The sequence below is a fragment of the Lactuca virosa genome, chromosome 5 (assembly GCF_052849685.1).
Source record: "Lactuca virosa cultivar CGN04683 chromosome 5, Lactuca_virosa_CGN04683_v6, whole genome shotgun sequence".
In the NCBI taxonomy this organism is placed as follows: Eukaryota; Viridiplantae; Streptophyta; class Magnoliopsida; order Asterales; family Asteraceae; genus Lactuca; species Lactuca virosa.
In genome coordinates, this window is record NC_136430.1 from 364,246,803 (window position 1) to 364,318,891 (window position 72,089).

Genomic DNA, 72,089 nt, shown 5'->3' on the forward strand with positions numbered 1-72,089 from the left:
ACTAGCAACTTCTACTACTAGAGTACTATCTAGTTTATCTACAGGCAATGCTAGTCTTCTACCAAATTTATACGATACGAAGGAGTAATTAGCTCCATAATCAAACAATATATTGGCAGGAAAATCATTTACAAGAAAGGTACCTGAAGCGACATCTGCTTCCTCCCTTGATGCTTCCAGTGTCATCTGGAATGCCCTCGCCTTCGGCTTCAACGACATATTAGGCTTTACAACCTTCTTCTTCTCCGGGAAGTCCTTCATAATATGCCCTTCTTCATTAAATTTGTAACACACCCTTTTGTAGGATGTACACTTGTTGGTGTAATGACCAATCCTTCCGCACTTGCAACATGTCAACTTATCACTACACTTCCCAGAGTGCTTCTTCTTTCACTTCTCGCACCATTTTGCTACTCCTACACCTCCAAACTTTTTGGAACCAGCTTTTGAAAATCTGATCTTCTTGTTGGACCTTGAAGATTCATTAAACTTCCTTTTCTCTCCTACCTCTACTCTCTCCATACCCTTCTCCCGAAGTTGGGTCTCCAAATTCTTGGCTGCTCTGACGACTGTTTTCAAAGTAGTTTCCATCTTTACCGTTGGACCAAAGTCCGCTAAGAGTCAGTTAGCAAAACCTCTCTATCTTATAGAGTTCATTGGGGACCAAGTAGTGAAATAACTTCATCTTTTCAGTGAATGCGGTGGCATAATCATCAACGCTCATCTTCCTCTTCTTCAGGTTCTGAAACTCGTTGTTCATGTCTATTAGATCCACATTCGAGATGTACTACATCTTCAACTGCTCCAAGAATACTTCCCAAGACATCCTTAGGGCTTCTCCCTGCGACATTGTATCCGCCAACAACTTCCACCAACTTAAAACCCCGATCTTCAGTTGCCTGACTACTAGGAAGGATTTCTGCTTGTTGCTGCAGTTTCAACTCTTAAATACCATCTCTATTTCGGAGATCCAATCCATAATCTCTACTATATTTGGGCTTCCAGAAAGACTTGGTGGCTTGGCATCTATGAAGTACTTATACTTACACCCATCCATAATCCAATCCGGATTGTTTCTCCTTACTACTCGGGGTTCAACTTGACTCACAGTCCAACTGTCATATCCTTCCTACGACTGCCCCTCTTCCAACCTTTGTTGCACACCGGGTGCAGTAGGTTCTCTACCGTTCTCACGGATTAGCTGCCTCATTTCCTCTCTTTGTTCGTCTAATAGAGCCTTAAGTGTTGCCATAGTGACAGGTTCAACTACTAGCGATTCTTCGGGTGCACGCTCAATTATGTAGGGCTCAGGCCGTTGGTTTCCATTAAAATTTCATAATCCGCTGCGTGTTATTACAATGATGTTCTATACACCAAAGTAGACATTCAGTGTACAATGACGAGAATTAAGATAGGGAAAGCTCTATTTACGATAAATGTATAAATCTCCTTATCACTCCGAAAAATTATATGCTAGTTCTAATATCATAGTTAAATGTTTAGAAACCTGAACACATAAAATTTTCGGATCCGGTCGGCAATAGACCATTGATCCGATCAAATAATAGCATCCTAAAGCATATAAGGCTTCTTGTGGCTACAACATAAATCATTTAGCACATAAAAGCAATTTACGCATCTCCCCTAAAATAAGCTAGTGCTCGTGTCTATTCATGTATACTTCCTAAATATAGCAGACACTCATATGAAAATCATTACTTAGAATTCTAATGCTCTGATACCAATTGTGACATCCCCAATTTCACGGTCGGAAAAGAACGATTTATTTATGCTTATTTAAAATCATAGTTTTCTTTTTAAAGAATATTATTGTGGAATTTATTCCCAAAACATGATAATAATTAAATCATTTCTGAGGAAATGTATGTTATTTATATTTAAAACTATGGGATGTCATCGTCAATACAATATATAAGCATAAACAACAATAATATAGGCCTTACAAACATCTATTATTCTACTGACCTATAATCCATATATCTCTCATCTGATCATCACACATGTGCTCTCATGCCACTACATGTAATACAAGAAATTAAGCGGGTCAGGCTTCAGAGCCTGGTTAGAACATAGGGGTTTCAACTCACAGTAATTGAATTCTTAATTATATATTTTCATCAAATCATTTAAACCCAATTACCCATTCCCGTTATTCTCACTTTCTGTCCCTAAAGCGTCTAATTCGAGGGACCTATCCTAAGGATCATTTTTGGGATAGACAATAATGCTCAAGGGATTCTTCAGCAATGTATGTCAATAAGGCAACCATAGGGGGGATGAAGTATACCTGGTGAACACTTAGTCAAAAAACACCTACAGGTTGCGAGCCTGCTAGTGTTCCACTAAACTGTCTAGAATAGTCAGTGGCTGTCATCTCTACTCCGCTAGACGTCTAGATCATCTTTAAAGTCAAGGCCTCTCATCAACTATTTGATCTTTCATCTGTAACAATTGGTATTTTTAGGTCGAAAAACGTTGACCAAACCACCGCAACAAATTGTTATATTTTGAACCAAGGAATAAAATGACGGAATGAGAAAATGTATGTGGAACATTTTAAAGTATTAAACACTCCCTAAGTATCTCGACCGGTTAAAAATCTTGCCTAACGATACAAGAATTTGGAAATTTTATTGTTATATAAATACGGTTTGATAATTTACCGTTAAACCGAACCGATAAAATTGTTTAAAAATAAGTAAACGTCATTGTTCAAAAAAAAAAGAGAGACATTTCTATTCTATTTCAAATTGTATAAATTTCCTGGTGCTTAAAAGATCCATGCTCATCTAATATATAAAATATAAAGGCTATATATGTATCTATAAAAGGCTCGTATGGCAACTCTCCTAAATTGAAGGAAACATTGTACAAGTGCTAGGAAAAGTAATTATGGGAATGCTGAATTATTCACCACCCTCTATTCATCTACATGCCTCCCTCCCATCTATAGTCACCTTCATATGCACAGATGCATAGTATAACACATGACAATACTATTTTAATAATTATAAGAAATAAACACCCATGTCCTCAAACGTGGCGGCCTTCATAAGGAATAGTTTCAAACATCATAGTCATACTACTAACTACGTACCTCATTCATTGCCCCCACATTTTTGTTTAATTACAACCTACCAGTGAAGACTATGTAAATAAATACCCATGCATGTTTCCCAATTTAGGACACCCACAAAACCCACGTAAAACTCCCTCACTCACTACATAACTTTTATTTCAAACTCAACCCAAGGATACCACTCTCGGAGGTGTTGAACTTACGATTTCCAGCAAACAAAGAAGAGACAAGAGCCTCGGTTTCCTTCTTTGTTATCGGTTTGTGGACTGTCACGAGAAGCTTTCCAAAAACAAACTAATCTCGAGCTTAGATCACGCAACAAAAGTGAGTCTTTATGGCCCCATTTTCTTTTAGTTTTATAAACATTTGGGGGGAGATACATACATGTCTTGCATGCTAAATATGAAATTTTATTATCATTATATGGTACATATTTAACATTATTTATAATGGGTTAGCAAACGACACTTTAGTTATATTGAACTAACATGCAAATGAAACTATGAAATGGTTACATGCATTATAAACAAATTTTCATATTATATTATGACGTAATAAAACATTGGTATAAAGTTATTATACATAGATATAAATATATATTATTTGGGTATCATCCTTGTGCCATAATATACCTGTGATATTTAAAGTTAAGCATTAGTCTTAGAATGGTCTCTAGTAGGATAATACAAGAAAATATGGAACTAGGACCTAAATTGTTAATATAATTACAAGCAAGGTAAAAAATGTAAATATAATAAGACGTAACTAGATTTACATATACATAAGAATTTAACTAGATTAATGTTATGTATATATGAAAATAATGAGTTGTATATGATTAATTTTATATAAAATTTATATTTTATATAAAAGGGAGTTTATAAAAAGGTCTTGTAACATTTTATAAAAATAAGTAGTTTTTATAAAACACGATTATTTTTATATAAAATTGCTATTTTATATAAAAATGGAGTTTATAAAAAGATCTCGTAACATCTTATAAAATAAGTAGTTTTTATAAAATATGATTATTTTTATATAAAATTGTTATTTTATATTAAAATGGAGTTTATAAAAAGACCTTGTAACATCTTATAAAATAAGAAGTTTTTATAAAATATGATTATTTTTAATCAAACTTGTTATTTATATAAAAATGGAGTTTATAAAAAGGTCTTCTAACATTTTATAAAAATAAGTAGTTTTTATAAAATATGATAATTTTTATATAAAAATAATATTTTATATAAAAATGGAGTTTATAAGAAGATCTTGTAGTATTTTATAAAAATGAGTAATTTTATAGAAAATGATTGTTTATATAAAATAAGATATTTTATATAAAAAGAAAACTTATAAAAAGACTATTAACGCTTTAAGGAAACACATAATGGAAGTAATATTTTTATGCCTTCAATGATATATGCATACATATTTACGTACTCTTAAAAGTATTTGTATAATAGTGTATGTACAACTACATATATTGGAATGTGATGACAAAGAAATGCAAATACCGTTAAGGCTCAGAATACAAATGACGACAAAAATCCTAGACTTAACAATTTAAGGATATTCTGTATGAGAAACACTTCATCGCTAAGAACTCAAAAACTTAGTACAAAGCCCTCTGTGCTATAACCGTTAATCCGAAAGGAACGTGGAACATTGGTATAGATCTATACGGGTTGACAGCCCCGCCTGCGGTTGCTAGCTACAACCATCGTCCGACGAGTCAAAACGGGCGTAATCGTTCAGTCACTTATATATTTCACGACGTCGATGAAGCGTCGTGATGGTCACAGTACATCTGCTCACCGTACTGCTTTACAGAGGCTTGCGCGTCCATAGTTCGGTTATAGGCTCATACTAGAACCCATAAATTCTAATCTTGAAGTTTTATCGTTAAAAGGGAACTTTTAAACAAAATGTATAAGTGTTGAAAAGATTATTATATATAATTCGTATTTATAATATTTTCAACACGATACTCACGACTCATGATTTCTTGGTTATAAACAATGAACCAAACTATTTTACTTGTATGGGATTACAAGTGCAGACTAAATACCTATTTATAATCTTGAAAGGTCACAAACATATTTTCGATTATAAACTATTGGAGTCTAAACCTATAAAGCTCACCAACATTTTTGTTGACGTATTTTTAAAACGTATGTATCTTCAGGATCTTAAGAGCTGGAAGAATGCCTGCAGGGTAAAGAGGATATTTCTCCTTAAATAAACTATTGACCGAGTAACCGGTCCTCTTGATATATGCTTTATTGAACTTATTATGTATTAGTCATCATTTGGGATTTACTAAACAATGTATTTCTTCTTTTTCATACTTTGGAAGAATGTAATGTTATTTGAATCCTGTAATATTCGATGTATGTTGTTAACTATGAACCAACGTTTCATGTCACAACCCCGGTGATTCCGCCATCGGTTGGGGTGTGACAGATTGGTATCAGAGCTAAACGACTATAGCGAATAATACTTTCCTTAGGAGAGTACAACTATAGTCTAAGGGCGTACTCTTGTAGGTCTAGTCATTCTTAAACCTAAAATCCTTAGGTTTATCCCAATAAATCTATAAATGAAAAGTATTACTAATTATACTTCCCAAAGTAATCAAAGAGTAATTTATAATACACACACAAATACAAGATATGGAGTTATAAAAAAAAACAAAGTTCCTCGATGAGAAAACACTAATCCAGGATAAAAAAATACAAGGAATTAAAAATCAAATATTCAACTAGGTTCCTTAGTACATGCGTCGTACCATAATTGAACCTAGTTGCGCGCCTATGTTTTATTATGGTCAGATTTATGCACTACCTAACCTAAGCGAAATAGTTGATTTGTTAAAAATCTTGGTTAAAATTTTATTTAAAAATAAATATTAATACAACCTTAAATCTCAATATAGGATGAAATCGCAATCACTGGAGAAAAGCGAAGAAGAGGTTAAATCACATGTGCCATTGGTAGGGGATCCCTACTTCCCAACTCAAAACAACCAAGCACCGATACTTATCCCTGGCGACGAGCCAGAGGAAGACCCGGAAGAAGATCCCGAGGAAGACTCGGAAGAGGAATCGGAAGATGATATGGATGAGGATTCTGATGGATTTTGAGCATTCTAACACTTCCTAAGTGTACATGCAACCCTAATAACCGTGGATCTATGTTTGTCTAATTATCATGCAAAGTTGAATTCCAAGGTTATATTCCTATCTAGCATACATGGGGAACATTTTTAACTTGAATGAAAGATAGAATAACTTACCTTGTTGTTGATTATGATCCTTGAAACCTTGTCCTAGCACCCCAAGTGTGATGCCTCAAATGCTTCACACAACACCAAATGCAAATGAGTAAACTTTGAGAGAATCTTACACTTGCAAAATCGGCTCTAGCCCTTTTGTTTCTTAGTGCCGCCGATTTTGGGGAGAACACCTTTGTTTATATAGTGTGTTGCATTAGGTAAACCCTAATGTAACATGACTCTTCATTTCATGATCCATGGGTTAACTCTCCATGGAGCATCCATGAAGCATCCTATGGGTGGAACCCAACTTGATAATCCATGGAGCCTCTTAGCCCACTATATAAGATATGGAAGATTTACATAATCTACCCATATATTTAACTAGTTATCTTTTGATCACTTAATTAATTCTAAATTAATTCTTGATCAAACTAATTAAATAATATTATTAATATATTAGAACTTATAATATATTAATAAACCATAAGTGTTATTTCTCTCATTTTAGTTTATCCAATTGCATGGTGCCATGCAACCCAAATGGACCATGTCGGGTCGGGTCAAGTACATACCAGAAATAGTTATGGACTTAGACACCTTATCCAACAGTCTCCCACTTGGATAAGTCTAATAACTATAACTGCAATACTTCAGGAACCGATCGGCAATCGTAGCCCTTTCAAGGTCTCTCGGAACTGAGAAGATGATGATACGCCATTTAAGATAAGTGATCATATAATCCTCTGTTCTAGATATCAGCCGGACAAATACATGGAACAATGTCTTACTTATTGTCCAGCAGTTTGTTTCCCGATTTCCGATTTGTTTGACAAAGAACTTAATTGAACACATCAACTCAGTTCTGACCGGGCCCGGTACATAGGTCAAAACAAAATCATCGAGGGGCCCAAATATCAGCTTCTAATCCAAGAAGGAACAGATAAACTGCGACTCATATGTTTGTTCTACTATTCATTGAATTATACACAAGAGCACGTTTTATAACATCGAGTTACCAATGCGTTTTCGTACAATCAATGCATAACCAACTCATAAGTAACAAATCATATATCTAGGTTTGAAGACTTATATGATATTACCGTCTCACGATCACTCGAGATAAATTCCATGAAGTGATTCCAGTGAGTGTGGGTTGAGTCTAATGCTCAGAACTTATGAGCACTCATGAGTGTTGTAGCCATGTCCAACAACTTAGACCTCTTCAACCAATCATGACAATCTTGATTCATACCTACTTCCGGCATATGGCCGACTGTGGAGGTTCGAATAATATGATATACCAAACATAATTATTCTGGAAGTCAAAACATGCAAAAGAAATATAGTAAACGATCGACAAGAGATAGCAACACTTTACTAATAAATAAAACACATTTTATTCATCATCTAATGTCAATTACACTTTACAAATTTCAAGGTTATCTAACTACTAAATCTAATATCATCCTTCAGCCCTATGCTCCGAGCATGCTGGAGATGCTTAACCCGAGTCAGTCCCTTCGTGAGGGGATCTGCTGGATTCTCATCCGATGATACCCTCTTTGCCACGAGGAGTCCTTCTTCTATTCGATGTCTGATGAAATGGCATTTCTGTCGATGTGTCTGGATCTCCCGTGATCCCTTGGTTCCTTGGCTAAGGCAACTGCACTTTCACTATCATAGAAAATTTCCATTGACTCTTTAATAGCTGGTACAACTCCAAGGTCTCCAATGAAGTTCTTCAGCCATATCGCCTCCTTTGCTGCCTCGCTAGCTGCTATATACTCTGATTCGCAAGTTGAATCAGCCACTGTCTCTTGCTTGGAACTCTTCCAAGAAATTGCTCCTCCGTTTAAGGTAAAGACCCAGCCTGACTGAGAGCGGAAATTATCCCTATCAGTCTGAAAGCTAGCATCACTATACCCTACAAATCTCAAGTCTTCACTCCCACCGAGGGTAAGGACCCAGTCCTTAGTCCTCCGTAGGTAGTTGAGGATATTCTTTACCGCAGTCCAGTGTGCCTTGCCAGGGTTCCCCTGATACCTGCTAACCATGCTCAAAGCAAAGGCTACATCAGGTCGAGTACATGTCATAGCATACATGATTGATCCTACAGCCGAAGCATAAGGTATTCGACTCATTTCTGCTATCTCAGCCTCAGTACTAGGGCTTTGTGTCTTACTCAATCTGGCGTTACTCTGGATGGGTAACTCTCCTTTCTTGGAGTCCTGCATGCCGAATCTCTTCAGCAGCTTATCCAAGTAGGTACTCTGACTAAGTCCAATTAGTCTTTTACTCCGGTCTCTCAAGATCCTTATCCCCAGAATATAGGCAGCTTCTCCAAGGTCCTTCATAGAGAAACACTTCCCAAGCCAGGACTTAACTTCCTGCAGAGTTGGGATGTCATTTCCTATGAGTAGTATGTCATCCACATACAATACCAAAAAGCTAACTATACTCCCACTAGCCTTGACATATACACAAGATTCATCTTCACTCCTAGAGAAGCCAAATTCTTTGACTTTCTTATCAAAGCAAAGATTCCATCTGCGAGGTACTTGCTTTAACCCATAAATGTATTTCTCAAGCTTACACACTCTATTAGGGTACTCTGTATTGACAAAACCCTCTGGCTGACTCATGTAAACATCCTCAGCCAACTTTCCATTAAGGAAAGCGGTTTTGACATCCATTTGCCATATTTCATAGTCATGAAATGCAGCTATGGCTAACAGAACCCTAATAGACTTAATCTTGGCCACTGGAGAAAAGGTCTCATCATAATCAACTCCTGGAGTTTGTGAGAAACCCTTTGCAACCAGTCGTGCCTTATAAGTGTGTACATTACCATCCATGTCGGTCTTCTTCTTGAAGATCCATTTGCACCCTACAGTCTTACGACCTGGTACATTCTCAACCAAGTTCCAAACTTGATTGTCATACATGGACTGTATCTCGCTGTCCATTGCCTCTTTCCACTTGGTTGACTCAGGGCCTGCCATGGCTTCCGCGTAACTGTTAGGTTCATCCAGACCTATCAGTGTCTCATCACTGATAAGTGTATCACCTTCCGCAGTAATATGGAATCCATAGTAATGCTCAGGTGCATTCCTAACCCTTGTGGAACGCCTCAGAGGTACAGACTTGTCAATTGGCTCAACAGGAGTTTCCTCCTCAAGTTGAGTGCTAGGGTTTGAAGTTCCTTCACTACTTGACTCTTGAATTTCTTCAAGGTCAACTTGCCTCCCACTGTCTCCTTGGCTTATGAACTCTCTTTCTCGAAAGAAAGCCCTCCTAGCTACAAAGACCACATTCTCACTAGGTCTGTAGAAGAGGTAACCAAAGGATTTCTGTGGGTAGCCGATGAAAATACACCTCTCACTTCGAGGTTCGAGCTTATCATGAGTCTCGCGTCTCACGAAAGCCTCGCAACCCCAAATCTTAATGTGGTCTAGTTTGGGTACTTTACCAGTCCACATCTCATGAGGAGTTTTGGCAACTTTCTTTGTGGGAACTAGATTAAGGATATGGGCGGCAGTCTCTAAGGCATACCCCCAAAATGAGATTGGTAGCGAAGCTCGACTCATCATGGAACGAACCATATGCAACAAGGTTCGATTACGCCTCTCAGCTACACCATTCAACTGTGGTGTCCTGGGAGGTGTCAATTGTGAGACAATCCCACATTCCCTAAGATAGTCGAGGAACTCTGAACTAAGATACTCACCACCTCGATCGGATCGAAGCATCTTAATGTTCCTGCCCAATTGATTCTCAACTTCCTATTTAAACTCTTTAAACCTCTCAAAAGTCTCTGACTTATGCTTGATTAAGTAGACATATCCATATCTACTGTAATCATCAGTAAAAGCCAAATAATAACGATTAGCATCCCTTGTGGCATGTTTGAAGGGCCCACACACATCCGTGTGTATAAGATCCAACAAACCTTCACCCCTCTCACAAGAACCTGTGAAGGGTGACTTTGTCATTTTTCCAAGTAAGCATGATTCGCAACTATCATCTGACTTTAGGTCAAATGACTCCAATACTCCATCCTTTTGGAGTTGGCCTATGCGTTTCTTGCTTATATGTCCAAGACGACAATGCCATAATGATGTTTTATCCAAGTTATTATCATTAACAGAATCAATACACAATACATTATTTCCTAAGTTATCAACCACAGATACAGTTTCATACACACCATCACAAGGTAATGCTTTAAAATAAAGAACATTATTAAAGAAAGCATTAATCGAACCAACTTCATTATCAAATGAAAAGGTGAAACCTTGTTTATACAATGCATGAAAGGAAATAATATTTCTTGCCATTTCTGGCGAATAACAACATTTATTCAAATCTAAACTAAACCCACTACTTAGCGATAAAGTATAAACTCTAATCTTGGTGACAGGTAAAGCTTTCCTATTCCCCATGATTAAGTTTATTCTTCCATGCTCCACATTCTCACTTCTTCTTAGTCCCTGCAAATTAGAACAGATATGAATACCACAACCGGTATCAAGGACCCAAGAGTTAGAATGGGGTGAGTTATTAGATAAGATAGTGTAAATACCTGCATGGTTGGGTTTAACTTTCCCATCCTTCACATCTTACTGGTACTTTGGGCAGTTCCGCTTCCAATGTGACTTTTCATGGCAATAGAAGCATTCAACCTCTTTTGGGTCAGAAGAAGGAGTGACGAAACCTTTCTTGGTTCCACTTGAAGAAGAGCCATCAAGGGTCCTAGCCTAGGTACCCTTCGAAGAGCTCTTCCTCTTCTTCCCTCGACCTTTCCCGATTGCCAAAACCGGGGCGGAGTTTGGAGTAGGAGTGTTAACAACCGACTTACCCTTAAGACCTGTTTCTGCGGTCTTGAGGAGTCCCTGAAGTTTGCTGAGTGTGACATCTTCCTTATTCATGTGATATGTCATGCGGAATTGATCATAGCACGATGGTAAGGAGTGTAAAATGATATCTATTGCAAGCTCCTCAGGGAAGTTCACATTAAGCTTCAGCAACCGATCCACATACCTTTGCATTTTCTGCATGTGGCTCGTGACGGATTCCCCGTCCTTCATCATGGTTGTTATGATAGAGCATATGATTTCATACCTCTCTTGTCGTGCACTTTGATGGTATCTTTCCATCAGATATTGGTGCATTTCAAAAGGGTAGAAGTCCTCATAGGACTTTTGGAGTTCCGCTGTCATGGTGGCCAACATGATGCATGCCACTTTTGTAGCATCCCTTTCATGTGCCCGGAAGTCAGCGATCTCCTGGGGACTTGCAGTGGTCTCATCAATCTCCTTAAGCTCCTTGTCAAGGACATATTCTTTGTCCTCGTAGCGGGTAATCATCCTGATGTTTCTGATCCATTCATTGAAGTTGGATCCATCAAAAGTGACTTTCCCACACAAGTTCATAAGGGTAAAGGAGCCATTAGGATTAGAGCCAGAAGCAGCATTGTTTGAAGACATCTGAAAGAAGAGAACAAGATTAGTTTAGATATTAAGAGAGTCCTTAATAAAACACCCAAATGTAATATTAAGGCTAGAATCCAATCACAATATATTATAACTTAGAAGAGGTATACCGTAATCCAAGCTATAACATATTTGAAAGGTAGGTGAATGACGATTCGCCAATTTCCACCATGAAAAACGAAATATAAATATTAGGTTTTTAATTGGTTCTTAGAAATTCCTAGATTTTTTTGAGATTCAATGAACTTTTCAAAGGCATGTTTCAATCTCGAGTGTGCCCTCCAAGTTTTGTGACTGGGATACCGAGGATCACAAAACGAGGTGTGAAGTAACCATGCAAATCACTTGGTACCCTCAAGGTTTATCACTCAATCGATGTGCCGGTAAACCACACACGCTCCACCGATGCTATGGTAAACCTTAAGTCACCCTTTACCTACCTTGTTAAGTCCAAGTTAGTGTGCCGGTTAACCACACACGCTCCACCAACGACTTAAACAAAGTGTAAAGTGTAATTTCATAGATTAGCACCTTATTCACATTTTCCTAAAGTAACTAAGATTGGGAATTTAATAAAAGCATTTAGTTACTTTATAATATTCATCATACTTTTAATGAGAATTTATAAGTCCTTATCTTACCCGTTCGGCTAACGACCCTCCACCGATCAAGGAAGCGGTGGGTGAGAGTGGACACCCATTAAGTTGCCATTTTATAGGCAACAACCTTATACCCCCCTTATAGACCGGCTTCGTGAATGAGGTGTACTAGCGGTAAGACGACTTGATCTTATACATATATATATTAGTAACTTATAATATTATAAAGTATAAGGGTTGAATTTTAACTTTTAAAATTCTAAGGGTTGGAACTAAAGTTTTAATCAAGACTTTACATGTTCCACAACTTGAGGGCAAGTTTTGTAAACTTCCAAAACTTTTCATTTCTTATAACTTATGAATTAATTTAGTAATAAAAATGAAGACTCTTCATTTTTATAACTCTTGTGTTCTTTTAATGGCTTTAATAAAAGTGAGACTTTTGGTTTTCCATAACTTGAGAACAAGTTATGGACTCCATTAAAACACATTATGATCATGAATTAAACTACCATGAAGGTTACAAACAATTCCTATGATCATCTAATCTTCATAAGTTCAAGAACATGAATATGAACACTTTCAAGAATCAAAAATTACACTTAAAAAACTTGTAATTTTGATAATTGCCATTGTAAATGGATTAGCATAAACATCACACCATCTAAAACAAGTTTTAAAACACCAAAACAGTTTAGGGTAATGTTTCTAGTCCATTTCCAGCAACAAATGTCGAAATTCTGAAAACTGCAGCCACTACTCGTCGAGTGCAAGAACAGACTCGACGAGTAACTTGCACAAAAAAAACAACAAACAAACCTAGGCTGTGATACCACTGATGGATTTTGAGCATTCTAACACTTCCTAAGTGTACATGCAACCCTAATAACCTTGGATCTATGTTTGTCTAATTATCATGCAAAGTTGAATTCCAAGGTTATATTCCTATCTAGCATACATGGGGAACATTTTTAACTTGAATGAAAGATAGAATAACTTACCTTGTTGTTGATTATGATCCTTGAAACCTTGTGAGCCTAGCACCCCAAGTGTGATGCCTCAAATGCTTCACACAACACCAAATGCAAAGGAGTAAACTTTGAGAGAATCTTACACTTGCAAAATCGGCTCTAGCCCTTTTGTTTCTTAGTGTCGCCGATTTTGGGGAGAACACCTTTGTTTATATAGTGTGTTGCATTAGGTAAACCCTAATGTAACATGACTCTTCATTTCATGATCCATGGGTTAACTCTCCATGGAGCATCCATGGAGCATCCTATGGGTGGAACCCAACTTGATAATCCATGGAGCCTCTTAGCCCACTATATAAGATATGGAAGATTTACATAATCTACCCATATATTTAATTAGTTATCTTTTGATCACTTAATTAATTCTAAATTAATTCTTGATCAAACTAATTAAATAATATTATTAATATATTAGAACTTATAATATATTAATAAACCATAAATGTTATTTCTCTCATTTTAGTTTATCCAATTGCATGGTGCCATGCAACCCAAATGGACCATGTCGGGTCGGGTCAAGTACATACCATAAATAGTTATGGACTTAGACACCTTATCCAACAGATTCGGATTCCGAGGAAGAAACGGAGGAACCGGTAACCGAAGCAACACCCACCCCGATAGTCACACCCACTGTGTCCCCTCTACCTGTGACACATCGCATTGGCTCCGGAATGCATCGCACTAGAGCAACCGTCCGCAAATCCATTCCGCCTTGCAGGAGCATCACCAGAAAAACCCCAACACAATTCCTAAGCCCCAAGAACAAAAAGGCCCCATATAGCCCCTTTCCGGACGAACCAATGCAAGACCAGCCACCGTTGGCAAACCAGGAGGAAGAAAGAAAGAAAGGGTACGAAGGTGGACAACCCTCAGGGACAAAGCCCCAGGACCCTACAGATGTTGGATCTTTATCCCTGCTATTCGATCGTACCCTCCGTTTGGGCAACCAAATCAAAATGGTGAGTGACGAAGTGAGTGTCGTGGAAAGCAACAACGCTAGACTCACCCGACACATCCAACAACTGAGAGAATTAAGAAACCAAGACTATAATGTTATTAGGGGGATCACAATATGGCGATGGCCACTTACAACTACATCAATACTCAGGAAGCAAGCCGACAAGAATCTGAGGGCTTGATGAGGACGGCAATGGCCAGGGCAATCGAAGCAGACGAAAGGTCCTGAGGGATGGAGCAAAGGATCCAGGCTTTGGAGGTACAAGTCCAAGAAATACTGAAAACATTGTCTCGTTACTTCGGGATCAATTAGGAGGGTATAGCATGACAAGGGGGTTATGTAATGGATGAATGGAGAAGGAAACTTGGTAATGGAGAAGAATGAGCATGTAGAAGTGAGTGTAATAAACTGTGGGTCGCTTAACAATTCACGTATAGGTTTTATCTGTTTCCCATGTAAGCATGGTTAGGGTTTTGTACCCTATCATGTTCTTGTTGTAATGTGTGCTAATAAAACGCGTACCTCAATGAATAATATAAGGAAGTTATTATTAATTTATCATGAAAATTTTATGCAAACATTTAAATTCATGCACAATAATAAATAATCTAATTATTCAGCCCCAAACCACAAACAACGACCATAACAACAGGAAACTAATGGTTTGCTGCTAAATTAATAGGACGCCCACAATGCCTCCACGAAGAAGCAACCCCCAAACTCGTCTAGTAGCAGCACCCACAACAAGGCCAAGGGGGCGACCCCGTACAAGGCCGGTAAGAGATCCGCCGATAACCCCAGTGACTGAAAACCAAATGAATGATGCTCCGCCACCTCCACCTCTAATGACGGGACTCCCGCAAACAGCGGCTGAATTGGAACAACAAATCTCGGATCGCCTCATAGCTCTAACAAATGATAGGAGCGCAAACCATGAAACTCCGATCGTAGAAATCGAGGGAACAGGAACAAGACCAGGGAGTAGTACGAACATACACTATAACGAATCCCGAAGGACTTGTTCGTACAAAGATTTCATGAACTGTAAGCCTAAGAACTTCTACGGCAACGAAGGAGTCATTGGTTTAACGAGGTGGTTCGAGAAAATGGAATCTGTATTCCAAATCAGTTACTGTGCGGAGGATAGCAAGGTACAATTTGCTACTTGCACTCTCCTCGACTCAGGCCTGTCATGGTGGAACGAGCAGATGAAAACAATGGGCATCATTCCTGCCAACTCCTTATCTTGGGGAGACCTGAAGGCAATGATGGTAGAAGAATACTGCCCTAGGGATGAGATCCAGAACCTGGAAAATGAACTCTGGAACCTAAAAATGAAAGGTTCGGACATTAAAGCTTACACTACGAGGTTCAATGACATATCCCTACTCTGCCCGACACTTGTAACGCCATAGCACAAAAAGATTGAACGCTATATTTGGGGGTTGGCACCTCAAATCAAGGGAATGGTCATCTCATCAAGGGTTACAAGCTACGAAAGTGTTAAGAACCTAGCAAAACGTTTGCCCAACAATGAAGTTGGTCGAGGGTCCCTGGAAGCAAAGGTTGAAACTCCTAGGGTTGAACCCAACAAACGAAAAGCAGGCGGAGCAGATTCACGCACAACAAAGAGAAAGAAGGTCTATGTTGCAACAACAACAACTCCGACTCCAACACCCACACCCCAGAAAAACTATGCAGGAAAACACCCCTTGTGTGTCACCTGCAACCGACACCACAACGGAGAGTGTTTTCAATGCACCAACTGCAAACGAAAGGGACATACCGCCCCTTTCTGTAAAATCCCGGCAGGAGCAGTGGGAAGTCAGAACGTTGGCACTGGGGTAGGAGGAGGAGGAGCAAGGACATGTTATGAGTGTGGTGAAAAGGGACACTTCAAACGAGATTGCCCAAAGCTGAAGGGCAAGGCAGGAAATGCCCGCGGAAGAGCATTCGTGATCGGAAACAAGGACGCCATCCAAGACCCATCGGTGGTCACTGGTACGTTTCTCGTCAATAACTTGTATGCTACAATACTTTTTGACTCGGGTGCCGATAAAAGCTTTGTAACTCCAAAATTTAAACATCGTTTAAACCATGAGATTAGGAAGTTAGAGGTAGCATACGAAGTAGAAGTAGCAAACGGTCAACTAGAGAGCACTACCGAAATACTGATAGATTGCACACTAACTCTAAATGACCACGCATTTCAAATAAACCTTATGCCCATGCCTATCGGAAGCTTCGACATTATCGTTGACATGGATTGGCTTGCCCCTCATCATGCTGAGATCCTATGCTACGAGAAGGTTGTACGGTTGACCCTACCAAATGGGGAGATTATGACAATTTATGGGGATAAATCGGGACAAAACCTAAAGTTAATCTCTTGCACAAAGGCTCAGAAATATCTACACAAGAAATGTTACGCCTTTTTGGCTCACATAGTAGATAAAAAGAGCAAGGAAAAGGAGATAAAAGACATACCACAAGTACGTGACTACCCCGATGTGTTTCCAGAAGACCTACCTGGGTTTCCGCCAAACCGACAAGTTGAGTTCAGAATTGATCTGACTCCCGGCGCGGCCCCGGTTGCCAAATCACCTTACAGACTGGCTCCGTCAGAAATGCAAGAGCTTTCAAGCCAATTGCAAGAACTTCTTGACAAAGGCTTCATAAGACCAAGTTTCTCACCTTGGGGAGCACCAATTTTATTTGTCAAGAAGAAAGATGGATCCTTCAGAATGTGTATTGATTACTGGGAGTTGAACAAGTTAACGATCAAGAACCGTTATCCACTCCCAAGAATCGATGACTTGTTCGACCAATTGCAAGGCTCTAGCTACTATTCCAAGATAGATCTACGTTCAGGGTATCACCAACTTAAAGTCATGGGATCAGATGTACCAAAAACCGCTTTCAGAACTCGGTACGGACATTACGAGTTTCTAGTTATGCCGTTTGGTCTGACGAATGCCCCCGCAGTGTTCATGGACCTCATGAACCGTGTTTGTAAACCTTATTTAGATAAGTTCGTGATTGTATTCATTGATGACATCCTGATATACTCACAAACAAAAGAAGAACACGGCCAACACCTACGATTAATATTGGAACTGCTAAGAAAAGAGAAACTGTACGCAAAATTCTCCAAGTGTGAATTTTGGATCAGAGAAGTACACTTCTTAGGGCACGTCGTAAGCAACAAAGGGATACATGTAGATCCCGCAAAAATCGAAGCAATCAAGAACTGGGAAGCACCAAGATCACCGACTGAAGTGCGCCAAGTTTTAGGCCTTGCTGGCTACTACCGGAAATTTATTGAGAACTTCTCTAAGACGGCCAAACCTCTAACTGCATTGACACAGAAGGATGTGAAATTTACCTGGGAAGAAAAGCAAGAGATTGCTTTCCAGAAATTAAAACAAATGTTGTGTAGCGCACCAATCCTATCACTTCCAGAAGGAACTGAAGACTTCGTCGTCTACTGCGACGCGTCACATCAAGGATTAGGTTGCGTATTAATGCAAAGAGATAGAGTGATTGCTTACGCCTCCAGACAACTCAAAGTACATGAGGTCAATTACACAACTCATGACCTTGAATTAGGAGCAGTGATTTTCGCACTCAAAATATGGAGACACTACTTGTATGGTACGAGATGTACCATCTTTACTGACCACAAGAGTCTCCAACATATCTTCGATCAAAAGGAACTAAATATGAGGCAACGAAGATGGGTCAAATTACTAAATGATTACGAGTGTGAAATTCGCTATCATCCCGGGAAAGAAAACGTTGTGGCAGATGCGCTAAGCCGTAAGGAACACGTCAAACCCAGACGCGTACGAGCATTAACCATGACTATCCTTTCCAACCTCAGTGCTCAAATAAGAGAAGCTCAGCTCGAAGCTATAAAGGAAGAAAACATAACGGACGAAGCTTTACGAGGAATGGATAAGCAATTCGATCTTAGAAACGATGGAACACGATACTTCATGAACAGAATCTGGACGCCCAAATTCAGAAACGTCAGGAGTTTAGTCATGGACGAAGCTCATAAGACAAGATATTCCGTTCACCCAGGCTCCGATAAGATGTATCACGACTTAAAGATGTTGTACTGGTGGCCAAACATGAAAGCCGAGATTGCTACTTACGTAAGCAAGTGTCTAACATGTTCTAAAGTTAAGGCAGAACATCAAAAGCCTTCGGGTTTGCTACAACAACCAGAGATACCCGAATGGAAGTGGGAACTAATCACTATGGACTTCATTACCAAGTTACCCAGAACACCATGTGGTTTCGATACAATCTGGGTGGTAGTGGATAGATTAACAAAGTCCGCCCATTTCCTACAAATTAAGGAGGCAGACAAGATGGAAAAGTTGACCAGAACATACCTAAAAGAGATTGTAAGACTACACGGAGTCCCAATCTTTATCTCTGACCAAGACAGTAGATTCACCTCTCGATTGGCAATCATTGCAAAAGTCCTTAGGTACCCGTCTAGACATGAGCACATCTTACCATCCTCAGACAGATGGTCAGAGTGAACGAACCATCCAAACCCTAGAAGATATGCTCCAAGCCTGTGTGATAGACTTTGGAAATTCATGGGATACTCACTTACCTTTGATTGAGTTTTCCTACAACAACAGCGATCACACCAACTTAAAGGCCGCACCATTTGAAGCGTTGTATGGAAGGAAATGTCGGTCACCACTATGTTGGGCAGAGGTTGGTGACACCCAATTGGCCAAGGTACATTCAGGAGATACTCTACGAACTGGACCCGAGATAATTCACGAGACAACTGAAAAGATAGTACAAATCAGGGACAGACTGAAGACCGCACATGATCGTCAGAAGAGCTATGCTAACGTAAGGCGTAGACCCTTAGAATTTCAAGTAAGGGACAAAGTCATGTTAAGGGTATCACCTTGGAAGGGCATGATCAGGTTTGGAAAGAGAGGCACACTGAACCCACGATATATAGGACCATTTAAGATCCTAGAAAGGATTGGCCCTGTTGCGTATCGACTCGAACTACCTCAACAGTTAGAAAGGGTGCATGATGTTTTCCACGTATCGAACTTGAAAAAGTGTCTTTCTGACGACACACTCAAAATCCCTCTTGAGGAAATCCAAATGAACACCAAACTTCATTTCATCGAGGAGCCCGTAGAAATAATGGAAATAAAACGATTAAGGCAGAGCCGCATACCTATTGTGAAGGTACGCTGGAACTCTCAGAGAGGACCAGAGTTCACTTGGGAACGGGAAGATCAGATGATGCAGAAATATCCCCAATTGTTCAAAGATGCCCCGACTACAAGTTAAATTTCGGGACAATTTTTTTTAACGGGGGGAGAATGTAACAATTGGTATTTTTAGGTCAAAAAACGTTGACCAAACCACCGCAAGAAATTGCTATATTTTGAACCAAGGAATAAAATGACGGAATGAGAAAATGTATGTGGAACATTTTAAAGTATTAAACACTCCCTAAGTATCTCGACCGGTTAAAAATCTTGCCTAACGATACAAAAATTTGGAAATTTTATTGTTATATAAATACGGTTTGATAATTTACCGTTAAACCGAACCGATAAAATTGTTTAAAAATAAGTAAACGTCATTGTTCAAAAAAAAAAAAAAGAGACATTTCTATTCTATTTCAAATTGTATAAATTTCCTGGTGCTTAAAAGATCCATGCTCATCTAATTTATAAAATATAAAGGCTATATATGTATCTATAAAAGGCTCGTATGGCAACTCTCCTAAATTGAAGGAAACATTGTACAAGTGCTAGGAAAAGTAATTATGGGAATGCTGAATTATTCACCACCCTCTATTCATCTACATGCCTCCCTCCCATCTATAGTCACCTTCATATGCACAGATGCATAGTATAACACATGACAATACTATTTTAATAATTATAAGAAATAAACACCCATGTCCTCAAACGTGGCGGCCTTCATAAGGAATAGTTTCAAACATCATAGTCATACTACTAACTACGTACCTCATTCATTGCCCCCACATTTTTGTTTAATTACAACCTACCAGTGAAGACTATGTAAATAAATACCCATGCATGTTTCCCAATTTAGGACACCCACAAAACCCACGTAAAACTCCCTCACTCACTACATAACTTTTATTTCAAACTCAACCCAAGGATACCACTCTCGGAGGTGTTGAACTTACGATTTCCAGCAAACAAAGAAGAGACAAGAGCCTCGGTTTCCTTCTTTGTTATCGGTTTGTGGACTGTCACGAGAAGCTTTCCAAAAACAAACTAATCTCGAGCTTAGATCACGCAACAAAAGTGAGTCTTTATGGCCCCATTTTCTTTTAGTTTTATAAACATTTGGGGGGAGATACATACATGTCTTGCATGCTAAATATGAAATTTTATTATCATTATATGGTACATATTTAACATTATTTATAATGGGTTAGCAAACGACACTTTAGTTATATTGAACTAACATGCAAATGAAACTATGAAATGGTTACATGCATTATAAACAAATTTTCATATTATATTATGACGTAATAAAACATTGGTATAAAGTTATTATACATAGATATAAATATATATTATTTGGGTATCATCCTTGTGCCATAATATACCTGTGATATTTAAAGTTAAGCATTAGTCTTAGAATGGTCTCTAGTAGGATAATACAAGAAAATATGGAACTAGGACCTAAATTGTTAATATAATTACAAGCAAGGTAAAAAATGTAAATATAATAAGACGTAACTAGATTTACATATACATAAGAATTTAACTAGATTAATGTTATGTATATATGAAAATAATGAGTTGTATATGATTAATTTTATATAAAATTTATATTTTATATAAAAGGGAGTTTATAAAAAGGTCTTGTAACATTTTATAAAAATAAGTAGTTTTTATAAAACACGATTATTTTTATATAAAATTGCTATTTTATATAAAAATGGAGTTTATAAAAAGATCTCGTAACATCTTATAAAATAAGTAGTTTTTATAAAATATGATTATTTTTATATAAAATTGTTATTTTATATTAAAATGGAGTTTATAAAAAGACCTTGTAACATCTTATAAAATAAGAAGTTTTTATAAAATATGATTATTTTTAATCAAACTTGTTATTTATATAAAAATGGAGTTTATAAAAAGGTCTTCTAACATTTTATAAAAATAAGTAGTTTTTATAAAATATGATAATTTTTATATAAAAATAATATTTTATATAAAAATGGAGTTTATAAGAAGATCTTGTAGTATTTTATAAAAATGAGTAATTTTATAGAAAATGATTGTTTATATAAAATAAGATATTTTATATAAAAAGAAAACTTATAAAAAGACTATTAACGCTTTAAGGAAACACATAATGGAAGTAATATTTTTATGCCTTCAATGATATATGCATACATATTTACGTACTCTTAAAAGTATTTGTATAATAGTGTATGTACAACTACATATATTGGAATGTGATGACAAAGAAATGCAAATACCGTTAAGGCTCAGAATACAAATGACGACAAAAATCCTAGACTTAACAATTTAAGGATATTCTGTATGAGAAACACTTCATCGCTAAGAACTCAAAAACTTAGTACAAAGCCCTCTGTGCTATAACCGTTAATCCGAAAGGAACGTGGAACATTGGTATAGATCTATACGGGTTGACAGCCCCGCCTGCGGTTGCTAGCTACAACCATCGTCCGACGAGTCAAAACGAGCGTAATCGTTCAGTCACTTATATATTTCACGACGTCGATGAAGCGTCGTGATGGTCACAGTACATCTGCTCACCGTACTGCTTTACAGAGGCTTGCGCGTCCATAGTTCGGTTATAGGCTCATACTAGAACCCATAAATTCTAATCTGGAAGTTTTATCGTTAAAAGGGAACTTTTAAACAAAATGTATAAGTGTTGAAAAGATTATTATATATAATTCGTATTTATAATATTTTCAACACGATACTCACGACTCATGATTTCTTGGTTATAAACAATGAACCAAACTATTTTACTTGTATGGGATTACAAGTGCAGACTAAATACCTATTTATAATCTTGAAAGGTCACAAACATATTTTCGATTATAAACTATTGGAGTCTAAACCTATAAAGCTCACCAACATTTTTATTGACGTATTTTTAAAACGTATGTATCTTCAGGATCTTAAGAGCTGGAAGAATGCCTGCAGGGTAAAGAGGATATTTCTCCTTAAATAAACTATTGACCGAGTAACCGATCCTCTTGATATATGCTTTATTGAACTTAAATTATGTATTAGTCATCATTTGGGATTTACTAAACAATGTATTTCTTATTTTTCATACTTTGGAAGAATGTAATGTTATTTGAATCCTGTAATATTCGATGTATGTTGTTAACTATGAACCAACGTTTCATGTCACAACCCCGGTGATTCCGCCATCGGTCGGGGTGTGACATCATCTCTCATCATATATATCATCTTTCATCTACCCATCTCTACCCAATATATTCTTAGGTATAAAAATACATATACAGTTTCAATTAAGTAAAATATGTATAAATCGTTCATCTAGCAGAAATATCAGGAACACAGATAATAGGCACATATAGCATGTAATTATCTTAAATACTTCATATCTATGTGTAAGATGAAAGTAACTATGCACTCACTTTTTAAAGTGATGACTCGAAATTCGGACAACGCTTCACTTCTAGCAACTGAATTTTCCTTTGATGTAACCTAGTATCGTTATCACTAAGTCTTAGTCTAATATTCTACGTGATTGAAAATAGTCTAGACCTATCAATCACTCCAATGAATACCGATAGTTCTATCAAATAAATATCAACCAGGCAGGACAGTTGGGAGGCAGGACTATTTCGGCGTATAGCCTTTCTAAAATCCAATAACCAAGCCAACATGACAATTCTAGACATCTCTCCTATATGTAGATCAATCAGTATTATAACTTGGAAATCTGATAGTTCTTATTTATTAATTCATAACAACGACTATGAATTTAAATATAAATTAGAATAAAATAGAGTGTAATTTAACCTTTAGGGATTCCCTAGACAAAAGTCCGAAAATTGCATTGGTGGGACACCGGGTTGATAGCTAATAGACGTCGGGTTCCTAGGGATCTTTGAACGAACCAAAATACCCAAAATACTAAGGAAAACTTCGGACCAAAGGAAGTAAAAGTCGAGAGAGAGAGAGAGAGAGAGAGAGAGAGAGATAAAGAGAGAGATGTGGGGAAATAAATGAACACAAATCAACTATTTATAGGCTGCATCCAACACTTGCACGCTGCGTCCAGGACCATGTGCGCCACACACATGGTCAACGTGCTTGGCCTGGTGCAATGCCGTGTGTCGGGTTCTTCCTGGTGCTACGTGGCGGTTTCTAGAAGCATGTGCGCCGCGCACGTGCGCATTCTAGGTTTTTAATTTTTAAAATTACGTAACTTCTTCATACGAGCTCTGTTTTTGACGTTCTTTGTATCCACGGAAAGCACTTGTTGAGATCCACAACTTCCATTTAGAGTCCTTTGGCTAATTTTGAATTATTTATTTTACACATGCTTAGACTGTTAAATCCCATATAAAATGCTTAACACTCTCATTCGGCGTCCGTTTTTTACTTTCTCATTTAGATTGTTTTGGCTAAAAATTGACTGATCTAAAATTCAATTTCTGAGCTATATACTGCAACGCTAAATCTTTAGAAAAATCATAACTTCCTCTAATGAAGTCAGATTTAGACGTTCTTTATATGAACGCTATCAGTTTAAAGACTACTATGACTTTTGTTTGGATTTATAAGGCTAAAAAGTAACCAAAAAATTTACTTTTTACAACGCGCGTTGTCGTATCGGGTCGAATTGTGAAACTTCAAATGATCATAACTTCTTCGTTATAAGTCCGATTTAAGTGTTCCTTATATCTACGAAATCATTGTCACGTCTACTTAATCTTTCATTAAGGATATTCACCCTAGTTTTTATTCTATTTAGACGCGTATTTGAATGTTTGTATCGATCCGATACACTTCAAGTATAAAGACGAAAGTAAAACTTAATCTAAGAAAATAAAGAACATAAAGTAAATGACACAAAGAGTTCTCCCAATTGTTCTTTCACGAAGAAAGGGTTTTGTCTTCACCAAGAAGACGGGTTGTCACAAAGACGATTGACACAAAGCCGAACTCTCTACATTAGGGTTTACCCTATGTAGATTATATACTAATCTATACATATCAATCCCATGATTTAAGGGATTGTATCTTATCTATACTAAGAACCGATCTTCATAACAAAGATATCAGATCTGCTAACTATTCTATACTTATCTATACCATTGCCTCAAATACAAAAGATTACATAGAATAACTACGCTATGCGCTGATGCTGATAAGCTTTATACGCTGACGCGGGTTGTAGAGTACACGCTGATGCTGACGGATGTGTAGAGTGTTTGACTCAACGGATCATAAGGTGTGACCTCACAATCTTCCCCTATCAAAGAATTCTTCAGTTCGTGTTCCCCCTAAGAGCAAGAATAGAGTTTTAACGTTATAGCTTTAACTAATGCTCCCTTTGAGAAGATGAATGACTTATCAAGCAGTTGAGGTAACATTATGAATAGGTGGAGGTGACGAACTGGGTTGAAAATGTGATCAACTTGACTCAAATAGCTGAGAATGTTGATATTATATTGACTTGACTCCCCCTTTGATTGTGCTTTTCTGTATAGATTCTCTCCCCCTTTTTGACATCAGCTGTAAACACAGGAATAAAGTTGCTGAAGCTTTTTGTTTTGTAAGATTGTGATGTCTCTTGATAGTATTGTCTTAAACTATCATTCACGAACATAGTATTGCGAGATCTTATCAACGCGTGGTTTCATACGCTGACTCATTAATCATTTTTATTAGAAGAAAAAGGCAAGAGTGGTATGATGTGTGTGACAAGTTGTGGTGTTTTAGCTTAACCATCAGCATAGATTTGTCAAGCTCTCATCAGTGTATGGTACATTACACTGAATCATAAAACTTTAAAGAAGAATATAAGGGTAATAATGGATTGGTGTGTGTGATAGTCTACGGTACATAGACTAACCATCGACACAAAGTTTCAAACTTTTAACAGTGTGTGGTATATCACAGTGAATCGTCAAGTTTTATTAAGAAGATAAAGGAAAGAATGGTTTGTTTCAGTCACGCTGTGGTGAATTCAGCGTGAATCATAAACTGTTTAACTCATCAACAAGAATTGGTTTGGACTTCCACATCATAAAGTAAGTTGCATTCTAGAATCAAAGATTCACCGTTAACCCATAATGGTACCATGTCATACCTCAGACTAGGAGGTCAGGGACATGAACAAACCTTTGTCATTAAAGGACCAGAAAAGTAACTCTTACGCCGATGACTATGCATCAGGGTAAGCAATTGGGTTATGCTCAATGTTTCAGCAGAACATGAGACTTGATGCATACGACAAGCATGCTTCTAGGGACAGGGTCAAGTTGGATAGTTAACTAAGAATAAGCACCCTGGCCTTTTTATCGATTTTTTTATTTGGACCAGGCAATATCACTTAGAAAGTTTAGACAATGCTAGACGGTCAGCGTGAGTGGGTGACTCATTGTTCTCAACAGATGGTCTTGCTGATGAGAAACTTAGATAGATTTTTTTCACATACAACAACATGCTTCTAGGGACGATGATGTGTCAAAAGTTGCATACTAGGCTTAGAGTTGCCACCGTCCGATTCCTTTTTTAAAAAATGGTAAAAAATAATAAACAATATAAGAATACAAACAAAAGAGTTAGTCAAACAAGAAAATAGTTTAAAAAGCGAAATATGTGTAGCTATTTCAGAAAGGTGATATAGACTCGATCCATCATATCTTTGGAATTGAATGGTCATAAATATACTTTCATTTTCCGAGATATTTACCCCTTGAATTTTGAATATAAAAGAGAGCACTAGTAAAGATAAACCCATTAGTACACAAAACATCTCATTATAAATCAAGAGTGATGAGGCCATTTATCATTGAATTGTTGCAAATGCTTTCCAAGCTTCATGATCACCAGGAGCAAGAAAAGAGAAAAAAATAGTCTTTGTAACTTACGAGTTAACTGACCCAAATCCATAAAACCATCATGTTTTCAAGATCAACACGAGGAAATTCAAGGTTTTATCGGATTATGAGTCAGTAGATGAAAACAAGACTTACTGCATTGATGGTTGCTCTTTGCATCCATAGCCGTAAGTAGAGGAGAAAGAGGGTATCCTTAAGAAGAAGATGACATAATGCCACTCTTTTTCTCAACACCAAGAGCATTCATAACATTCTTGATGACTCCAACTCTTGCAAATTTTGGAGGAAAGAGATGTAGACAAAGATTAGATAGGTCTGAAAGATAGATAAAAGAGAATACTTGTAAATATTAGAAACAAAGTTTAAGCAAACTACGTAAAGATCTTTAAACAAAATAAAAGCAACACTTGTTTTTGTGTTTTTCATAAGGCAGAAAACAATTAGAAAATGATTAAGTCATTGAAAGCATGCCAAGGTCTGCAATCAATTTGTTTAGATTCTTCTCGTCCAATGCCTTGGTGAATATGTCACCCAGCTGATCAGTGGATGATATGTAAAACAACTCCAATTTTCCCTTTTGAACTATGTCCCTGATGAAATGACGACGGATGTCGATGTGCTTGGTCTTGGAATGTTGCACTGGATTTTGTATCATCTGAATGGCGCTGGTGTTGTCACAATAGATGGGTGTCTTAGAGAAGTTTAGACCGTAATCCAAGAGCTGATTCTGAATCCATAGAATCTGAGCACAACACCTTCCAGTAGCAACATATTCATAATCAACGGTAGAACAAGCCACTGATGTCTGCTTTTTGCTGGATCAACTTACGAATCTATTTCCAAGCATTTGAGCTCCTCCTGAAGTTATTTTGAGATCGATGCCGCATCCATCATATCGGAATCAGTGTATCCCACCAGCTTTAAATCATAATCATGAAGGTACCATAACCCAATATTGGGTGTATGCTTTAAGTAACGAAAGCTCATTTTCATAGTGAGAAGATGAGATTCCTTAGGACTGGTTTAATAACGAGCACACAATATAGTAGCAAACATAATTTCAGGGTGACTGGATATAAGATAGAGTAGAGAGTCTATCATTCCTCGAAACATAGTTGCATTCACATCAGCTCCATTTGGATCAGCGCCAATAGACACTGATGAGGACATCAGAGTCTTTGCACGGCTTGCAATCAAAGAATCCATACTTCTTCAGCATATTTGTAATATATTTAGCTTGGAAAACAAAAATAACATCAGTTAGTTGTTTGACATGCAAACCTAAAAAGAAGGTTAGTTCACTCATCATGCTATTCTCGAACTTTTTGGCCATGATCTCCGCAAATTCTGAACTAAACTGTTCATTAGTGCATCTAAAGATGATATCATCCACATACACTTAAGCAAGAATGATATGGGATTCTGAATGCTTTATGAGCAAATTATTGTCAATCTTCCTCGTTTGTATCCACTTGAAAGAAAATAGCTTTCCAATGTGTCATTCCATGCCCTAGGCGCCTGCTTTAAGCCATAGAAAGCTTTATCAAGACGATACACATGATTCAGAAACTCTTCACTTTCGAACCCTAGAGGTTGTTTTAGAAAAACTTCTTATTGAAGATCTCCATGTAAGAAGGCAGTCTTGACATCCATTTGATAGACTTTGAAGTTTTTGAAAGAGGCAAAGGCAAGAAACAAACATATTGCTTCAAGTCAGGCAACAGGAGCAAATGTTTCATCATAGCCTAACCCTTCAAGCTAACAGAAACCTTGAGCTACAAGTCTAGCATTGTTTCCTATCACAATCCCATCTTCATCCATTTTGTTCCTGAAAACCCAACGAGTGCCAATGATAGTCTTCCCTTGAGGTTTTGGAACAAGAGTCCATACACGATGACGTTAAAATTCATTCAGGTCATCCTGCATAGCCTTAATCTAGTCAGCTTCTTTTAATGCATCAACGACATTCTTTGGTTCAATCATTGAGACAAATTTGACAAACATGCCAAAGTTGTTGCTGACTTTGCTGCGGATGAGAATCCTAGAATTTACATCTCCAATGATTTGAGATTCCGGATGATCTTGAAATATTCTTGGATTAGAACTTTAATTTGTATTACTTTGAGCAGAGTATTCCTGATTTAATGGTTTAACTTCTTCAGGGATGGTAGTCTGATCTTCAGAGATAGGTTGTGAACTGATCAATTGATCAACATTTGGTACAACAGGCTCAACGCCACTTGGAAAGAGCTCAGGAATAGGGTCTGAAGGAGTATAAGTAAGTTCATTCAGAATTGATGGGGGGCGATCGACTCGATCATGAATGAATGAGTCTTCATCGAATGTGACATGAACTATTTCTTCAACAATTTGCCTTGAAAGATTAAATACCCTGAAGACCTTAGATATGCTGGAGTAACCTAGAAACACTCCTTCATTAGCTTTAGCTTCAAACTTCAAACGCTGATCTCTTTGATTCAAGATGTAACAAACACATCCAAACACATGAAAATAGGAGATGTCCGATTTCCTTCCTTTCAGTAGCTCATAAGCTGTTTTCCCATGACGCTTGACAATGATAGACCGATTTTGGGTATAACACGTTGTATAGACAGCTTCATCCCAAAATGACAAGGAAAGACAAGCTTCAACGACCATAATTCTTCCAGCTTCAATGATAGTTCTATTTCTTCTCTCTACAATACCATTTTGCTGGGGAGTTCTAACTTCCGAAAAGTTCTGAGAAATTCCTGAAATTGAGAAGAAGTTTTCCAAAGAGGAATTTCTGAATTCAGTTCCATGATCACTACGTAATTGCCTTACTTTGTGGTCATAGAGGACTTCCCACTATTTAATGAGGGCAATGATTTCATCAACGACATGACTCTTCTTTCTTAAAAGACTACACATGTAAACCTTGAAAATTCATCCACAATGACTACAATGTATTTCTTTCCAGTCCTTGACTTAACCGGAACTGGTCCAAACAAATCCATGTGAAGAAGATGAAGAGGTTTGACAATAGAAGAGCAGGACTTTGTCTTGAAGGAAGACTTGGTTTTCTACCCTTTTTAACACACTGAGCACAAGTTATGCCTAACAAACTGCATTTTAGGAATTCCTCTTACAATCTGATTCCCTACAATCTTTGAAATGTTCTTAAAGTTCAGATGCGATACCCTCTTGTGCCACAACCAATTTAGACAAGACTAGGCACGAGTGAAGAAGAAACGACGAAGAGTGTTGTCAGCAGAAAAAATATCCAGAACATAGATGTCGTTTTGTCGATTTGCATTAAGAACATTGACACTCTTTTGATCAACAACCTTTCCTTCTCTCTTGTTAAGGAGAACTTCATAGACAGGGTCATACAATTGGCTGATAGAAATGAGATTATGCTGAAGACCTTTCACATAAGAGATATTCTTGAAATCAACAGATTGCACTTGATGGATCCATGTCCCTTTGTAGCTCCCTTTCCATTATCTCCATATGTAATAGTTGGACCATCCTTCTTTATGAAATCTTCCAGGAGAGACTTGAATCCTGTAATATGTCTTGAACAGCCGCTGTCTAAATACCAAATATGCTCTTTACCCTGAAACTAAGATATACAATAAGCCCTGAAACACAAACAAAAAATATACACAATATACACTGACCCATTTGCAAAGGATCACTCAAGAAAAGATATTATAACAATCATCAGTGAGACAGTTCAATGAGTTTCCCTTTTTGATCCACTTATCATTGCGAGTTAATATGTTGTCAGCGTGAACAAAGTTCTTTTCAAAAGTGCACTCGCTGACTTTGTGAGAGGCATCACCACATCGATAACAAACTTTGATTCCAGAATTCTTTCCTTTAACATTAAATTTTAATTTCTTTTCAACTGTTGAATCTGAAGAACTTTGATTTTTTTATTTAAGAGATCTTGATTTAGTTCTAGAACAAGGAATGTCATCAATGGTATGCTCGGATGTTACTTTGTCATGAGGCTCATGATGCATTGAAGAGTCATCAGAAGTAGAACACTTTGATTGATCTTCAGGTTCAGAATTGCTAACTGAGAACTGAGGAAACATGCTAAGAATTTCGTTCACAGAATGAACTTCACCATTACATATAGGAAACTTTCGTAAAATATTAGTAGAGGGAAGAACATACTCACAATGAGAGGGTTGGTGAGAAGGATCAAGAGCTGATAATTTAGAAACACATTTAGTGATGCCATTAGAATCAGTAGAGCAGTGAGTATCAATTAAAGTTTGATTTATGAAATAAGAACTCACAAATATACTTTTAAACAGTCAGCTTTATAGAAGGTTTGTTTAGTCTCAATAACTTTGGTTAAGGAAACAACACCTTCTATATCACCTCCATGAAATTTTTTTTACACTGATCTGGAATCTAAACGTTAATAATTCTTGTGACATTAAAGTGAGAAGATGCCCAGTTTTTTCAAAATAAGTTGAATGCATTTAGCATGATCAAAAACTTTTTCTTTTTCAGCGTGAAGAAAATTATTGGTCAGTGAGATACATGTGTTCTCCCTTTTTAACAAAGAAAGAGATTTTTCGAGAAAATAGAGTTTTTCTTTGAGTTTTTTTTAACTCATGACCGAGTGCAGATTTATCTTTATTTGAGACCAATAAATCATAACGAAGGTGATCGATTGTGTCATTTTTTAAATATTTTCAACAGAGGAGAAATTAACAAGATTCTTTACCTGATATGATGAGGTATCGTCCCATTCTGGTTTGAAGTCCTTATCAGCGTGAGAAGGATCAACATCAAGGGTCCCAACGCTGTCATGTGAAATGTCAGCATGAGATTCAAAAATCTTATCCATGAGACACTTACCTTCATCGTCTGAGGAGTTCTCATTTTCAAAAGCAGATGATAAAGTGATCATCATCTCTTGAGCAGTTGAGCAGTTTTGAACCAAACGATAGACATAAAAAAAGGAGTGAGTTTCCAATAGTAGTTCTCGCCTTTACATCAAGATTCAACATCCTTTTCTCTTCCTTGTTATATCCAGGAACAGATTTCCCTTTCAACTTACTACCAGATGCACCATCATTGGATGATTTATGCATAACAACGATAGGACCTTTTTTTGATGACATCGAGCATATCAAAGTCCATGAACTTGAGAGCTTCCATGGCCTTTGATTTCTAGGTAGAGAAGTTTTGTTTATCAAACAGAGGGATCTTGTTGCATACAGTTGATTTTGGAGTGTAGGAGGTTGACATAATTACTTGAGTGTATCAAAAACCTGTTCTGATACCAATTGAAGGTTTGTATCGATCGGATACACTTCAAGTATAAAGACGAAAGTAATACTTAATATAAGAAAATAAAGAACATAACGTAAATGACACAGAGAGTTCTCCAAATTTTTCTTTCACCAAGAAAGGGTTTTGTCTTCACCAAGAAGACGGGTTGTCACAAAGATGATTGACACGAAGACGAACTCTCTACATTAGGGTTTACCCTTAAAGTAGATTATATACTAATCTATACATATCAATCCCGTGATTTAGGGGATTGTATCTTATCTATACTAAGAACCGATCTTCATAAAAAAGATACCAGATTTGCTATCTATTCTATACTTATCTATATCATTGCCTAATATACAAAAGATTACTTAGAATAACTACGTTATGTGCTGACGTTGATAAGCTTTATATGCTGACGCTGGTTGTTGAGTACACGCTGACGCTGATGGATGTGTAGAGTGTTTGACTCATCAGATCATAAGGTGTGACATTACAATATTTTATTCCTATTTTATTATATCGTTATAAGCACATATATTACATATAAGTACACATAAACCACATAATACTCAAATAATTCTCTTTTATTACATCAAATATGTTACAATTGTTGACCTTAACTATTACATCATCTTATTAATGCCTAGCGGGAAGCATGGGCATTACACGTCGTGGAACACTGATTGCCACGTCGTGGCGTGTCTTTTATGGCACTTTTCTTCGCTACGAAACTTGATACGTCACAAAAAAACAAGGAGAAGTCTACAATCCTCCATGTCGTGGCTAGACTTTTCCACGTCATGTCATTTTAAACTATGTTGTTGTCACTATTCATTTTACGTCACTTGAATTACCACTGTGAGGCCACGCCGTGGCATCCTCCTCGCCACGCCGCGGGAAAACAAAAATATGTATTTTTTACATTAAATCTTCATGGCTTAAATCACTTGCATTATTAGTTTATAAAACTCATTTTAACTAATAAAAACACATAATACTCCTACTAAGATCATATTTATGTAATACAACACGAGTTTATAAAATGGGTATCTACTCTTAATTTAACTAAAAAGGTAAGGATATTTCTCTTTAATATCAACTTCGGGTTCCCACTTCATATTGGAACCCTTATGATGACGCCATTGTACTATCACTAACACAACTTCTTTATTTCTTTATTTCTTTATCTTACGATCGAGAATCTTCTCTGGTTGCTCGGGGTACCTCAAATTTTAATCTATCTCAATCTCTTACACAGGAACAACTTTCATCTTATTAAATAAGGTTTTTCTCAAATAATAAATATGGAAAATGTTATGAATTCATCGTAACTCCTTGGGTAAATCTAGCCGATACACGACTTTTTCGACTTTTTGTAAAATTTGGAAAGGTCCAATGTATGGAGGACTCGACTGTACTCTTTTACCAAAACAGATTACACCTTTCCATGGAGACACCTTCAACATCACCATATCACCAACTTTAAACTCTAAGAGTTTCCGTCTCTTATTTGCATATTGTTGTTGGTGAAGTTGAGTAATTCTCATATGCTCAATGATTTCTCTAATTTGGTCTCAATTTCTTCAACCATCTCGGGTTTTGCTAAAGGCATTTCTATGGCCTTAGTCCAGCAGGTTAGGGTTCTACATGATGCTTTGTATAATGATTCAAATGGTGCCATTTGAATACTGGAATGATAACTATTATTGTGTGCGAACTCCACTAACGGTAAGTGTTCATCCCAGCTACTACCAAAATCGATCACGCAAGATCGTAACATATCTTCAACTGTCTGTATCATCCTTTCAATTTTACCATCAGCCTGAAGGTGATAAGTAGTGCTCATTAATATTTTAGAACCCGTCTGATTTTGGAAACTCTATCAAAATCGAGATGTAAAAAGACTATCCCGATATGACATGATAGAAATTGGCACACCATGAAATTTAACTACTTCTCTGATGTAAAAATCAGCTAATCAATGAGCTGAAAAGCTTTCTTTTATGGGTATAAATCGAGTGGATTTGGTTAAACAGTCAACCAAAACCCATATAGAATCATGTCCTCGTGAAGTTCGTTGTCATTTTGTAACAAAGTCTATAGTTATCTCATCCTATTTTCTCATAGGAATAGGTAACGATTAGACAACTCCTCCTGATTTCTGGTGTTTTGTCTTCACTTGTAAACAAGTTAAACAATTCTCGACATATCTTCCAACATCTATTTTCATTCTGGGCCACCAATACATATTCTTCAACTTTTGGTATATTTTTGTACTACCGAGATGTATCGTATAATGCATACAACGAGCATCATTAAGTAATAGTTTTTGCACCTCGCCATGTACCGGGATCCATATGCGCGTCATGAATTTTTTTATACCTTAGGAATTGTTTGCTAATTGGTTAATATAATTAACCATATCTTCTTGTTTTAATTTTTTTTTGTCTTTCAGCCACTTTTTGATCTTCTTTAATCAAATCGGTTAGTCGACTAACAATCCCTATTCATGCGGAAGTAATTTGAAATGGTTTCTATTTTCGACTCAAGGTATCAACAACCATATTAGCTTTTCTCGGATGGTAATGAATCTCACAATCACAATCTTTAAGTAATTCCATTGATGTTAGTCTATCAACTGCCATATCCAAGATTAGTTGTATGTCGGTCTAACCATAATTAAGCATATGTGTACATGCGATGCCTAGTTGTGGTTCGGCCCACACGTTATGCTAATCTCATATGTCGTATTTGACCTAAGCTCTTGAGCTTGGGGTTCCTATATATTTTATTGTATTTAGGTATTTTCTCATCGAGGGAATGAGTTTATAAAACTCTTTATATGAAGTTTTGTTTGTATTTTATTAATTCTTGTTTTGTCCTTCAAGATTGTCAAATAAGGATTAGACAGATGAGAAGTGTCGGAGGGCATGGCCACTTTAGCATATAGTTGTTCTGAAATCCAGCAACCCCAACGATAGTTCAAATTAGTCACCTCTCGGAACAGATCTGTCAGTAAAATGATTTGCCCCCCGCCCCATCACATTCAGCAGGCCCCGCCCGACATTCATACAGACACATAAAATACATGCAAGAATCACTAAGTTACATAACATACAATACACTCATCAGACCCCACCTGGCATCGAACCCCGCCCGAAATACATATCACATACCACACATGCAAGAGTCATACAAACAACTAGCATCCTAATCATCATAAATAATGGGGCGACATTGGTTCCTTCGACTCGCCAAACACAATGAGGAGACTCCCCTCAAACTGCTGAAAATCAGATAAACTCTCGGACTGCTGATCCGGATAATCCCCGTGCTAATCAATCAAATAAAACCCCAATTAATAATTAGGCAATAAACCATAACTAGGAATCTGATTCATTTGTCCAACTCCCAGGGTAAAATACCATTTTACCCTTTGCTCACTTGGCCCAATAACCGAGGCCCAACCCAATGGCTCCAAAAGCCCAATATGGCCCAAATTCCTAAATGATACCCAATGCCCATCATGGGCTCAAATCCAAGAAGGCCCAATGCCTAACAATGACCCATAGTCAGAAAGACTAGTGGCCCAACAAGCCCCAAAACTCAAGTAGTCCAAATATGGCCCAAAATTCAAAAGTCAACAAAAGTCAATGGCTGCGAAGTACGCCCCGCGTACTCAGACTTACGCCCAACGTACGCCTTCTTTGGCTAGTATGCGCCGCGTACGAGCTGGGTACACCCAACGTACTCCATAGCTAACCCAAATCACCATTAAGTGCTTAATCAGTTAAGCTACTATGTCCAATTCTCAGATCTAATCCTAAATGATATCTTAACACGTAAAGTTGGCAACTTTACTCCTTTTCATGTCTTAATGGGACCCAATACTCAATAAAATCCATAATAAGCACCCAAAATCATGCGTGGTCCAATATAGCTCATCAAGATTGCATTTTTATGAACAAGGGAACTCAAAAATGCTAAGAGCTATCATCCTTATCTTCTAGAGTAGCTCATACTCTCATGCATGACTTAAAGGACCATAAGAAGCAGAAAAACAAGCCCTAATTAGATTTAACAAAATGAACCATCAAGTTAAGAGCTTTATACCTCATAAAGCTTTCCAAGTAGCGAGTTAAGGTGTTTAAATAGGGCACAACCCCTAAAAATTAGGGTTTTCCCATGGCGACCATACGCCCCGCGTACCTCCACGTACGCCCAGCATACGTGGGTTTCCTCTGCGACCAACTTCGACCCAGTACGCCCAATGTACTCGGCTAGGGACTAAAACCACCAATCTTCCAAAAGCCATAAATTCTTTGTTCTAAGTCCGATTTTGACATTCTTTATATCCACAGAAAGGTAATGAGAAGCTCTATAATTTTATCAACTCTCCTTTGCCTTAAAACTTCCCGAGCTTAAATCCAAAATTCATAAAAGGCCCGAACTATCACTTTACAGTTATACCCTTGGGCTCTAAAACACGAAACGAACTCTCGGATCACCTAATATACATTATCCACATCCAAGGGGTCTAAATGTCTCCTTCACCAAGGCCCATAGCCTTATGATAATTGATCTTCGGGTCACAGTCCCGAATTAGGAAACGATCCGAAACAAGGTGTTTCAACTCTCCCCCACTTAAATTAGATTTCGGCCTCGTAATCACTAATTACCACCCTCCTAACATCCAGACGCTCTGAAAAATTCCTCTTGAATCCTCGATTTGACGAAAAGGTTGACTCATACTCCTAACGACCCTTCAATGCTACCATCGAAACCCAACTTTAACTAAACTCATGCACCTTAATGGTAAACAAATCATTGATCCACTATTTGACAAACCAGCACCTCGCTATTATAATTCTGAAACCATATACTTTACTGACCTCACACAGGTAGGACCATCCCAAAACATAACCACTAGTACTCCACACCGTAATTTGAACTGAAAAAACGTCCTTTTGGTCCTGTAATATCCAACTGATACCTTTGACAGACAAATTCCTTAACCATAAATTGGAGGTAAAACGATCTTTCGACTCTCAACACGAGTCCCGCCCATTTGTCAACCCGATACACATAACTCATATTTCGAAATCCAAAGATTTACACTTGCATTATATTCGAAATCTTCTGATCCCACGATGACCTTCTACTAAACTGAGATATAAAATCCCCAATCCAATGATGAGACTGACAATCTCACACCTGGTCCAACCACCAGGCTCCCATTGAGAGTCTAACTGATAAAGGCTAACCTAGCCAATACATCATAGGAATACCAATCACTGACTACAGAGTTGTCCTGCTCTAAACATAATCCAATAACTTGCCCCAACCAATCTCCATCGGGTCTCACCCGTACTATCATAACCATACGGGTCTCGCCCACGGGTCTCACCCAGATTGCTTGATCGAACGACCCTCGCCCACGGGTCTCATCCAATCGAGAGATGTACAGGTGTAACCTCGCTTCAATTCCAACAATTCTCATACTAACTAAGAGTAATCTTTCGACAATACTGTCCACCTCGACTCGGGAGTACACTGATCATTCCTCAGTCTCACGACCATTCCCACAATGTCTTACCTCATTCTGGTGAACACTACGATCCCATCACAGACTTACAACACTTCCCTGAGAGCCTATCATCCTTTTGTATGCTACGGCTACCCCATAGTCTTACAACATTCCTACATCATCCTACCAAACTTGTGAATGCTACGGCTTCCCTGTAGTCTTACAACACTTCAATACTGCCATGGGCCCAACCCATGGTTTTACAGTCCATCTACCAAACCAACCATAATCATTATCATTCGAATCCGCTTCCGACTATACCCAATCAAATGTTCAGGTTATGCTTCGAACCCCCAATCCTTCTTCAGAAAAGAACCTGCAGAGAGGCTATAACATAACCCTCAACCTGGATCCATCCACATACCCACCATGCGTTACTACTGATGTGCAATGAAACCTGAATATCCACTCTTATGCAACCTTTAGACCAAACGATTCTCCCCCACATGGATTCAACTGCGCTCTTCCAATCTACAAATAATTTTATGGATTCCCAATCCATCCCACAACCTAACAATTCGAACTGTTAACAACCAGGGATTACAAGAACTAACATTCCATTACTAGCCAACCTCAGCGACCACACACATTTTAAAACCTGATGAACACTTCCGAAATCCTCAATGAGCTCAATAATCCCAAGTACTTCCCATGATACAACTCCAAATCCTTAAGCCACCTCGTCTCGTGGCATAGAACTATAACCCTTAACCGGAACAGACGAATCATCAATTCAACAACCCACCTGCCGAAGGATCGATGTATTCAAAGTTCGCCAAAAGATACCATTCGATTTCTGTTGACAATGCCAATAACTAAAATAACCCATGCGAACAACACTTTCCCATTACTTAGGAGTAATACGTTACCACTGCTCAATCCCTACTGATGGTAACAGTCGGCGACCTGAGCTTTACAACAACTAGCTTTCCTTGACCAACCAAACCTAACACTTATACATTCCAAGACCGGATGATCATTACCAATACCTCAACGAATTTCAAGATCCTAAGGCACTTCTCATTGAATCCACTACAAGTCCCTAGCAACTGATGGGCCCCCAACTGTCCTACTGCAATATCAACCCTAAAATCCCCGAAACGATCATCGAAGAGTTCCGTGATCCGTTACTCGATGGTACCAAATATCACAGGAGTCTGCTCCAAAATACCGCGGGTGATCTCCGACGAGATAAATTCCCGCATCCGCTCATCCATCGGCTCAGCACCAGCACCTGATCCTGAATCATATCCTCCTCCACGAGTGCTCATCACCATACTAAAAAGCAACCATACACATGATCAAAATATAACCAAATAATCCTCATCCATAGGCTTCCTAGATTCTTCGTGACTCTCCACGATTCGAGTATGGATCCTGTGCTTTCAGTAGTACGGGCCCAATACTACCTTCCACACTTATCCATACCTTCCTCAAGAATCATCCTGAATCCTTTAAGTCACCTTCTCAAATTGGTACTCCAAGTACTCGCTAAACAATGTATCCAAACCAGCAAAAACACTTCCTAGGCTCTCTTAGGTTCCCGACCTCCCCTACCATTAGCTGCTGAAGAACTCCCACTAATACCAGCTAACTACTTCATGAATATAATCACATGCCATAAAGTGTAGATAATCCTTCAAGTAACAGACTCAATCCTACAACGGTTAGACTCAAACGAGAGTTGCGTAAAAGAGTCAAATCCATCACTCTGAGATTATTTAACCTTTACAGCATGTGACTTGACACATTCACTTAATAGTTAACTCATATCACTAAGAGTCCCACAAAGCACAAAGCAAGAAGCATTCGTGCAGTAACACTCCAAGCCATAGAACAAACAAAGAACCTCCAAGGCTCACTTACTACAACCCATGCTAGGAACTTACACTCTCATCACTGGTTGGCTTATGCATGAAAATTATACACAATACAAGACCAAATAGACTGTCGAATAAAAGACTCTACCCTAGGACCACAACCAAACGAGGAACAGGAAATAAGGCCAAATCAATCATTCTAGGGCTATATGATCCTAACAGTATATAATTTTTAAAGCATACACTTAGAAATTACTTCTACGAATACAGATTTCCAAATCTAGCATAACATCTGATCCTCCTAGGCTACGAGGCTTGACATATCAAGCCAATCCATCCAACCATCAGAAAATCCATTTTATCATGTAATTCCATAAGCTCAAACAATCAAACATATAAAGGAATCTCTCCTAGCATGAAATCTTGAGTAGATCCTTAGACCTAATCTAACATGCAATTCTCATAACATAAAATCATAACAAACATGTATGGCTATTATGGGAATCACTTACTTGAGCTCGGTTGATTGCACACACCACACCCCTTTCTATTATTAGAAAATTCTTAAATAAAACTATTATTTTACGAAAAATCTACCAAACCCTCAGTTTGAGTTAAGACACACCCAAGAGTATGCCCGAATCCCTCAAACCAAGGCTCTGATACCAACTTGCAACATCCCAAAAATCAGAAGGTAAAAAGTTCATTTTTAAATCAACAATAAACACCATTTATCCTTTTCAATCATTCAAAAGTATATCAGAGCAAAAATAGTAATCAGAGTACAATCCCAAAATCATAAAGTTGCGGAAACATGGGTGGATGCGCTGCGATCAATTCGGGCCCTTTCCTTTCGAATCGGAAGTACCTGAAACTATAACCATAAAACCGTAAGCGTAAATCTTAGTGAGTTACCCAAAATAACATACCATACATATCAAACATACAATAGGCCATGCCTGACCACCCTCGGGCCCCGCCCGGCGTCGAGCCCCGCTCGGAACAGATCTGTCACATGCGATGGGCCCTGCCCCATCACATTCATCAGACCCCGCCCGACATTCATACAGATATATAAAATACATGCAAGAATCACTAAGATAAATATCATACAATACACTCATCAGGCCCCACATGGCGTCGGACCCCGCCCGGTATACATATCACATACCACATATGCAAGAGTCACACAGACAACTAGCATACTAATCATAATAAATAATAGGCCAACATCGGTGCCTTCAACCCGCCAAACATAGTGAGGAGACCCACCTCAAACCGCTGAAAATCAGATAAACGCTCGGACTGCTGATCCGGATAAAACCCTGCGCTAATCAACCAAATAAAACCCCAATTAATAATTGGGCCATAAACCATAACTAGGAATGTGATTCATTTGTCCAAATCCCAGGGTAAAAGACCATTTTACCCTTTCCTCACTTGGCCCAATAACCGAGGCCTAACCTAATGGCACCAAAAACCCAATATGGCCCAAATTCCTAAATGATACCCAAAGCTCATCATGGCTCCAAATCCAAGAAGTCCCAAAGCCTAACAATGGATCAAAGTCATAAATACTTGTGGCCTAACAAGGTCCAAAACCCTAGTAGCCTAAATATGTCCAAAAACCCAAAAGTCAACAAAAGTCAATGGTTGTTGGGTACGCCCGACGTACTCAGACTTACGCCCAGCGTACGCGTTCTTTGGCCAGTAGGCGCCGCGTACGAGCTAGGTACGCCCAATGTACTCCACAACCAACCCAAATCACTATTAAGTGCTTAATCGGTTAAGCCAGTATGTCCAATTCTTAGATCTGATCCTAAATGATGTCTTAACACGTAAAGTTGGCAATTTTACTCATTTGCATGTCTTAATGGGACCCAATACTCAATAAAATCCATAATAAGCACCCAAACTCATGCATGGCCCAATATAACTCATCAATATTGCATTTTTATGAACAAGAGACCTAAAAATGCTCAGATCTATCATCCTGATCTTCTGGAGTAGCTCATACTCTCATGCATGACTTAAAGGACTATAAGAAGCACAAAAACAAGCCCTAATTAGATCTTACAAAATGAACCATCAAGTTAAGAGCTTTATACCTCAAAAATCTTTCCAAGTTGATGATGATTTTGGATCCACAAGCTCTAGCCACACCAATGCAACTTCCAAGAGTTCCACTTCCTTCAAAATCACCAAAAACACCCTCAAAGTTCAAAACACTATTTCTAAGCTCAAAACACTAAAAGGTTAATTAGGGTTTTATTCTAATGATTTAGATTGGTTCCTTATGGTTTAAGCTATTATTGAAGAAAAGCTTTTCAGACTGGAGACCACGGTATTACCAAGACCCACGACATAGGGGCGAGACTTATCACATATGTTTTGTCCGAATGTGCCCACAACGATGATGCTTGCCACGACATAGTAGTAAATTTTGATCTAGACTGGATTGAGTGGCCAAGGTGTGGTCATGGGTTCACCATGATGTGGGCGTCAATTGGAGTTGACTTTTTGACCAGTATGAATTTTGGACAAACTTAGGTAGAATTAAGTTTTTGACTAAGGGCTGGTTTCGGTTTGGTTTAAGGAAGTTTGGGTTGGATGTTTTGACGTTGAGGTAGCTGTTGGGCTTCTGTTGACTAAGTTAGGTGAGTCTTCTTACTATACTTGTGGGTCAAAGACACCAATGTCGACCCATTGGATTGTGTAGGATGCTAGTTGTCTTTATGATACTTGCATGGAAGACCCCGGGTGTAGCCCATGACATTTGTATGAAATAACATAGGGGTAGCCCATGACAATTGCATGAAAGACCATGGGGGTAACCCACAACACTTGGATTATAGACAATGGGGGTAGCCTATGGCATTTCAAGGAAAGATCATGGGGGTAGCCCATGCCACTTGGTTGTAACACCCTGCGGGTAGTGTGACATCCCCATTTTCACGGCCAGAAAAGACTGATTTTGTTTATGCTTTATAAAAATCAGAGTACCTCTTTTAATAAAAATGTTGCGGAATTTGTTCCCAGAAAACATGATAAATACGTTATCAAAGCATTTCCGAAGAAATGTATTTTTATCCATTTTAAAACATTTGGGATGTCATCGTCAATACAGAAACATAAGCATAAACAGAACTTACAATCATTATCACTAGTGATTTATATCTCCTTAATCTCTCAGTGTAATGTAACTTCATATCGACACCTGTGATACAAATAAACTGAGTGGGTCAGGTTGGGAAACCTGGTGAGTACATAGGGTTTTCAACCCACAATAATATAATTATTAAGTTTAAACATCCAACAATCAACCCAATTACCCATCCCCATTATCTTCTTTACTATTAAGGATCTACCCTAAGAATTCGCTTGGAACAGCATTTCCGAACCGAAAGACCCTTTTTCTCGGGACTCCGGGAGCCTCGGGGCTTCCTTCGGGTGCTAGGAGGTTTACCTAGGCTTGGGGGGGGGGGGGGGGGGGTTAGGAACCTTTAGAGAGAGAACGAAGTTAGAGAGAGAGTGAGTTTTTGGGGTGAGAAAGAAGGCAGCCTCGTACTTCTATTTATAGTGCCCAGACCTCGGATTACGCTTGGTGTAACTCCGAAGTACGCTGGGCGTAGTCCGGATAAGGCTGCCAGCGGGCTTCGTACGAGCCACGTGTTGGATAAGGACCGGAGCTACGCGGATGCTTGTGGACCGAGGGATACATCTGTACGCTGGGCGTACTGAGCTTCGGATGTTGGGCGTAATGTGAGGGGTGGCGTGTCACAATCCGGAGCGAGCTCATCGGACGGCTGGGACTTAGGCCACGTCATCAATCCATGCATCAGCTTCGCAAATTGCCCTCTTAACTTCTAAAATTCGTATCTTCCTCGTACGAGCTCCGTTTTCGACGTTCTTTATATCCACGCGTAGGCGGGAACGTACTCTACAACTTTTGTTTAGACTTCGTCGGTTAATTTTGACTTAATTTTAAAAGTTATATTATTAACAGGCCAGGACAGGATTGATCCGTTAAAAATTCATAACTTCTTCATCCGACGTCCGTTTTCGTCTGTCTTTTGTTTGTTACGCTACTATTAACGAGATCTTCGATTCTCGTTAGGTTGTGTCGGCTAAAACCGCTTGATCTAATATTCGAACTTCGGGCTGTACACTGCTAAGTCGAAACTTCGAAAAATCATAACTTCCTCATACGAAGTCAGATTTGGGCGTTCTTTTTATGGACGCTCTCGGTTTAACGTATTCTACGACTTTCGTGTAGGTTGCTAAGGCTAAAAGTCGCTCTATCGTAAATTCACTATTTACACTTCCCGGTGTCGTGCCGGTTCCGTCGCAAAACTTCAACGGGTTATAACTTCTTCGTTATAACTCGGATTTTGACGTTCTTTATATGTACGAGACCCATGAGACATATTCTACAACTTGGTTAATATTATTATAATCTTTTGTCAAAAATTCGTTTTCGACCCCTATTATCTCTAAATTGACTAGCCCGGATCTACGAGCGTTACAATTATCTCCCCCTTAGGATGATTACGTCCCGAAATCATCAACGAAACAGGGTTGTATAATGACTCCGTACGTTATCTCTTCATCCTAAGTAATAATTGTAACTTCTATGTTGCTTTGAACGAGTATTTAACTCTTGGACTCCTTGACTGCAGGCGGTGCTCGATCTTGCACCTGCTCCGTTAGACTCCAAATTATGGCCTTCAAGTCACAATCTCGATCCTTACTGGAGACTCCTTCTTAAGATAAGTTCTTTTATTACTACAATGGATCGATGTGTCATATTCTAATGACCTATCATCGTAGGTTGCAACGCTTAGACTCAGGTCTCTTAGAGTTAAATTCCAGAACAAACTATACCTTCCTTCATGTTCTAATGTGATATAATCACATCTTAAAAGGTAGCATTCCTAGCTATAAGAAACTTATCGCGATACCTTTACTGATTGCTTTGATTGTCTTTCACTTCAAGTTTGTAGCTTAAGTCAGATGCTACATCGGACTTGGTTCTCTGAACCATTTAACATACTCGTCTTAGTTGGACTTAATTTGATATGACCGCTAGGGTCGGAATAACAACAATCTTCTTAGTCATTACCGAAACAATGGTAACGACATACTTGGATAAAATGGTATCAATTACTAGCTTCTTGGTAACCTTGTGACTTTCCCTGATCCAAGTGTGAGTCCTGTGCTTCCGGTAGTATAGGCCTCTACTACCATTCACACCTACTCATACTCGTCCCAAGTATTGTCTAGCAGTTCACCCAAGTCACCATACAAGAAAATCACATAACAACTTGACACATCAGATAACAAAACGAAGGTTTTATATTATTCCCTGAAACGATTACATAGGTGTTCAAGTTCAACCTATATTATACCTCTAATAGGCTACATCATATGAAACTACGGCTACTGCATAGCCCGATCTTCGGATGAGAAATCCTCATCCTTGATTCCTCGCGTTGTTGTCTGCTTCATCGAGGATCATGTGGAATGCCCTTGGTTTCGGCGGTGCCTCTGACCTTGCTGCTTCATTTTTCTTTGGGCAATCTCTAGAAATATGCCCTTCTTTGTTACATCCGTAGCACACCTTCTTGTTGGATGTGCAGTTGTTGGCGTAATGCCCTGTCTTTCCACATTTGTAGCAATTCATCTCCTCGCTACACTTTCCGAAGTGTTTCTTCTTACACTTCTCGCACCACTTAGCTTCACCTTCTCCTCTAAAATTTGAGATTTTGCTTTCTTTGTTGGTCTTTGCAGATCCCTCATGCTTCCTTTTCTCGCCAACTTCGACCTTGTTGGCGGCTCTACTCTTGATCATCTCTTCTACAGACTTAGCAGCCCAGATAGCTGCCTCTAGAGTATGTGCCTGACGTACCGACACCGCATACTCCCATGGGAGTCCCTTGGCATACTTGTCGATTTTCGTTAATTCATCCGACACAAGACGCAAGGCAAACTCCATCTTTTCTGTGAAGTTGTTGGTGTACTCATCAATCGACATGCTTCCCTTCTTCAGGGTCAGCAACTGGTTCTCTAGCTCGAGCAGGTTTTGGGCTGAGCAGTACTTGCGTTTGAATTGCACCAAAAACTCTGCCCATGTTAGTTGCAGGGGCTCATTGGGGTTCAGAGTCTTCCCCAGGGTGTTCCACCAACGAACCGCGCCTCCTCTGAACTGGCGCACTGCAAATGTGTTCTGTAGTTTGCCTCTGCAACCACACGTCATAAAAGCCAACTTCATCTCTGAGAGCCAATCCATAACTCCGATCGAATCTTCCTTCCCGGTGAAGGTTGATGGCTTGCAAGTCAGAAAATCTTTGTACTTGCATCCGTTCCCCTCGACTCCGTCATCTTGATTGTTCCTCCTAATTACTGGCAGATCAGCTTGACCAACAGTCCCACTGTAGTTCCCTCCTTCCGACTGCCCATCATTCGGTTCGGGTTGTTTGATTGGTATTGTAGCTTCCTCTCGATTCTGTTGAAGCAAACGTCTGGTTTCCTCCATTTGACGATCCAACATCATTTGGATCATCGCCTGTACTCCGGCCATCGTGATGGGCTCAGGAGTGGCTACCACAACAGGTATTTGCTCAATCACTGGAGGTTGATTCCTGTTTCCGTTCGCGTTCCCGAATCCACTTCGGGTTCTTGCCATTTCGATCTATACACCAATTCAGACGTTCGGTGTGTAATGACGAGAATTAAGATAGGAAAGATTTTATTTACGATCGACGTGTAAATCTCCCTATCACTCCGAAAAGTAATATGCTAGTTCTAATACCGTAATTAAACGTTTAGAAACCTGAACACATAAAGTTTCCAGATCCGGTCGGCAACAGACCATAGATCCGATCATATAATGCATATCATAAATCATTTAGCACATAAAAGCATTTTAGGTATTTTCCTAAATAAGCTAGTGCTTGTGTCTATTCAGGTGTATTACCTAAATTTTATTAGACACACTCCTCACTCATTGCTTAGCATTCTAAGTTTAAGTCTAGAAATAAATCCATATTCCTAGTTTGCTTAAACTAATGCTCTGATACCAACTGTGACATCCCCATTTTCACGGCCAGAAAAGACCGATTTTGTTTATGCTTTATAAAAATCAGAGTACCTCTTTTAATAAAAATGTTGCGGAATTTGTTCCCAAAAAACATGATAAATACGTTATCAAAGAATTTATGAAGAAATGTATTTTTATCTATTTTAAAACATTTGGTATGTCATCGTCAATACAGAAACATAAGCATAAACAGAACTTACAATCATTATCACTAGTGATTTATATCTCCTTAATCTCTCAGTGTAATGTAACTTCATATCGACACCTGTGATACAAATAAACTGAGTGGGTCAGGTTGGGAAACCTAGTGAGTACATAGGGTTTTCAACCCACAATAATATAATTATTAAGTTTAAACATCCAACAATCAACCCAATTACCCATCCCCATTATCTTCTTTACTCTTAAGGATCTACCCTAAGAATTCGCTATTCCTCGTTCATTCATTCCTAAGGATCATCCTAAGGAATGGGCACGAAATCCATCGTTGTCAGGGTTTACTCTACAGGCACTAAGTCGCATAGTCTCCAGGATATAGGCACTAAGTCTCATAGTCGCCAGGGTTTATACAACGGACACTACGTCGCATAGTCGCCAGGGTTTATACAACAGGCACTACGTCGCATAGTCGCCAGGGTTTAGGCACTAAGTCTCATAGTCGCCATAGTTATCTCGTTTATCGACAGTATCGTTTCCGAGAATCCACTCGCAATACGTGTCAATGGGTTTTTTAGAGTACAGCTGGTGAATACACAGTTAAAATACACCTACAGGTTGCGAGTTTGCTATTGTTCCACCGGACTGTCTAGAATAGTCCGTGATTGTCATCCATACTCTACTAGATGACAGGGCCAACACTTGGGTAAAAGGCTTCTCTCATGGTTCACCTCTCACCCTTATCTCATGGTCTATATCATCTCGAATCATTTTATTTTTGTCACACAACAACTATTTCATCTACCCATGTTTTACCCAACACATTTTGTAGATATAAAATACATATACAGTTTAAATCATTTAAAACATGTATAAAAATCTTTCACCCAGCATAGACGGAAAATATACATAAAATATGAACACGTAGCATGTAATTTATATTAAATACTTCATATCTATGTGTAAGATGAAAGTAACTATGCACCCACTTGAAAAGGTGGTGACTTGGTACTCGGACAACACTTCGTTATCTCAAAACAATTTTCCCTTGACAAAACCTAGTATCAATACCACTAGGGTTTAGTCTAACGTTAACCGCGACTAATTAATAGTCTAGCTATTATTATAATTATATAAGCGTTAAACAACACTCTATATAACTCATAATAATAGCCAAAATAATTATTTTAAGGTCCTAATAATGTTACTATAATTATTTAAAAGCTATATTAAAAATTGCATAGGCGTAGCTCACTTACAGCGGGTTTTATAGAAAACCGGGCTTCGCTTGAAGCAGCGTTTCCGAACCGAAAGACACTTTTTCTTGGGACTCCGGGAGCCTCGGGGCTTCCTTCGGGTGCTAGGAGGTTTACCTAGGCTTAGGGGGGTTAGGAACCGTTAGAGAGAGAAAGAAGTTAGAGAGAGTGAGTTTTTGGGGTGAGAAAGAAGGCAGCCTCACACTTCTATTTATAGTGCCCAGACCTCGGATTACGCTGGGCGTAACTCCGAAGCACGTTGGGCGTAGTCCGGATAAGAGTGCCAGCGAGCTCCGTACGAGCCACGTGTTGGATAAGGACCAGAGCTACGCGGCTGCTTGTGGACCGAGGGATACAGATGTACGCTGGGCGTACCGAGCTTCGGACGCTGGGCGTAATGCGAGGGGTGGCGTGTCACAATCCAGAGCGAGCTCATCGGACGGCTGGGACTTAGGCCACGTCATCAATCCATGCATCAGCTTCGCAAATTACCCTCTTAACTTCTAAAATTCGTACCTTCCTCGTACGAGCTCCGTTTTCAACGTTCTTTATATCCACGCGTAGGCGGGAACTTACTCTACAACTTTAGTTTAGACTCCGTCGGCTAATTTTGACTTTATTTTAAAAGTTATATTATTAACAGGCCGGGACAGGATTGGTCCGTTAAAAATTCATAACTTCTTCATCCGACGTCCGTTTTCGTCTGTCTTTTTATCGTTACGCTACTATTAACGAGATCTTCGATTCTCGTTTAGGTTGTGTCGGCTAAAACCGCTCGATCTAATATTCGAACTTCGGGCTGTACACTGCTAAGTTGAAACTTCGAAAAATCATAACTTCCTCATACGGAGTCAGATTTGGGCGTTCTTTTTATGGACGCTCTCGGTTTAACGTATTCTATGACTTTCGTTTAGGTCGCTAAGGCTAAAAGTCGCTCTATCTTAAATTCACTATTTACGCTTCCCGGTGTCGTGCCGGTTCCGTCGCGAAACTTCGACGGGTCATAACTTCTTCGTTATAACTCGGATTTCGGCGTTCTTTATATGTACGGAACCCTTGGGACATATTCTACAACTTGTTTAAGATTATTATAATCTTTTGTGGAAAAGTCGTTTTCGACCCCTATTATCTCTAAATTGACTAGCCCAGATCTACGGGCGTTACAGGTAGCCTATGGCATTCCAAAGAAAAGACCATGATGGTAGCCCATGACAATTATATGTATGCTACGTTGTATTTTGTGGAACTCACTAAGCTTTATGCTTACGGTTTTGTGGTTTAAACATTTTCAAGTACTTCCAGTTTCAAAAGGAAGAGCCCGACTTGACCGTACTGCATCCCTGGAGATTTTTTCCGCAATGATTGTTTATGATTTTACTCTGATGTTTTGATAATTTTACCCTGATCATCTTTTGGGATAACGAATGAATGGTTTTGACTTATTTAAAATGAAAATTTTACTCGGTATTTTTGGGACGTTTCAACTATATGGAACTATGTGTGCATTCATGAAATGACATTTTGGAAGTGATTTGGTTTTGAAAGAAAAAAGCTTTATTTTAGAAATTTTGATTTCGACATCTTATATATGCATTCATACTAGGATGGGAGACTTTTGTGTTCATGTACTACTTGTGTGGGACTAGGGATATGAATATCTAGTTCCTAGATCGATGGTGGGAGTTCCACTAAAACGAATAATGAAAAGGGGAGTACCCTTTTCCTAGAGATTTATAGAGATGGGAGTCTTGTCTTCTCTAACAACTTGAAGGGAGTACCTTAAGTGTTCACCATCATTCTTATGTGGGATTAGACTTAATGATATTGACTCGGGTTGGGATAGTTGTATGCATTGCATTGTAGTTATATGAATTGACTTTCTTAATTACCTAATTTTGAGAGAAGATTAAATTTTACAAATTGATTTTTGTTATCGGGTTATCAAATCCGGAAATTTGAAACTTTACAAGTACTTATTGTCTTACTTGACTACATTTGAATTATAGAGGAATGCCTTGTTCCTTTGTAACTACTTTGCATTGTATATGATCACTAGTGAATATTTATGAGTTTTACAACTATAACAATGTACTTTGGATTGTGGTATATTTATCCCCAAATTTGAACTCTATTACTGTTTTGTGATTTGACAAGATATGAGTTTTATATTTGGATATGATTTAAGTTTTCAATCATATTCAAGTTCAATAATGTTTAACCTTGGGATTGTACCGACTAGGCTCCCGATAGCCTAACCCACTTGTTGATAAACTTTTGCAGGTTAACATATGTTGGTAGATGTATTAGAGGATTAATAGTTGTTCGACATTTAGAAGACTGAGAATGTTGTTTGTAACTTAAACTGTGGTTTTGATATGTTACAGAGACACACTCGCATGTTTTACAAATCAAACTTAACCATGTTTTGAAATTTTAAAATTTAGGACCATTTTCTGCAAACTAAACTCTAGATTTCTTTTAAAACGTTTTTGTTAAATGTTATTTTCAAATAGCCCATGCAAAGGGGCGTCTCATTTTGAAAACAACCTTGATACAAGAGGTAAATATAAAAGCTTAATCATCATAATATCATAATTCAATTTCAACATTCCTTACTAAGTTTATATTCATGATGCTTAAGGAATAAGCCATTACACAAAATCCAACGTAGTGTACAAAAAAAAGGAAGAAGCAGAAACGTGACTTAATCGATTATTCTTTTAGGTGATCCATGCTTAGGATGTACGTGAGTTAAGGGGTATAAAATTATTTGTTGGCAACCGGCTCCATTAATGAAATAACAAAGAATAAGTTAAAGTTAGACTTATTTAAAAAAATCTAAAATGAAAAAATAAATGCAAAACATAAGTTTTTTTTTTTTTTTTGGAATAAACTCAATTTATATTTTAAAAATTATAGGTGAAATAACAAGCAAAATTAAAATAGATAAAATTTTAGTCTTTTTTTAAAGAAAAGAAAAGTTTTAAGTTTAATATGAGGAAATATCAAAATGTAAGATTTTTATTGAATAAAACCTAAAAGGTTTAGTGAACTTTGCATGTATCCTCTTTCTCAAATCTTCAAATATACATCGTGTAAATACTAGTACTTCACTTCAACCATGATAAAAAATAAAACTGATAAAACTATTACAACATAAGATAAGTGTGTCAACAAAGAGCAACAAAATTTTCACCTTTTCACAGGTGGTCTTTTAGAATGTTTATACAAAAATAAAGATAAAATCCTACGCTCTTTATACATGTACGTGTAATATTAATGAACATTATACATTAATTATACTAGATTTGATCCCTAATCAATATGAAAAAAAGTAACTATGAAAAATTAATTAACCCTATTCAAGTTTATATATTTAAGTGTTCCTATTGAACTCCTCTCCACATGTATCCTTTAATCCTTTTTAACATATGCATGTGTGTGTAATAATTTGGGAGATGGGACAAACATTTCATCATCTCACTTGATGCCCCCACCCACACGTGTGGTTCTTCTTCCAGCTTTTACACCAAATTAAAGGCCCCCATCGACATTCTGCTGTGCAAGACCAGCATATATGGGTCTTTGTCAATTGACATCAATCATCACACCACCCACCCACCCCCACTCCACCCCACTTAATTTTCTCTTTTGACCCAAACTGGCATTCTATTCTTCATTCTTACTGTTGGGAAGTTGATTATGGTGTCGTCTTCAGCTACCCACCTGCATGCATGGATGGTATGGGTAAAAGAGTCATTTGACATGGCGCTAGGTTAGGAAATTAAGCAGACAAACATATGTATAAAACCACCAAGGTCTATATACTTTCTTCATTTCCTTATATAGTTTGGAGAATTAGTGAGTGTTTTAACTTCTAAGTTTTACGAAAGTGGTGAAATTACCATTATGCCCTTGACAAAGATTTGATTTTACCTGAAGTCGGTAACAAAGTGGTGGAGGAATATGGAAGCTTCGAGTCTGGCCAAATCAAGCCCGGGACAGAGCCTTAGTCCTCCTCCAAAAGGAGTGAAGCAACTGCTGCTACCACTGCTCATGTCCTTATTCTGTACATGTAACACAAAAGATTCAATAAATCTATTTTATCATCTATAACTCTAACACCTTTTTTTTTCTTATAAATTTATCTATTTGTGAGTTAGTTAGAAAAAGGTTTGATATAATATAATAATTTTTATTTTTATTTGGACAGTCATTCTTCTTGTTAACTTATCCAAAACTCATTTTTGACCAACAAATAATCTGAATCAAAATTAGAATTTTACCCAAACTTTGGAAATTTTTTATCTAAAACTTGAAATTGCAATAATAGATAATTTTATAAACATGCACATCAAACACTCCCAACACAAAAGTAAAAGACCTAGCTAGGTTTCAATTAATTTGTCGACATTTTTTTCTGAAAGGGTCAAGGAGGAAATTTGTCTAGCTTTTATAGGACACCTTGCATGAATCCTATATGACCTATAGGAAAACCTAGAAAAAATATGCTTATATAATATTATATTTAAGAAAAAAAAAAAAGAAAGCTTACTTGCCACCTCCAAGGGTTGAACTGGTGAGGGGAGTCATGGTGATTTTCATCAAGATGAACCGATCTGAAATGAGTCAACACACACCATCCTTTTGGTATGAGGTACCCTTTGATCTCCACATCTTTCATAGCCTTCCTAATCACTCCCATTATTATATTTCCCATTCTTAGGGTTTCTGTAATCACCTGTTTAATTTCAATCATCATTACTGATTACTCTTGTTTAGCTAGGTACGTTAACTCACAAAAAGAAACTAATATATAGTTTGTTATAACTTACACTTTGTGTAAATCGCAACGATAGATAATCATCCCAACACAACGGATCTCCGAGCTCTTCTTTACGTTTCTTTAACTCCAAATTTTCCTCCTAATCATCATCACAAGCAAAGTAGGTAAGAAAATGATCATTAGGGATGAAAAATTGTCATCACAACTTAATATAAATGTGTACTAATTATTGAATATTGCAATAACTTTTATTGAATTTGGTAAGTTACTTGTATCATATCAACAAAAATGTGTTAATGAGGTGATATAATTAACAGTTAACCTGAACAAAAATGTACAGATTCACGTACCTTAAGTTGATGGAGAGCTTTAGGACAATCTGACAAGTATTTGATAGCTAGTGTCATTAGTAATGGCACGGAATCCTCTCCGGGAATCATTAAATCAATCATATTATCAGATATTAATTTATCTGTTAACTTTTCACTCTTATCCTTGAGGAGGACATCAGCCACATCCGTTGAATCTTGCCAAACACCAACTCTTTTTATTTTTTTATCCTGAATAATTTGAAGGACCAAATTTACCATTTTTTTCTTGGCTTGTAATGATCGATGAAGTTGAGTTCCAGGTAATTTTATAGGTAAAGACATGAGTCCCGCAATGAATTTTTGAAATTGGGTCCTTAAATACTCCATCTCTTCACCGGGATCCAGTCCGATTAAAGCTTTAACCAGTACTTGAAATGCGATCTAAAAAATAACAATGCCAATAATAATTATTTAGATTACAATAACTATTTCAAATGTGAACATATGAATATTAAGAAAAACAACTGTAGAAAATGGGGAAATGGAAATGTAATAGCGACATTTAAAAGGAGTAGGGAACACACGATTAATAAGATGGACCATATGGTGGTGATATTTGTAGACAAAATAAGTAATTTATAATGATTATGTAACCAATAACAAGGGATGTAATTGCTTTAAACCATAAAAGTGTAAGAGAAAAATCAAAAGTTACATTTACTTTTGTAACTTGCTACTTGTTTAAATCTTTTTTCCCCACACTTAGACATCCAAACAAACTACTTTAGTTTTGCGAATTTGTTTTTTCTTCTCATAATAGGCCAAAATAGTTAACCATCAATCAAGAAGGGTAGCTTTCACTTGATGTAAAAATAGAGGTTTAATTAAAAGCAAAGACAAAAAAATGTCTCAATCTTAACACATGCAATCAAATTTTCACCAAGTTTTTTTTCGTATCCTAAATTTTATAAACTACAAGGTTGTGTTAAACACTACTCTTTGTCAAAGAAAGCATTAATTAATAGGGACATAAAATGTCGATTTTCAATGATTTTACAACTCTTTTTGTAGAAACAATTTTGAAATTTTGATAAATACCATAAAATAAATTTAAATCCAAACAAATATTAAAAAAAGAAACAGCCTCATAGGAATGATCATAATTTTTTTTTTGGAAAGGGAAATGATCATGATTAAATATGGAAGGCAAATTAATTAAACTAATCTGTTTGTATGGCTATAAAGTAATGTACATAAAGACAAAAATAATTTTTTTCTGTATTAATTAGCTTTGCACAATGTTCTTGACTTCTTGATGTAAAATAATTAAATTTGTTAAAGATGATATGTATGATTTAATTACAACCAATGAACTTAAATTGTTTTAGTAAAATTGTGCTGTATATGAAATTACTATAAGGATCGAGAGAGCATACATGTTTGGTTTCATCTTGAATGTAAATAGGACGATCTTCATTCCATGTAGCCATGGATTGAAGAAGTAATTTTCGCATGTCAGAAGTGATTTGAGCTTTTAGATACGGCGACTTGAAGAAAGAACCAATGAGGCCATGGATTCTCCGATGCAAGCTTCCATTGATCCTCAGAATCGACGACTCTCCCATCAACTCCGTGAGTGATTTCGGATATGAAGGCACGAAACTGTTCGCATCGCTTTGTAACACAAATTTACTCACTTCTGCATCAGTCGACACGATCGTTGGACTACCAAACAAATGGGATTTGAACACCTTCCCATACCTATCAAAAATTAAATATAATTTGATCACAACTCAGACTTGAAATTCGAAATTCGTTTTGATCCGAAACTGAACGAAAACGATAAGCAGAAATGAGTAAAACGTAAAGGAGACATATGATCAGCTGGAACTTACAAGAGACGACGTTTATCCATAAACGATTGAGGATGATCGGTGTAACAGCAGGAGATGAAATCTAGGGTTTCACCGATGAAAGGCCATCCCGTGGTGCCTAAGAGAATCCTCCTAACCACCACCGACGACGATGGTACAGGCGACGATATTTTCCATGGCCGGCGCCGGCGGTTTTTGATGAAGAAGAAGGTGAAGAAAACAAACACAAGGGCGGAGACGAAGATTGCTGCGGATGTGGTGGTGGTGAAGAGGACGAAGGAGTTGATAATGGACTCCATAACGGCTGTTTTGGGTGGTTTCCGGTGGGTGTTTAAAATATTATTGGTTGATGACTAATATATACTTGGAGGGTGGAAGCGAAATGAGAATATGCATGTACGTGTGTGTGCACGCGTGCGGGTTAATTGATGACTCATCACATATTACCTTGATTTATTGTTAGGAAAAAGCAAACATCAAGATTCACTTTTCCATGTCAATTATCTGATTTTATGGAAAATAATAAGTAAAAAGATACTTTCCGTTAAAAATTCAATTTTCATAAATACATGAGAATTACAAAACTGTCTTTGTGTACATATTTTTAACTATCTTAATGAATATATTAGGAAAGAAGGAAAGAGGCCCATGCTACGCCATGGGTCAAAATTTCTGTTTTTTTATTATAGGCTCCAAAATTTCAAGGGTGCATTCAATGACATGGCTATAATTGATAGAACTTTAGTAGGAGAAGCAGAAGTAAAATACTATAATAAACAACTTGATAGAAATATATTGATAGTTTTTGTGTTTTTAACATGTGTGATGTATAGAATTTGGAAAATTATCAATCAAAACTTTAGAATGGTAATGTTTGTTTTCTGTGCAGCTACAACTTACATTTTAAGAAAGAAAACCCAAATCTAATGGGAAATAGGTAACTCAGATTTCATCATCCACCTGAACAGATTCGAATAGAAAGTTGAAAGTATAAATCATCCAAATCATACCAAAAAAAGTTACTACATAGCAGTTGAAGTCATAGTAAAATTATGTGTTTATATCAAGATATACACCCTAATCAAATTCAGGTAGGATCTACATAGTATTACAATCCAGTATATGGATCTCAGTGCAATATATTTGTTAATTTGATTCAACAAACAAAAATTAAATGTAAATTTAACATTCAATCAAAGTTGAAACATCCCAAAAATCAAAATAAAATTTTCATTTTTCAAAACCAAATCACAAACCATAAATGTTTACAAAACTTAGTTTCCAAAAGTCAAAACCACAAATCAGAGTATCCCAAAATCAAATCTCATAAAAACTGAAGGATATGCACGATCAAGCATTCGTCTTGTCACGATCATCTGAAGTACCTGAAACATAAAACTTAAACTGTAAACCAAAGCTTAGTGAGTTTTCCCCAAAGTACCACATACAACCGAACAGATAACAGCATGCAAATATGAGCCTTCAGCCTGATCGGACCGCCTCGCAGGGCCTACAACATATTTGGACTGCTCTCCGGGCCTTCGACCTGACTGGTCCGCCTCTTGGGCCTTCAGCCTATCTGGACCGCCCGGGTATCTTGGCCTTCAACACAAAGCAAGACCGACTCAACCCAACACAAACCATAACATGTCGACATATACAATAACAATCAATAACCAGCAAGTATTGATAATCCGACAGATCTACCAATCTAACACATACTTAGTGAACACATGTAATCGTACAGACCTACCAGTCTATCGCATAACCAGCACAACATCAATCCAATATACCAGGATACATAATCCAATGGGCTGAAATTGATGCATTCGACCCATAAGTACAGTGAGGAAAACTCACCTCACAGTCTGAAAAGATAACTGAACAGATACTAGCTCCAACTGCTGACTCCACAGGTCACATATACAACAAATAATAACCTAGTCTCAAACTATTGTTCAAAACACCCAAAATACTCATAAGGGTTAGAGACCATAAATAAGGCTCAAGAGAGTGGAGGCTCATGATAGGAAGGACCCCTAAGGGGTTAGAGACCATAAATAAGGCTCAAAACTATGAAATTAGGGTTTTAACACTTTGGAGGTACGCCCAGCGTACCAAAAATTATGCCCAACGTAATACCCTAAAAATGCGTCCCTTCAGCTTAGTATGCCCAGCGTACTGCCCAGTGTACGCCCAACTTACTGCCAGACTTCCATTTCCAACTTAACTTCAAACAACCATAACTTCTTCATTTCAACTCCATTTTCGGCGTTCTTTATTTGCACGAAAGGTATTGAAGAGCCCCACAATCCTATCTAATTACTTTTGACTCAACATATACTGAAACAAAACTCTTAATTTACGAAAGAAGTCTAAAACATCGTTTTTCCCATTTTACCCTTTGACTCCAAAACACAAACTAAGAGCTTGGATCATATAACCAATATTATCCATATCCAATGGGGTCTAAACCCTATTCCTTGAAGCCCAAGGCCTTCACTTGATCCATTTATTGTTCAAAATCCTAAAATAAGAAGTTTTCGAAATAGGATGTTATAGTTCTCCCCCACTTAAACTGGATTTCGTCCTCGAAATCATTCCTTACTACTTCCTCTGCCACCCTAGTCGATCCAACTCAAACTTCCTGAATTTCGTTTAAGATTGAAGATTCATTCCATAGATTTAGTAATACACAATTACACAAACTAGTGCATTAGTTAAACACATTATGTATGGTAAGCCCAACAAATGCAATCCTTTGGTCTTTCAGCAATTCAAACAGAAGAGATTCTAAAGCTACACAAAAACATCAACGATTGCAATTCAAGACTATTTTTATAATATATAGTGGAAATTGGAAGGTGAACGGTGAAGAATATAGCAAGAAAAGGAAGAACGATACCTTTTTTGTTGGGGAATTGAAGTCGAAGATCAAAACTCACATACCTTTCATCATGATTGTCATGTGCAGAACCATAACAAGCTTCATACTCCATGGATGTATCAGGTCCAAGCCCACAACAAGCCTCAATACACCATTGTTTCTCTATCACTTCTCTTATCACATTCATACACACTTTGCCTTTCGAAATCAGGAATCTGATTATGTTTCAAACCTTTTCCCTTTTTCGAGGTCGTTTCTCCTTCTTTCCTTCTTTCACGTCGTTCCTATTTGAAATACCCATAAAACACACAAATTGTTCCTTTTTCCCTCATCATTCACTTTAATATTAGATAAATTGTTGAAATTTGTGACTAAGATGTTGCCCATTTGGTTCTCATTTCTGCATGAATTTAGGAAATGCAATTAACGAAAGCCTCAATCAAATAGAATGAATTGATTTTGAAGATTTTTTTATTTATAATACAGAAAATTCAACTACAATAACTTAGACTAATGGTTCTTTTGTTTTGTTCTCCAATTTACTTACCATATATATTTTCGAGAAAACAACAAAATTACTAATTATTTACCTTGTTATAGGGAACCATCAAGCATAATGACAAAACTAAAAGACATTATAACAGAAACAATTATAAGTGCACCAATTATTTGTTGGGTTTTCTACGCATAAAATACACTCTAAACTAGATAGCGGAAAAAATGAAACTATGATATACCTAAGTGTACATGCAACCTATGGATCTATGGTTTAATGCTAATTACATATACCCTAGAAAACAAAACATAAGGAAGAAAAACATACCTCTTATGTATCCCTTGATCTCCATGCTTGAGATCTTGATTCTCCATGAAGTTGCTTGGATGAGAGGACCCAAACCAGAATCCCTCTAATGGTATCACACCCAATGACACCAAAGAGTGGAATAAAATAACTAGGATAATGGTCAATTTCACAAACCCTAAGAGGGTTAGAAATCATCCCTAAGAGGGGGATGGAGAAGGGTTGACGAAACTTCAATCCAAGGTGCGGGGAAGAATGAAATCCCTAAGGCCCTTTATATAGCCTTGGATCCCTTCCTAGGTTTTGTACTCCTTCCCATGTGGGATGAGGAGGTAACCACGAAATTCACTCCTTTTCCCATATGGGATGGAGTGATTTTCGTCCAACCCTAATTTCATAAGGGTTCTGGAACATTCCTGATTAACTAACTATCGATTAATGAATATTCAACCCTTTAATTAATTAAACTGTTAATTAATTCCCAAAATATATTTCATTTAATTTCTAATTAATTATTAACCATAATAATTAATAAACCAATTTCTCCTTTATTTATTCTACTCAATTTGGGTCTTGAGGGCAACCCAAAAGGACCCTGTTATTATTAGAAATATTACCAACAGTTAATGACCTTGAACACTCTTTCCAACAGTCTCCCACATGGACAAGTCATCAACTATATGAGGACCAATATTTCTCCAATAATCAACAGAGACTTAGCCATCCAATGCAAGTACCGAACTCTTGATCTAATCAAGATTCAACCCTTAGATAAGTGATCAACTATCCCTTCGTTCTATGCTATCTGTATGAACTCGAGACATGGATAATGGTCAATCTCAAATTGAAGATTATGTTTCCCGATATAGATTGGTGACAACTACATCTGACTACTAAATTGAACACAACAATTCCAGTCAGGGTTCGGCCAAGCACTTTAGATTTCAGCACCAAATCATCTAGGGGCCCATATATATTGCTTCTCCTCTTAAGGCAGAAGGAACAAATAAACTTTGACTACATAGGTTTGTCTACTTCATCATGTCACACATGGACATACCCTTTATAAATACCATTTATGGATAGAGTCGGAGTAGACCAATGCATAACAGAATCATAAAGCAAAACCCCACATGTATCTAGGTTTGAAGAATAGAAGATATTATCATCTTAGAATTACTCGTGACTGTATCCATGAAGTAATCTCTAAGCACGGGTTGGTCCAGTACTAAAATCTCTATTAAGTACTCATGAGTGTTAACGCAATCTCTATGCTATGCCCAATCACTATGGACAATCCACTAATGCTCATAACAGTCTTGAATCACTACTTACTTCCAAGAGTATGAACGACTGTGGACGTTTGAGTAAATTAATACTCGGGAAGTGGGTTCCAAACATGCAAAAGGAGAACACAGTGATAAGTTAATTGAAATGACTGATCTCCATCATATATTAAGATCTCCACTTAATAATCGCCAAGTCGAATTAACACTTATATTGCTTATGTTCTCAAGTTTAAAACAAACTAAACTAAAAGTGTCAAGCCAACTCATTTGCAAAATCTAATTCCTCTTAACTTTGTCTGACTGTCAGACTTGGTCAGTAACATTGGCTTGTGGAATGGATCTACAAGTTTATCTTTTGATATGAATTATTGACTATGATGTCTTTACATTTGACTCACTATCAAATGTAATGTAACTTACTGAGTATGTATCATGTGAGCTTGTGTGACTTGGGATCCATACTCGAGGTAAGTTCACCCTTAAAGTCACAAGAACCTTCATAAGGATCATCAATGATTGAATTTCAACAAAGATGTCACTAATGAATCTCTTATAGTCACATTTTCTTCTTTACAATTTTAACCAACTACAATATATTCTAAGTTTGTCAAATCCACTATGGTTTATTACTTGGTACTCTTCCATGCTAATTTATCATCATTCAATAAAAGCACGAATTCCGACTGCGAACAAAATCGCCTTTATTAGTGTGAAACTTAGCATGAATGTAACTTTTACAATGAACTCTTCCATACTATCAGAATCATTTCCTCTATCCACTTAGGAAACTTAAGAATGTTCTTGATCTTGATTCGTTGATTCTTGCCAAATTGATCAGATCCAACTTTTCATGCTCAAGGCATACGAGTCATCAAATCTGGTACATGTCTTGGCATATATGATCGATCCCATAACATAATCATTTAGGACACGAATCATTTCCTCTAGATTAATAGTAGAACTAGCACATTAGCATCGCTCAGTGTCATGCCATATTAAGCACAGACATTTCCAAGTTCTGCATGTCAACTTTCGTTAAGATTCCATGTACTTTTGCTTAATCAAACGAATCAATTTGATCAATCTCCATAGATCCTTATTATGTACGTGTTTTGTATCTCCCATGTGTATCATAGAGAAACAATTCTCATACCAAGCCAAGTTTTTACACTTGGTAAGTTAGAATATAGTTTCCTATGAATCGTACATTGACAATGTACAACACAAGGGTGACTATAGTGCTCCCACTGACATATATATGGCTCATCTATGTTTCTCGAAATTCAAACTCCTTGACCTTTCTCATTGAAACAAAGATTCCAATTACTTCCACTAGATTTGACATATATATATATATATATATATATATATATTATCTTTGATTCTCGAAATTCAAACTCCTTGAACTTTCTCATTGAAATAATGATCCCACCTGTGAGATGCTTATTTCGGTCCATAAATGAACTTATTCAGCTCACACATCCTTCACAACCTATCTTGGTTTGATTATGTGACTGTTCCTATCCATGCTTGTCTCTTCTTGAAGATCCACTTATACCTAATGGTTAAGGCCAAGTTCTTACTCTACCAAGTTTCTGTGACAACCCAAATTTTTTTTCCTTGTAAGTCCAGCCAATCAATCGAGAGTCAGACTCATTTCTGCTATCTTTTAGCATTGTTTAGGGTCTGTTTGAGTGTTCTAAGCCTTGTACATTCAAGTTTTGGGTTTAGGGATGAGTTAACTTAGGTTCTTCATGTTGCACTCGAGCCAAACACTCCACCAAGAGGAGTGTACGGCTGCACACATGAGTGTACGGCCGTACACCCAAGGTGGCCGTGAACCCATGCCCATATATAAGCCATCCCTTCATTTCTTCACACTTCCAAGTCAAGAAAGCCAATTCTCTCTCAACTATCATCAAGCTTTTCACCTTGATCTTCAAAAATGTAAGTATTCCTTCCATTGATTAGTTGATACATTGCTTTATCTAGTGAAGATCCATGATTTCATCCATGAAACATCATCAAACTCAAGAACATCAAGAGTGTACGGCCGTACACTCTATCTATGGCCGTATACCCTTGTTTGGTTCATAACCTAAGCCCTTAAACACTTACTAGGTACTTGTTATCCATTAGAACTCTTGAACCCTTGAATCCCTACGAATCAAGACCCAAAATGAATCCATTTTGGAGTGTGTACGGCCGTACACACTTGGTGTGGCCGTACACACCTCAAGACCCTTCAAAAATGAGAGCTTTGTTCATCCTCTTGTTGTGCATTTGTCAAACTAGTTTCCCCATGGATCAAACACCCCTTTTTGCATGTTTTCCCATGAGTGTACGGTCGTACACTCCATGACCGTATACCCCTTGGCCGTACACTCCATTGTGTGGCCGTAAACCCCTTTTAGTCAATCACATGTGATTGTAACACTTTCTATCAAGTTTTCCTAGTCCCTAAGGTTGTTTCCTTGCATGTTAGTTGTATTAAACACTAATTACATGCCTATATATGCCATTATATGTCATTTAGGACTCGTTTGTGTCTCGAGAATTCATTCGTGGAACTTCGCATCCTTACGCGAATCTGCAATGGAATCACCCACATAAGGTGAGTTCATACCCCTATAATCAATCTTTTAAATGTTTTAAATGCTTTTAAGGAGGGAATACAAGTTGAAAACAATTATAATTGTGTAAATGTTGTTTGTGATAACCATCACATTAAAGGATTTCTTATGTTTTTATAAGTTATCAAATCATTTCAAAAACTCTTTTAAAGTTATGTTACTTTGTTGTTTATAAAACTCTGTTTTTGAAGTACAATCATAACTCAGTAGATAAATGAGTCTTTTATTCAAGTCAGTAACAGTTCAAGTAAACATACTAGTAAACTATAATAGGTATAGTTTAGGGGTTCAGTTCATACTATAGCTAGTACAGGGAGGAGCATACTATAACTAGTACAGGGAGGAGCATACTATAACTAGTACAGGGAGGAGCATACTATAACTAGTACATGAAGGAACATACTATAACTATAACAGAAGAACAAATCATTAATTACACACTTATACTATATATTCCTAGTATCCTAGGAAGAGATCGTATCTTTAACTCATTGTTTATAACAAATTATGTTAATACATCATACCGGGTTTTCACTAACAAAGGAACAAATACAACGTACCAGGGTTAGCAAACACGAGGTAATAATACATCAAACCGGGTTTGCAGTAACAAAGGTACAAATACAACGTACTAGGGCTAGCAAACACGAGGTAATAATACATCATACCGGGTTTGCACTAACAAAGGTACAAATACAACGTACCAGGCTTAGCAAACACGAGGTAATAATACATCATACCGGGTTTGCACTAATAAAGGTACAAATACAAGGTACCAGGGTTAGCAAACACGAGGTAATAATACATCATACCGAGTTTGCACTAACAAATATACAAATACAATGTACCAGGGTTAGCAAACATGAGGTAATAATACATCATCCCGGGTTTGCACTAACAAAGGTACAAATACAACGTACCAGGGTTAGCAAACACGGGGTGATAATATATCATACCGGAGTTATTTATAAAGGGTACATCTACAAAGTACCGGACAATAATAAATAAAACACATAAATATATACAAATTCACAACAGTATCGACTGAGGCGTTAAGAGTACATGATTTCATTACTTCTAGTAGTCGTCCAAATATTAGAACAACGCCACATAACTTACTCGTAACATGAACATTCAGTTAGAAGGGGACCTATAATGCTAGCTTTATGATTCCTCGGTAGATACATCAGGGATATATATTAATCGAGTCCAACAGATAGTAGGATGTGTGCCTTCCGCTTCATTTCATGTTCCTTGTTTGGTTGTGGGCTTAGAGAAGATGCACCCAGTCTACTATCTATTCGATCTTAGCTATATATATATATATATATATATATATATATATATATATATATATATATATATTCCGTATACACCAAGTAATCATAAGGATTACCAAGTATGGGTCAGGTCATAGGATACAAATTCAATATACCGTTTTCTAGTACAAACCCATACTTTTCAGATAGAACACTTAGTAGACTAAACTAGAAACTTATCAGTAAAAGGGTTTAATCCATTTTATTAAACCAGTATAATTTAAAGGAACTTTGGTGGTTAATTCTATAGTACCTTAGTTTATATATCAGGGTTATATATAATTAATATCCGACAGGTAGTTGGATGTGTGCTTTCCGCCTTACTTCATGTTCCTTGTTTGGTTGTGGGCTTAGGGCAGATTCATACAATTAACTATCCGTTCGATATTAGATTATATATAGCAAGTATAAACTAAGTGATTATAAAAGGAAATATTGTGGTTACCATTTTTACTAAAGAAAATAAGGGTTTTTCTTAAAGAATGTTTCATCAAATATAGAGGAACTATTACAATTAATTCCGTGAGTACCAAACGAATACGCCAGGGTTATATAAAACAAAGATCTAACAAACAATAGGATGTGTGACTTCCGCCTCATTCCCTATTCCTTGTTTGGTAGTTGGCTTAGGGTAGATTCACACAATCGATTGTTTGTTTGATCTGGATTCTATATAACTTGTATCCATTTAGCACTCATAGAAAGCATTGTAGGGTCATTTTTACTTATCTTTCATCATATCAGAAGATATAGGATCTTCTGGAGGAACAGTCGAACTTTTCTAAAAAGAACTTTCATCTTACTTTACATCACTAAAATACTTATGAACTCACCAGCTTGAATGCTGATCTACTCTTTCAAAATAACTTGTATTCTCAGGTAACTAGTAGACAAGGCGCGCTGGGATTCAGAAGATGGAGCATAGTAGCTTCATTTCTTGTTTTGTTATTTACTTTTGTAGTCTATCTTATGTGAACCACATACATTGTAAACACTTTCTTTCTAATGAAATGGTTGTTTGTTACTTTGATTACTATGGTGCATGTCTTGTGATACTAAACATGACGTCCTCCGCCCCTGAATGTTTTCGCCGTTCCGGTTTGAGGGTGTGACAGTTTCAACATACATGGACTGAATCTCGGTTTCTAGGTCTTCCTTCCATTTTGTAGCCTTTAGGGCCTACCATAGATTCCGATAGGTGGTAATTCTGATTGCTATCTACCAGTGACTCATATACCTCAATAATATAAACTCTTATATAACTAGGTGTATAACTTCATCTATCAGATCTATAAGGGAAAAGTGGAAATATGTCAGTTTCCTCAATAGCTCTTTCAACCTCGAATTGAATGCTAGGTCCAACTTTAGGCTCTTCGTTGGTTGACTCTCGAATCTTATCAAGATCAAAGTGGCTCCCACTAGCCCTTTTGGAAATCAGCTCATTCTCTTGGAAGATTGCCCTTCAAGCAACATACACTTTGTTCTCAGAACGATTGTTGAACAAGTATCCAAATTGCTTGATGGGTTCTCCAACGAGATAACACATCTCTATTCTAAGTTCTAGATTGTCGAGCGCTTCACGACGAGCGTAAGCCTAATAATCGTAGACTTCCATATGTTCTAGTAAGGAATGAATCCCACTTCACATCTCATAGAGTGTTTCATGAACCTTCTCAGTTTGTACATGACCAAAGGACTTCTCGTAACGCTGTTCTTGGTATAATCCATGAATTGTTAGCAAACATAGTGTGACCCATCTAGTACAAAATCAATGCATTATTTGTTTCTCTATCCAACTAACACTCCTAGCGGCAGTGTTTTGGGTGGAGATAGCTCGTGAGACTCTTTCACAATTCCTTGGACGATCGATAAAGTTTTGGATTGATATTTTCACTATGAGTGTCTCATCCTATTGCCTAGTTGATTCTTAACTTTGCTTTATGAGAGCTCTGAACACCTGAAAGGTTCTAGACTCACATTCATACAAAGTTGGTCTTACCATGTATCGTGATTAATCTGAATGGTCTATTAGTGCAAACTAATTCCAACATATATTCACATCACCTAGTGATGTATTCATCATCTATCTTGATAAACAATAGTTGCATTTATCATGAGACTCTAGGTCAAATGATATCCAAAATTTGATCCAATTGGATACTTGGTAATGCGCTTCTCATTTATGTTTCAAGACTATGATCCCACAAATACATTTACCCAAATCATTTGGATGTATTTGAATAAGTACTTATTATGGTCAATCTGAACGATCCATTAGTTAAACTAATTTCAATAGATATTTATACAATAATACATCTTATTCCAATACTTGAATCAACTTTGAACTATTGTTACTATACTTGCTTCATAGATTTCATGACTTTCTTTTAACATGTTAGAATGCTCTATATTTAAATAAGACAGAACTATCTCATGAATCATAGTATAAACAATTTCAATTACAACACCATAGATTAAAATTGGGAAAAGATTTGTCTTTTGATCATATGAATAGTAGAAAGGGCTTAGCATTCATGATCAAATTATATTCTCCATGTTTCAGTCTCCTTACTTCATTTTATTCACTGCACATTCTTGCAAATTTCAATACACAATCCTTAGTAAAACACTCAAGGAATGGAAGTAATGTTCCAATGGCATTATAAATCCATATATTTGATTGAACATCAAACATGGGAGAACTAGTTATATTTTGATCCTATGGAAATTAGCAAGGGCTCGTGATCCATGTTCAAATTTAACTTCTTCATGTTTCAGTCCTTTCACCTCAAAAGTATTTGGGCATGTATGCTTTCTAAGTCCTTTCTTGTTATGGAAACGAATAGCTATCAGAACATGTCTCAGAATAAGCCTTCTGTTGTCCTTGGAATTTATGCCTAAATTAGGTATACCAACACTAATTCCCTTTTAACCCATGGGCAATTGGCTTTTTTTCTTCTTGACACTTCTATTCATGATAGTAAAAATATGGGAGTGTTTTTTTTAGTTTCTATGATTGGCCATGTTAGTTCCAAAAGGAAACGTCAACATGCTACACAACTCTTTCATGGGCATTTCAAGTTGTTCATATCAGAATCAAAGTGAATTGATTATATGTACATGTCAACTAGTTGACTAACCTTAGTCAACTCCTAACTCAAGGAAATTCCATTTTACTTCAATATGTCAGTTTACAACGTACACTTGATAATTGCTCTTTCTAATAGATTAGAATGCAATGTTTGGAGTAATATAGGAAAAGCTTTATCAAAGCCATGATCTATCCTTTCTTTTATGAGAACTATCCCCAAACTATGAATTTAGACAATATTGATCATCCTAATAGCTAATCCTTTCAAAGGTTTTAAAGAAGTAGACTTTAGTGGATAAGGTTAGAGACATCATTCAATATCAATTTCCATTATAGTTTGTTTTACTTATCCTTAGAAAATAATCACCCTAAATAAAATTATTTAATAAGGCTAGGATCCATATTTTTCTCCATGATGTGTAAAGGCATGCCATAAACAAACCATAAAGTTATTTAGGTAGGAAAAGCCCTTTGCCAATTTCGATCACCATGAAATTCCTAGATCTTTGAGATTCATTGACTATCAATGGCATGGTAATCTCAGATTATGTTCATCTCAGATTCAATGATGGGGTCGCCGCGGATCACTGAACATATGGTGAATTGACCATTCAAAATCGCATGGTCCCCGGCTCAAGTTACTCTTGAGATTCGCGAGTCCCACATCATTTTTTACTTATACTCTCAAATTGGTGTGTCGGTTAACCACATGAGCTCCATCAATAAGTTATAAAGAGAATGTACAACTTTTATGGATAACATAAGATTCACATTAAATAGATTGTGAACTAACCATGCAAAATCGTATGATCCCCACGAGCTCCATCAACAGAATATAAAGAGAATGTGGAATTTTCATGGATAATATGATACTCACATTCTATTAATAAAACGGAATTTTGTTTTATACTTGTATTAGAATACTTTTAGATTGACCATTATCACTGTCAAACCCTTTCGGTAACTACATTCTCAAAATGAAATAGGGCGGTGAGGGTAGTAAACGCGAAACATATTAAAAACCGACCTCATTATGAATCATAGAGACCTCCTTAAACCCCTACATCAAAATGGGTGAGCCTAGTCAAGGTAAGATTGATAATGTCAATATTTAAAACATACGAGGGCGTATGTTGTAACTTTCTTATACATATAATAGACACAATTCTAATATATAAGAGGCAAATTTAAAACTCTTTAAATTTAATTATCTATTATTAATTCTAATTAATTGCAAGGACGCAATGTAACAATTAATAAATCACGAGGGGTTACTATTCAAATTTATAAATCTCTATTATAAATAATATTAAATATTTAAATTCACTATTTAAATAATAAATACAGATTCAAATTCAAATCTCTATTAAATAATATTTATTATTTTCCAGATTTAAAAACATTTTAAATTTGGTAATTATCCATATTTAATAAATCTTCAAATTTGAAAAAATGAAAATTTAGGGAAACCCTAATCCGACAAGCTCACATCGTGAGCTGCGATTAAAGGTTTTAATAATTATGAATTTTTCAATCATTCTTCCTTCATTCTATTTCAAACAAGCATTTGCAGAAAATGTAGATCTAGGATGAATGTAATCATGAACCAATGGCTCTGATACCACTGTTGGGTATTCTATGCATCAAATACACTCTAAACTAGGTAGCAGAAAAAATGAAACTACGATATACCTAAGTGTACATGCAACCTATAGATCTATGGTTTCATGCTAATTACATCTACCCTAGAAAACAAAACATAAAGAAGAAAAACATACCTCTTATGTAGCCTTTGATCTCCATGCTTAAGATCTTGATTCTCCATGAAGTTGCTTCGAAGAGAGGACCCAAACTAGAATCCCATAGAATGGTATCACACCCAATGACACCAAAGAGTGGAATAAAATAACTAGGAGAAAGGTCAATTTCACAAACACTAAGAGGGTTAGAAATCATCCCTAAGAGGGGGAAGAAGAAGGGTTGGCAAAACTTCAAGCCAAGATGCAAGGAAGAATTAAATTACTAAGGCCCTATTTATAGCATTGGATCCCTTCCTAGGTTTTTTTACTCCTTCCCATGTGGGATGAGGAGGTAACCACGAAATTCACTCCTTTTCTCGTGTGGGATGGAGTGATTTTCGTCCAACCGTAATTCTATAAGGGTTCTGGAACATTCCTGATTAACCAACTATCGATTAAGGAAAATTCAACCTTTTTATTAATTAAACTGTTAATTAATTCCCAAAATATATTGCCAATTCGTTTCTAATTAATTATTAACCATAATAATTAAATAACCAATTTCTCCTTTATTTATTCTACTCAATTTGGGTCTTGAGGCAAACCCAAAAGGACCATGTTATTATTAGAAATATTACCAATAGTTAATGACTTTGGATATTCTTTCCAACATTATGCCCAATGGAAGGCTCTTGGATGGGTTTTGGATCTTTTCAAACATCTTTGGGACAAAATCATAGTCAATGTAGCTAAAATAAACGATGGATGCTCTACCGATATTGCCTTTGACACCACAAAGATATAAGCTTTTTGGTTGGATTATGGTTTCATGGTTCCTGTAGCATATACCCATGATTATAATGAGTCCAAAGAAAACCACATGAAATATTGTCATTATAATGTTTAGCGTGGAGCTTTCTTTGGTGTATAGATATTCAAATAAATAACAGAAAGTTATTGACTATTAGTTAAACCAAAAGGAAAATACTACTACTACTACTACTATTACTAATAATAACAATAATAATAATAATAATAATAATAATAATAATAATAATAATAATAATAATAATGATAATAACACTACAAGAAAAACGCGATTTTGCTATGGAAGGTTGCTATGGAACGTATTTTCGTTGTTAATCTGCAATGGATCGTGCTATGGAATGTCGTTCCATAGCAATGTTGCTACACATTGTCTACAGATTTTATTTCTGGTAGCGAGGGTGGGAGTTGCTAGGGAAAATGCTACTGACTCCATATCCGTTGGTATTATGCTACCGATAGTTCTATAGAACAAAAATTCGTAGCAATTTTCCAACGATATTTGTTACCAAATCACTTTCCGTTGTACTGCTGCTATGGAATTCATCATCGTAGTTAATATGCAACGGAGTTTGTGACGGAAACCAATTACATAGTTGAATTGCTATGGAAGTACCATTCGTAGGTATTTGCTAGGAAATTCTGCTATGGAATATGATATCGTTTGCTTGTTTTGCTATGGAACAAAACGCGTAGCTAATTTGTGACGACATTTATTGGGATGTTGTACGCTTAATTAATTTTGTTATACTATGGATGAATTATTATTATGATCATTGGAGTTTGTAAGATATGGTTTGAATGAAATGTTTTTGAATTGGTAATATGTGGCATAAACTAATGGCTAAAAAATGTAAAAATGAATAGATATTGGTGGCAAGCAGACTCGAACTTAAGCTTATGCTAGAAAAGGGCGCGGTTAAGCCAGTTGTGCTAATCAAATTGTGTATAATTTATTGAAAACATAGTATTATAATGAATAATTAACAACGAATTCATTACAAAGTTATTTTTAATTACATTAACCGGGCATTTAAAGTATATATAATCTATGTAGATTATTTTCCATAATAACGAATTCATTACAAACTTATTTTTAATTACATTAAATATACTTCATCACAAAAATAACATGGGTTTTACAAATACTTCATCCTACTCAAACAACATAGCTAGAAAAAATGACTAAAATGTCCTTTTAACAGAATGATGTAAACACAAAAAAACATCCTGGGGCAAAGCCCGGGCTTTCTTCCTAGTTTACATTTATGTATTGATATTAAACCAAATTACAAATTAATTTCATCGCAAAAAACATTAAACACACAAAAACATCTAGTCATTATCTTCTTCCTCCTCTTCTTCTTCGTCCTCTTCTTCTTCATTGCTTGATGTACTATACGCATAACTACCCTCGCTGTTAGGAATACCATCATTGTCGTCCTCATGAATTTCACCTTCTTCATCAATATTATTTTCATTATCTGAATCGTTGCTTGACATTTCGTGATCATCATCATGATTGTCTGTATCGGCTAGACTTGGTATAATGATTTCATTTGATTCAACTTCATCTTCTTGGAAAGTAACGTCTTTCTGAGGATGATTTTCATCGGTCCAACCACGAGGTTTAACTTTAAATATAGCCCACCAGTCCGAGTTGTTTGTTTTCGAACTTGAGTAGGGAATGTAACACACTTGAGTGGCTTGCATGGCTAAAACAAATGACTCGAACTTGTTGTATTTTCTTTTGACGTTTATCTCGACCAAGTTATATTGTTTGTGAACCTTAACTCCTATGTTAGGTGTTGGATCGTACCAATGACATTTAAACAAAACCGTGGTTTTAATTGGGTAACCAGGGTACTCAACTTCTAAAATTTCCTCTACCTTACCATAATAATCACCTCCTTGGCTACTAACACACAATCCGCTATTGGTTGTTGATTTGTTCAGACTATGAGCTTCTATATGAAACTTGTAACCATTGACAAAGTATACACTATATAATTTCACTTTTTTGAATGACATTTTGGAAAGGTCAAATATATACTTGTTGTTTATCGGGATCTTACATGCCTATATGAAAAATTGTAAAACACTTAATTAGAGTTAATTATAACCATAACAAAAAATAATAAATTTTAAAAAATACAAAAATAACACCCACATAGTTTTGAAACCATAATGCAAAGTTCTTCTCAACTTCAGCTGCAAGGACCTGTTCATCCATATCCCCCATAAGTTCATTCAAATGCTCTTCAAATATTCTGTATATCAACATTTCAATAACATTTTAAAGTAACTATAAATGTAATAAACAAAATCATGCATGTAAATGTTATTTGATCATAGCAATTAAACACCAAATGATTATTATAATTAAAAGTGATGTACGAACTTGATGTAATGCTTGATCTTATCTTCGTTAAGGAGTATGTAAGTTTGGGCAGCATGCACTTCCTCATCAGACATCATTCTAATCGTGAATCTTCCATAATGACGCCCAGGATATGAAAATATATCTAACATGTTGTTGTTAGCATCCGCTTGTTCATCTCCTCCTCCATGATCATCATTTTGAGGCAATTTTCTATTACGTGTGGGGACACCAGTCTCGAAATAATGAGAGCAAAATATTGATGCTTCACGTAGCAAGTACGCGTTAACAACGGACCCTTCCACTCGAGCTTTATTTTTCACATCTTTTTTCAACTGATTTAGATACCT

General features: G+C 37.0%; 2 protein-coding genes across 2 annotated transcripts in view; both read right to left on the reverse strand.

Moving 5' to 3' along the window:
* Window positions 1–51,015: 51,015 nt before the first annotated feature.
* On the reverse strand, window positions 51,016–55,155 carry CYP90D1 (cytochrome P450, family 90, subfamily D, polypeptide 1). The gene is made up of 7 exons (XM_079048761.1): window positions 54,796–55,155; window positions 54,337–54,661; window positions 52,940–53,341; window positions 52,639–52,728; window positions 52,359–52,544; window positions 51,740–51,870; window positions 51,016–51,529 (listed from the first exon to the last, which is right to left on the reverse strand). The coding sequence occupies exons 1-7, from the start codon at window positions 55,071–55,073 to the stop codon at window positions 51,442–51,444; spliced, it is 1,500 nt and encodes a 499-aa protein (XP_078904887.1). The 5' UTR covers window positions 55,074–55,155; the 3' UTR covers window positions 51,016–51,441.
* A 2,396-nt stretch (window positions 55,156–57,551) lies between these two features.
* LOC145113557 (uncharacterized) overlaps window positions 57,552–72,089 on the reverse strand; it is a 19,635-nt gene continuing 5,097 nt past the window's right edge. Inside the window, exons 3-7 of the mRNA XM_079049627.1 lie at window positions 71,761–72,087; window positions 71,530–71,629; window positions 70,790–71,438; window positions 57,724–57,859; window positions 57,552–57,573 (exon numbers count right to left, since the gene is read on the reverse strand). Of these exons, the coding sequence (XP_078905753.1) occupies window positions 57,552–57,573; window positions 57,724–57,859; window positions 70,790–71,438; window positions 71,530–71,629; window positions 71,761–72,087 (1,234 nt within the window). The remainder of the gene's footprint in view (window positions 57,574–57,723; window positions 57,860–70,789; window positions 71,439–71,529; window positions 71,630–71,760; window positions 72,088–72,089) is intronic.

Bases quoted from the DNA above. Each gene is read 5' to 3' on its own strand.
- CYP90D1 (XM_079048761.1), bottom strand. From the start codon at position 55,073: ATGGAGTCCATTATCAACTCCTTCGTCCTCTTCACCACCACCACATCC. The intron at 54,662-54,795 runs GTAAGTTCCAGC...AATTTTTGATAG, and splicing joins ATGGATAAACGTCGTCTCTT to GTATGGGAAGGTGTTCAAAT. The intron at 51,871-52,358 runs GTAAGCTTTCTT...TTACATGTACAG, and splicing joins TCAACCCTTGGAGGTGGCAA to AATAAGGACATGAGCAGTGG.